Source organism: Cnephaeus nilssonii, assembly GCF_951640355.1.
Source record: "Cnephaeus nilssonii genome assembly, chromosome: 5".
In the NCBI taxonomy this organism is placed as follows: domain Eukaryota; kingdom Metazoa; phylum Chordata; class Mammalia; order Chiroptera; family Vespertilionidae; genus Cnephaeus; species Cnephaeus nilssonii.
Genome location: NC_137076.1, coordinates 9,434,571 through 9,495,518, shown reverse-complemented (window position 1 = coordinate 9,495,518; position 60,948 = coordinate 9,434,571). Strand labels below are relative to the sequence as shown.

General features: G+C 43.0%; 1 protein-coding gene across 1 annotated transcript; it reads right to left on the bottom strand.

Annotated features, from left to right (window-relative positions):
- Nucleotides 1-1,274: 1,274 nt before the first annotated feature.
- Nucleotides 1,275-39,950, bottom strand: NLRP3 (NLR family pyrin domain containing 3; the record flags this gene model as incomplete). Its single annotated transcript, XM_079772631.1, has 9 exons — nt 1,275-1,377; nt 4,548-4,718; nt 5,226-5,396; nt 26,993-27,163; nt 28,693-28,863; nt 31,963-32,133; nt 34,267-36,040; nt 36,459-36,563; nt 39,674-39,950. The coding sequence occupies 9 exons, from the start codon at nt 39,948-39,950 to the stop codon at nt 1,275-1,277; spliced, it is 3,114 nt and encodes a 1,037-aa protein (XP_079628757.1).
- Between the last annotated feature and the right edge of the window lie 20,998 nt (nt 39,951-60,948).

The window sequence follows — 60,948 nt, the reverse complement described above, 5'->3', positions numbered from 1 at the left end:
TTTAACTACATTTCATCTTCCATGTCAAGGTGTTTGTACCAGGGAGGCAGTCTGCAATAGCTCACTTCAAGGAGATGCAAAAACCAATATCTTGTTCAGAGTTACTTAAAGTGCTGGCCCTGGACAAGATTAAGTCTTTGCACCTAATTATAAATCACATATAGCTTCCTTTATTGAGAGTCTTACCGTGAAAAAAAAATCAGCTTATCTAAAAAGCATACTTGATAATGTTATTGATTAACCATTTTGCACAAGTTCCTTATATCAACAGTCCATAGGCCACACTTTGAGGAGCAGAGGTCTGGATGGCTCATTTGACAGAAGAAGTAGTATTTCCATCCTGAATAATTCTATGTGGTTCAGAGTTGCCCCTTGTATAGAGAAGCAACTATCAATATTTATTAATAATTTAATGCTATGTAAAGTGTGGTAGATTAAGTGCTCCTGGCATGAAATAAATCCCAGATGATTTCTTATAATTAAAGGCAAAACACATTTTTTACATTCTATTTATGAGTATAGGATTCATCTACTCTAAAACCTTTCACATGACTTTCAACCTCCTCTCCAACCAGAGCTGGAATTTCAATCTTCAGAGATTGCGTGAAGCGATTTTCTTTTACATTCATTACAATTGAATCATTTGGCAAAGAGATTTTTTAAATACATAAAGCAATTTAATTTATCTTTAGTTGTTTAGATAAATAAGTAAAAAAGATCTCTAGGCACCCCTTTTTAAAATTAAAGAAAGAAAGCGGTTTAACTCAATAAATACAACAGTTTCTATATTTTATGAATTTTCAACCAAGTACAATAAACACGAGTTTTTTATTAGAAAATATCACTGTTACAAAAATTAAAAATAAATAAGTTGCTGCCACAAAATTGCAACATAATATCTAGTTGGCTCATTCTGTTATGGCCAATTGAGAGGAAGATGACAAAAGTGAACAGAACAAAAAAAGGAAAGAGATTTAGAAAGAGGAAGGAAAGACAGAAAAAGTGCTTTAGTAATGCGTTAGTTATATGAAGTCACCAAGAGAAACACATCCTCTGACTAAAATGCTATGATGAGACCATATTATATGAATGCTTTTATTGTCCCAGGGGTGAAGGAGATGCTCACGTTCTCTCTGTAAAGGCACTACTGGAAAACTTTGCTCTCCCACACGGAACCAGAAGACCCGAGGAGCAGCGGTCTTCACCGTGCTGGAGGAGTGCTTACTCGTACTTGTCCACACTTGGATGGCTGGAATCTGGCAGCGCTGCCTCCGTCATGACTGAGAAGGTTCAAAGACAATGGTCAAATCGGGCTTTTCTTCTTGAAGTGCTTCTAACGCGCAGATCGTATCATAGTTAAAATACATTTTACACAACCTATAAAAGCAAACAGAGAGCTTTGAGTTATGCTCTTCAAATGAACACTCAGAATTTTGGGCCTTAAAATATATCATCTCACTTCCCTTATTCTCACACACTTCTAAGCTCTCCAGTTCTGCACTTCATACCTAACATCATTTATGTTATATTTGTAACCTTCAAGTTTGAAAATGTTTGAACATATATAAACATAAATAGAATAGTGTAATAAATCTGCATATGGCCATTCAGCAGGTTTGACAATTAATAGCTCATGGCCAATCTTGTTTCAATTAAACACCACATGTCACACATCTATAAATATTTCATGGTATAACACTAAATGAAGAAGATTTTTAAAAACATAATACAATGCCATTATTACAGTTTAAAAAGTTAACAATAACTCCTTAATGTTAACATATGTCTAATATGTTTAAATTTCCTCAACTGTCTGATAATTCTTATATTATGTTCATTTAATCAGAAGCCATATAAAGTCCACATGTTGCAATTGCTTGGTAGGCCTCTCATGTCTTCTTTGACGTGAATTCTTTCTCCTTCTCTTTTCCTTGCCACTCAAATGAGAAATCATACCATTTGTCCTGCATCATTTCTAACAATCTTGATTTGATTATGTTGTGAATTGAAAGTATATGTTCCTCCAAAATTTGTATGTTGAAGCCCTAACCCTCAGTGTGATGGTATTTGGATATGATGCCTTTAGGATCTAATTAGCGTTAGATGAGTTCATTCGGATGGGTCCTCACAATAGGATTAGTGTTCTTATAGGAAGAGCTACCATCTCTCTGCCACATGATGACACAGCACAAGGGTGCCATCTGACAGCTCAGAAGAGAGCTTTCACCAGAAACTGAATCAGCAGACTTGGACTTTCCTTCCTCCAGAACTGTGAGAAATAAATGTCTATTCTTTAAGGCACCCAGTCTATGCTATTTTGTTATGGCAGCCAAGTTGACGAGACAGGTTGAGTGCATCTATGGACTCTCAAGTCTGTTTTGAGCCTGTCCTTTGTCCTCAGAATGTCCTTCAGAGCTTGGTCAGTGATCCCACATACAGCAATGTCCCAGCTTCATCCTAACCAACCCCTTCTTTTTGTTCCTCTATTTCTCTTAGCTCTGAGAATTTTGGCTTTTTCTGTAGCAAATATGTTCCACTGTGTCGGCACAAGGATGCAATGCTGATTCAAACTTTTATTTATTCAAACCTGCATTCCAGTTCAGTTCTCAGCCTTGAGGTAATAGAAAAGGGCAGAAGTCCCTGGGCTAATAGAATTTATATTCTTGGGGGAGGGTATAGATAATAAATAAACAAGAAAATAACATATATGATGGTGGTCAACACTATGGAGGGAAATATGAAGAGAAGAGAAAATAGCATGCTGGCCTGCTGCTTTCAATAGGATGACAAGAAACACACAGAGGAAGATCTTTAAGCAGATAATTTAAGGATGCACAGGAACAAGGCATGTGTATATCAAAAAATGAGAGAGTTCCAGGCAAAGGAAACACCAAGTGCAAAATTCCAGAGAATACAGTGTTTAAGTGAAACAGTGTGCAAGGAGCAGGAGGAACAGGGTCAGGAGAAGGTGAATTTGCAGAAGCAGCAGGCTTAGATCACAGAGGGTCTTGGGCTCTGCCATGAGTTTGTAGCTCTCACTTTGAATATGATAGGAAGTCACTGGAGCATGTTGATAGGAGTGAGCCCTGTTTAGTTGGACCCTCCATCTTCCATGGTAATCAAAATAAATGCAGGGTAGCCTGGCAGAAGGCCACCATAGCAATCCATACAAGAGATGATGGTGGCTGGAACCAAGGTAGGAACCATAAAGCAGGCAAGAGGTGAACAATGGGCGGGCATGCTGTGGAAGCCGAGCTTACAGGACATGCCGATGGAGTGGGTATGCGTAAGGAAGAAGAAGCATCAATGGTGACATCTGGACGGCAGTTACCATTGGCTGAGAAAGGGAAGAAGCAAGTTTCAGACAGAGTGGAAGAGCACAGATTTGGATTTAAACATGTGAAATTTGGGAGGCTTATTCGACACCCAAGTGTAAATGTCAGATAAGCATTTGGACATGGTATTCATGGAGATATAGATTGGGGGTATAACACATATAGAGTAAAGCCAGAAGACTAAGTGATATAAATGAGGGAGAAAATGTAGAGAAGGAAAATTAGGCAATGGGTGAGTCACAGGGATTCAGCATGTAAAGGTCAGGGCAATGAGAAGCAAAAAAGAAGACTGAGCAGAAATAGCCAATAAAGTAGGAGAAAACCAAGAGGAGAGTATGGTGCCTCTAAAGCCAAGTGAGGGAAACGTCCTCTTTGGGGAGATGATCCTCAGGGATGAATGAAGTCCTGACACTAACAGGAAGCTCTTACGACAAAAGTAATGAGTATCTAAGTAGTACCCTGGTGATGGAAGGGAGCCAATAGTTTCAATAAACTTCATTGGCTGAATTTTATGGAATTTCTCATCTTCATGTTTCTGGATCATGCTCTTCCCATTTATAAATACTCAAAAACAAGATCAACAGCATCCCTCTGTGCCAAGACCTTTGCAATAAGGATGAACCATAGTTCTATTAAGTCCAAGCCCCTGCATAGAAATATAGTAATTCCATTTGGCTGCTTTCATTAGACCTTACATTTCTTTTAGGAATATGGATGGAAAGCGTTTTATACCCAACTGAACCTTGAATATTCTAGATGTCTGGATGAAGTTGAATGTGTAGGTCATGACTCATCTACCCTATTTTTAAAATATCTTTGCCCTAACCGGTTTGGCTTAGTGGACAGAGTGTTGGCCTGTGGACCAAAGGGTCCTGGGCTTGATTCTGGCTCCTCCCCGGCATGGGCCCTGGTAGGGGCTCATGCAGGAGGCAACCAATCAATTTGTTCCTTTCACATTGATATTTCTCTCTGTCTTTCCCTCTCTCTTCCATTCTCTCTAAATGATCACTGGAAAAAAATATCCTTGGGTAAGGATTAACAAAACAAAACAAAACAAAACAAAACACCAACAACAACAAACATATCTTCAATACCTGGGCCAGGCCCAACTTCACCCTGAGTGCAAAAGAACCATCTTGGATTTTGGTAACTGGCCAACTTTTCCTTAGAACTTGGAGCCCTGCCCCTCATGTCTCCGAGGAGAGCACTTACTGAAGTCTTTTTAGGAGGCAGCCCTGTTGTTTCAGCACTTCACAGAACAGCATGACCCCCAGATCACCCAAGTCATTGTTGCCCAGGTTCAGCTGCCGCAAGCTCTGGTTGGAGGTCAGAAGTGTGGAAAGATCCCAGCAGCAGTGTGAGGAGAGGCTGCAATTGTCGAGTCTGCAAGAAAGAGAGTGATTCAGATAAAATGTTCCCTTCCCTTCCTCCAGGTCTCCCAGATCTTAGCCGGTAATATTTCAAACAAAGAAAACGTGCAGGATGAACAAGCTTGGAATAATTATATGTGTCATGATTATTCTGCTCTTCTTTGCAGATGAGAGTATTTTTCCAGTCTACTGGAATATCCAGATCCAATTAGCAATAGCACTTTCTGAATTGATGTTTCCTAAATTCTGTCTCCTCCCAAACTTCCTTAAAATATAAGAGCCATACCACCCCCATTCTTTTGTGGTGAAAGGAACTCATCATTACCTTTATATCATCTAGAAGTAGAATTCTTCCCAGTCCCGTGATTCTGTAATAAGCCAAGCCCTCAGAGGACACCAGCACTTCTTAGATACAGATGAACTCATCATCACTTCTCTATACACCCTTCCTCTTACCCACTATACATTCTGACATCTCGGGTTGTTCCACAACATCACTTTAATAAGCTAAGGCACTTACTCCAACATCTGAAGCTTGCAGTTGGGGTGCAAGAGTCCCTCACACAGAAGCTTCACCCCCTTGTCTCCAAGAGCATTCCCCCGTAGGTAAAGGTGTGTGAGATTCTGGTTGCCACTGAGCACTGAGGACAGAGCTGGACAACAAACGGACGTAAGGCCTGACTTCACCAACCTGTAGAAGAAATGGGAAGAAAACTCCTCAATGTCCAGCCTTCCTTGGGCATTGCACAACTATCTCACCACAGGAACCTCATCTTATCTGAAGAGCTGCATCCTCCAACATAGAGGCCAGGAGCTAGAATCACAGATATAACCTGAGGAAAGCACAAATCCCTGTCTCTGGCCCCATAAAAGAGACAAATGATGGTCTCAGCAGATATCTTGCTGGGATCAGTGGAAGAGTCGGAGTGAAAACAAACTGAGCCAGATTGACTTCACAGTCCTTCTCCTTCTTACACATATTCCCTCTGGCCATCCACGCTCCTCATGACCACTTCATCCAGAAATGCATCTCAGGCCACCCCACAACATTGCAGAGACCTGCCTTATTTGATTCTTACATCAACCAGGAAAGGTCGCAGTGCAACTGTATTACGTATTTCTTTACAGATTAGAAATTTGAGGCTGATCAAATTATGTGTTTCTCTTAAGGTTAAGGAACAAGTGTATGGTGGAGAGGAAACCCAGACTTAAGCCTTCTGGCATCATCCCCTATCGGTTGCCCCATCTGTCCATGTCACGCTGCCTTCTGTACTATAAGGCACTCCTTGGAACATAAGCCCTAGCCATGCATTGCATTCAGTTCGTTATGTACTACTTTTGTGTCAAGTGAGCTTACTTTCTTACCCAACAAGAGCATGGGGGCTCTGAAATAGAGAGCTCTGTCACTTCTGCATAGAATTTCAGAGGCTGATATACAGTATATAGAAAGGCCCAGATACTAGGCCTTCAACAAGGCCTTCATTAAAGAGCATGTCATGCAATCATATTTATTTCTGCTAGAATTCTTAACCATCACATATTTTTTTAAGCTCTAAAGTCTTAGAATCAGGAAAAATAGAAACACAGAAAGAAGTCATTCAGACAGTGTAGCATGAACAGGTGACCTAAAGGAAACAGAAGTACTTACCTACCCACTGTCTTTATCTTCCCATGAATCAGAATGAAAAAGACAGAGTAAGCAAGATGAAGAGGGAAATGAAGCCCAAGAGGGACAAGTAGAAACAAGGCAAGTTTCAAGTAGCTTCTAGTACATTTTGTCTCCAGCTATGAAGAATTTCATCTCAGGGTCCTCAGTGAACATGCAGAAGGGATTTGCAGGCTTGCTGCCTGTTATAGACCTAATGTTTGTAACCTCCAAAATTCCTATGTTAAATTTGTAACTCCCAATATGATCGTGTTATGAGGTGAAGTCTTTGAGAGATTTGATTACGTCTTGAGAGTGGAGCCCTGGTGATGGGATTAGTGCCCTTATAATAAAAATCTGAGAGCACTCTCACTCCTATGCTACGTGATGACACAGTGAGAAAGTGACTGAAAGCCAGTAAGAGTCCTCACCAGGAACCATATCTATAGGAGCCTTGATCTTGTGCTTCTGGCCTCTGGGACTGCGAACAATAAATATTTGTTGTTAAGTCACCCAGTCTGTGGTATTTTTTTTTTAGAGAGGGAGACAGGGAGAGGGAAAGAGAAACATTGATGAGAGAGAGATATATCGATCAGTTGCCTCCCACACACTTCCCAATCTGGAATTAACCTGCAACCTTGGTATGTGCTGGACCAGGAATCAAACCCATGACCTTTTGGTGCATGGAATGACACTCCAACCAACTGAGCCACAATGGGCAGGGCTATGGTATCTATACTAATAAAAGGGTAATATGCTAATTAGACCAGATAGACCGGACATCTTCTGATCATCCTTCTGGACAAAGCCAAGGTGATGGGGGCCAGGGCAGAGGTGGTTAGGGGCAATCAGGTCAGTAGGGGAACAGTTAGGGTCAATCAGGCCTGCAGGAGAGAGCAGTTAAGGGCAATCAGGCAGGCAGGCAGAGGAGGTTAGGGGTGATTAAGTCAGCAGGTGAGCAGTCAGGGGTGATCAGGCCTGCAGGTGAGCAGTTAGGGGAAATCAGGCAGGCAAGCACAGTGGTTAGGGGTGATCAGGCAGGCAGGCAGGTGAGCAATTAGGAGCCAGTGCACAAAATTTGTGCATGGGAAAGGGGGTCCCTCAGCCCGGCCTGCACCCTCTCCAATCTAGGACCCCTCAGACATCCCTCTCACAATCTTGGACCGCTGGCTCCCAACCGCTCACCTGCCTGCCTGATTGCCCCTAACCACTTCTGCCTGCCAGCCTGATCACCCCCTAACCACTCCCCTGCCAGCCTGATCAACACCTAACTGCTCTCCCCTGCCGGCCTGGTCACCCCTAACTGCCCTCCCCTGCTGGCCTGGTCGCCCCTAACTAGTTCTCCCCTACAGGCCTGGTTGCCCCCAACTGCCCTCCCCTGCTGGCCTGGTCACCCCTAACTGTCCTCCTCTGCAGACCTGGTCGCCCCCAACTGCCCTCCCCTGCTGGCCCGGTCACTCTTAACTGCCTTCCCTTGCCAGTGTGGTCGCCCCTAACTGTCCTCCCCTGCCAGCCTGGTTGCCCCCAACTGTCCTCCCCTGCAGGCCTGGTCACCCCTAACTGCCCTCCCTGCTGGCCTGGTCACCCCTAACTGCCTTCCCTTGCCAGTCTGGTCACCCCTAACTGTTCTCCCCTGCCAGCCTGGTCGCCCCCAACTGTCCTCCCCTGCAGGCCTGGTCGCCCCCAACTGCCCTCCCTGCTGGCCCAGTCACCCCTAACTGCCCTCCCCTGCAGGCCTGATCATCCCTAACCCCAAAGCCTAACTGCACCCCTTGCCAGTCTGGTCACCCCTAACTGCCCTCCCCTGCAGGCCTGATCACCCCCAACTGCCCTCCCTTATAGGCCTGGTCCCTCCCAACTGCTGTCCATCTTGTGGCAGCCATCTTGTGCCCACATGGGGGTGGCCATCTTTGACCACATAGGGGCAGCCATCTTGTGTGTTGGAGTAATGGTCAATTTGCTTATTACCTCTTTATTATATAGGATACCCTTTGAAATGTCTGGATAACTTGTAACTTCCCTTTTTCTGGACCTCTTGGGGCACAACCTAAGGTCCTGGGCAACAGGACAGATACCACAAATTCCTTCATTGTTATCATGTTAATTGTTCCTGCACCCACTTAAGTATGTGTCTATCATTTTACTTTTTATCCAGTCCCAGGGGTTTCCCTGCTTTGCTTTCTCCCACCTCTCTAGTCTATCACCAATGGATTTCATGTAACCCACCTACGTCCCTTTCCTTTGATTGCAATGTATAAATGTAGATGTAACCTGCCATTCTCCGGAGCGTTATCTCAATTCATTGAGGTTCTACTTCTGGCATATGTCAACAGTTTGGCTCAAAAAAAAACCCAAAAATTCTTTACAGGTTTCAATGGTTTTTTACGTTTAACATTTTGGTCATCTTATAAATTGCAATATTGTACAATCTTTAATGTGTATGTGCATAACAACAACAGAGTCAAAATATATGAGTCAAAAACTGACATAACTGGAAGGAAAAATGGATGAATCTACTATTGTTGAAGATTTCAACACCCCCTGTCAGAAATGGACAGATCTATCAGGCAGAAAATCAATAAGGGCCTACTTAAATTCAATAACAGTATCAACCAATTAGATGTATTTGACATCTATGGACTATTTCATCCAACAACAGAAGAATATACATTCTTATCAAGCTGTGCATGAAAAGGGGGCCACAAGCTAATCTGACTAGCTCAGGGAAGGCCTGTGTGGTGCCCTTGCAAACTCAGAGACCTAAAGTAACCACAAAGGATGGTATAAAATTAAAACTTGTTTAACTAAAATGAAGTTTATGGTGGGTAGTCATGTCCTAGGCTTGTATCTTCCCTGAAAAAAGTCAATCTTCATCTTAACTGAACCTGCTATTTTATTTTTATTTTTTTACATCTACAATAACATATTGTTGGAATGTCAAAGTAATTGTCCTTTTTCCAGACTTTGCAGATATAAAAAAGAAAAACACTAAAATTAACATGGGAAATTGTGCCTCCAAAGCTGGAAACTCCCAGACCTCCAGCCCTCATTAATACTCTTGATAAGAAGCCTTTATTTGCAAGTGCTTTACAGAAATGGGAAGATTTAACTAGAAAATAATAACCTAAGAATGGCCAAAATGCAGTTGTTGTCTTTGGGTACCTAAATTAATATTTTGCATGCAAAAATTAGAAAAATGCTGGCTGTAAAATTAAACTGGATGAATGAATGGGAAACATGTCTTGATTTAAAAATTAGAAGCTTCTTAAGAGAATCACAGAAAAATTATTTTACAAAACAAATTAGTAAGAAATTTTAGAAACTGTCTCTGAACTATTCTGAGACTAACAAGTGCTTACACCCTATCCTCCCCTTCTATAGCTCCTCCACTGTATCTTTTGCTCTCTGAGCTTCCTTGTCCGGACTTGCCCTTTCCCCTCCCTTCTTTCTTCCCCTTTTGTCTCCTCCACTACCACTGACTTAGGGGAAAATGTGAATAGGAATTCTAACAGCTCCCTTTAGAAAAAAGCTGCTGTCCGCTAGAGAGGAATCAGCAATTGCTCCCAATTTTATCCGGGATCCTGATGGGTTCACAAAGAAATTTAACTGTCAGAACGTGTAATCCTGGCCATTCTGACCTATTCCAATTAATACACCAACTGGTTTCTGAGAGCAAGGTAACAGAATTACTAAGTAAGGTATGCTGTGAAACTGTAAAGGAGTCTGTTTTTACTGTAAAAGGCCAGGTCACCATAAGAAAAATTGTAGAAAACTGAAATGAGATTTACAAAGAGAAAACAACCAAAGCAAACATAGGGTTGCTCTGAGGACTGTAGGAGGGTATTTCCCCTTCTCCTTACTAATACTTTAGGAGAAATTGAAATTACCCTAAAAGGGGAATTGACTAAGTTTCTTGTAGACACTGGGGCTACTTTACCCATTCTTAACCCTACCCAACTCAGTGTCCCTCTCCCTCAGAATAAAGCTTCTGGTAGGAGTATCTAACAAACCAATGATTGTTTTAAAACCAGAACCTGTTTCCTTCCCAACTAGGGGATGTTATGGGGCAACATATATTTTACTGGTCAAATCTTAACCAGTTCACCTGACTGAGTGAGGTTTTGTGGGAGGTTTTTTGAAATCAGTGATGCCCACATATGCTTTTTTCAAAAGGGTAAAATGTATTTAGAACTAAGTGAACCAGATACTGAACCAAAATGGGAAAATTATTATTTTGAAAAGGGGACCTTCCAGGAAGAAACTAATCTTGAAACAGACTGAACATTTGCTGACCATCTTTTCTTCATTAGTCACTTCCATGAGAGCCTGAGAGACAGCTTAACAGGGTGGGTACCTGCACTACTCAGAACGGCTCCGACAGCCCAGAGACTTGCAGAGATGCCTCTAACTCTCAGCTTGCTCCATGTGTCTCTGTAGATGGTGAACCCGTCCACAGTGCCTTGAAAGTCCCCTTTTGGGGGTACATACTCACCAACTGGGAGAAATTTGACTCCAGGTCCCTCAAGAAAAAGGCTAATCTTCTTTTGTAACATGGCCTGGTCCAAATATAAAGTGGGCAAAATATAATCGGGCCAGTTAATGACACAATTAATTTTAATACTATCTTGCAGCTAGGACCTGTTTTACCATTCCCAAACTAAAAGCCTTTATGGCTCCCAGAGGTGACCCTAAGCTAAGTAATTTTTGTAAACTAGAAAAAACGTACATACCCAAATGGTACCCCAAAAATGGGTGAATGGACTTGTCAGTCCATTGTTGAGTACAAACAAACAAACAAAAACAAACAGTACTATCTTTGCTTTACAATGCAGTCTTTACAGGGCCAGAGGTGTGGCTCCAGAAACAACGCAAAGCCCACCAAATGTTTTTACCTTCCCCAAATCTCCCCTATTCATCTCCTGAGACTGACAGATAATTGGCTTTCTGAAACCTAAGTCCCATGACCTTTGAAATGCAAATACCAAGAACTCTTGTCTCAGGCCATTTTTTAAAATACAAATCTCTGGAAGGTAAATCTTCTCAAAATAGAAAAAAAAAAATCTTAGCCACCTAGGCAAATCACTTTCATTTATTTTAACTATTCCTTTCTAAATTAGTGAATTTTAATTAAAGTTGTTGACTATCTGGATATTTTGAAATAACGTGAAATACTGAAACATAGATTGCCAGACAAGTCTTAAGTTTCTCTGCTTTTGTCTTTTTATTGCGGAAAGTCTGTAAAGCAGATTTGGAGCTGTTGGTGTAATATCTTGCGCTTTGATGAAGGTGTGTTTCTTGAAAGTGAGAGTGTGCTTAAATTGTGTTCATAAACGTCAATCCAAGGAATGCTGGCTGTTTACTTTTTTGGTTATCATTAGGAAGTGAGGCTTCTATGAGTTAAAAGTTCAAGTTAAGTTGGAAGAAATGATATGATTGTGATTATAGAAGGCATGAGGTATGGAGACTCATTTTTGAGGGAAAAGAAAGGAAGTTGTTCAAAGGACAATTATTTCTGAATGGATAAAAGGGCGTTTGAACGTTGTAGAAAAGTTTGCAAGATGTTGTGAAGATTATAAAAGTTTATGAATGTTTTAAGTTTATAAAAAATATCAATTATGTGTATGGTCTTTATGTGGTATGTGTTCATCTGTGTATTATGTATGGTGAATTTTCAGCCTCCATAACTAGGATATAATCTTTTATTGGCCTAAGATTACTTACATAAATTAAGCAAAACTCTACAGTCTGAACAAAATATTTAATATCAACACTGTTTTTAAGTTTAATTAATACCATAAAGTATGTGTTTCTTTTACCAAGATTTACAAAGAATTTATAATATAATTTTTTGGTTAAGTATATTTGACAACTTTCCCAAAGTTTAAATTTTAAGAAACTTTTTAACAGGGAGATTACTTAGAGTCATTCCAATGGGCCTTGAAATATCTCAAGGATTTATTCTCTCTTCTTATAAAAGAGATGTTTTTCTGTGGTACATCTATACAATGGAATACTACACTGCAGTAAAAAAGGAGTTCTTACCATTTGCAACAGCATGGATGGAACTGGAGAGCATGATGCTAAGTGAAATAAGCCAGTCAGAGAAAGATAAATATCACATGATCTCACTCATTTATGGAATATAATAAAAAACTTAAACTGATGAACAAAAATAGATCCAGAGACAGAGAAACATCAATCAGACCATTAACCCTCAGAGGGAAGGTAGGGGAGGGTAGGAGTAAGGGGGAGAGAACAACCAAAGGACTTGTATGCATGCATATAAGCCTAACCAATGGACACAGACAACAGGGGGGTGAGGGCATGAATAGGGGGGACAGAGGGGGTAATGGGGAAATAGGGACACATATGTAACACCTTAATCAATAAAGAAATTAAATTTTAAAAAGAAATAAATAAATAATAAAAGAAATAAATAATAAAAGAAATGTTTTTAAACTAAATTAGGCCTATTTAATATACTTAAAATTACATGGGAAGATTTCTCAAATGAAAATTAATAATAATAACTATGTTCTATGTGTATACATATATTTTATTAAAATGGATGTTCTAGAAATTTCAGTCTGCTCTAGAAAGGAACTTGCAAAGATTCAGAGCCAAATTCCAACAGGAAACTCTCAGGGGTAGTATGTGTCCAGTCAGTGACAGTGGGCAAGCCAAGAATAATGGTTCCCTGAGGGGACATCCAGCGGTGGTACTCTGAATATTTATTGTCCACACATTGGGAGTCTAAGAATTATTTCCAGTGCTTAATGCACACTTCCAATAAGCCATGTGCAACATTTTAAAATCTTACATATTATTTGTTCTATTCTTTAATTTAAATTATTTATTATTTGAAGTATTATATAAGTCTCCTTTTTCCCCCATTGACCTCTCCCTAGCAACCCCCACTGCCCAGCACATGCCCTTATCCCCCCGACTGTCTGTGTCCATTGGTTATGCTCATATTGATGCATACAAGTCCTTTGGTTGATCTCTTACCCCCTCATGCTCCCCACCACCCACCCCCGCCTTCCCTCAAGGTTGGACAGTCTGTTCAATGCTTCTATGACTCTGGTTCTGTTTTAATTCATCAGTTTATGTTGTTCATTATATTCCTTAAATGAGTGAGATAATATAATATTTATCTTCCCCTGACTGGCTTATTTCGCTTAGCATAATGCTCTCCAGTTCCATCCATGCTGTTGCAAATGGTAAAAGTTCTTTCTTTTTTACAGCAGCATAGTATTCCATTGTGTAGATGTATCACAGTTTTCTAACCACTCATCTGCTGATGGGCACTTAGGCTGTTTCCAAATCTTAGCTATTGTAAATTGTGTTGCTATGAACATATGGGTGCATATATCCTTTCTGATTGGTGTTTCTGTTTTCTTGGGATATATTCCTAGAAGTGGGATTACTGGGTCAAATGGAAGTTCTATTTTTAATTTTTTAAGGAAACGCCATACTGTTTTCCACAGTGGCTGCACCAGTCTGCATTCCCACCAGCAGTGCAAGAGGGTTCCTTTTTCTCCACATTCTCGCCAGCACTTGTCCTTTCTTGATTTGTTGATGACAGCCATTCTGACAGGTGTGAGATGGTACCTCATTGTCATTTTGATCTTCATCTCTCAGATGATTAGTGACTTTGAGCATCTTTTCATATGTCTCTTGGCCTTCTGTATGTCTTCTTTCAAAAAGTGTCTATTTAGGTCCTTTGCCCATTTTTTGGTCCTTTGCCACTGCAGCTGTGAGGGCTGAGGCAAACCAAAGCGGCTGCGAGGGCCAAGCCCCTTGCACGAATTTTGTGCATTGGGCCTTTAGTTGGTGTATAAAAAAGCCATATATTTCTAGGTGTTAATTTTGTATCCTGCAACATTTCAGAATTCATTTATAAAATCTAGTAGTTTTTTTATGGAGTCTTTAGGGTTTTCTGTGTACAATATCATGTCATCTGCGAATAATGACAATTTTACTTCTTCTTTTCCAATGCGGATGCCTTTCATTTCTTCTTCTTGTCTGATCGCTATGGCTAGCACTTCCAGTACTATGTCAATACTATATCTTGTTCCTGTTCTTAGGGGAAATGGTTTTAGTTTTTGCCCATTGAGTATGATGTTTGCTATAGGTTAGTCATATAAGGCTTTTATTATGTTGAGGCATGATTCCTCTATTCCCTCTTTGCTGAGAGTTTTTAATCAAGAAAGGGTGTTGGATTTTGTCAAATGCCTTTTCTGCATCAGTTGATATGATTATGTGATGTTTGTCTCTCAATTTGTTTATGTGATGTATCACATTTATTGATTTGTGGATATTGTACCAGCCTTGCATCCCTGGAACAAATCCCACTTGGTCATGGTGTATGATCTTTCTAATGTAATGCTGGATCTGATTTGCTAGAATTTTGTTGAGGATTTTAGCATCTATGTTCATCAGGGATATTGGCCTGTAATTGTCTTTCTTTGTAGTGTCTTTATCTGATTTTTTTAATTAGGGCAATACTGGCTTCATAGAAAGAGTTTGGAAGTGTGCCTTTCTCTTGCGTTTTTTGGAATAGTCTCAGAAGCACAGGTTTTAGTTTTCCTTTGAATGTTTGGTAAAACTCCCCTGTGAAGACTTCTGGCCCTGGGCTTTTGTTTGCTGGAAATTTTTTGATGACTGCTTCAGTTTCCTCCTTAGTTATCAGCCTATTCAGATTTTTTCATTCTTCTTGATTGAGTTTTGGAAGGTCGTATTTTTCTAGGAATATGTCCATTTCCTCTAGTGTGATGGAATAGAGTTGTTCATAGAATTTTTTTTTATAATCCTTTGTATTTCTGAGGGGTCTGTTGTTATTTCACCTCTTGCTTTTCTGATTCTGTTTATTTGGGTCTTCTCTCTTTGCTTCTTGGTGAGCCTGGCTAGAGGTTCATCAATCTTGTTTTTCCTTTCAAATAACCAGCTCTCGGTTTCATTGATCTTTTGTTGTTGTTTTTTTGTGTTTTTTTTGCCTCTCTGTCATTTATTTCTTCGCTGATCTTTATTATCTCCTTCCTTCTGCTCACTCTGGGCTTTTCTTGTTGCTCTCTTTCTAATTCTTTAAGTTGTAGAGTTAGATAATTTGTTACCAGTTTTTCTTGGTTTTGAGGTAGGCTTGTAATGCTATGAACTTCCCTCTAAGGACTGCTTTCACTGTGTCCCATAGGTTTTGGATTGTTGTTTTCATTGTCATTCATTTCCAGGATGTTTTTAATTTCTTCTGTGATCTCTTTGGTAACCCAATCATTGTGTAATAGCATGCTATTCAGCCTCCAAGTGTTTGAATATTTTTTATTGTTTTTATTAATTTGATTTCTAATATTATGCCATTGTGGTCTGAGAAGATGCTTGATATGATTTCAATCTTCTTGAATTTGGAGAGACTTCGCCTGTGACCCAATATGTGGTTCAGCTTTGAAAATGTCCCATGTGCACTTGAGAAGAAGGTATATTCTGTAGCTTTGGGGTGAAATGTTCTGAAGATGTCAATTAGGTCCATCTGATCTAGTGAGTCATTTAGGATTGCTGTTTCTTTGCTGATTTTTTGTCTAGAGGATTTATCCATTGATGTTATTCTATTTGTTTTAATTTACATTCCCTTGTTTACATATAATGTGGAGCATCTTTACAAGATGCTTATTTGCCATCTATGTATATTTTCTTCAGTAAGGTGTCTGTTAAGGTATTTGGCCCATTTTCAATCAGGTCGTTTGGTTTGGTTTGTTTTAAAAGGTTATTTTTAATATATTTTGGTTAACAATCTCTTATCAAATATGTCCTTGCAAATATTTTCTCCCCGTGTGACTTGTCTGTTCATTCTCTTGACAAGTCACATGGGGAGAAAATATTTGATAAGAGATTGTTACTCAAAATATACAAAAAAAAAACAGTAAAAAGATCAATGATTGCCCAGGATTAGGGGGAGGGAGGGAAGAAATAGGCCAAGCACAGGATTTGGGGGCACTGAAACCATTGTGTATGATACTGCAATAGTAGGTACATGCATTACTCATTTATCCAAATAGTAGAATGCACAACACCAACAGTGAACTGTAATGTACCCTATGGACTTTGGGTGATAATGATGTGTCAGTGTAGGTTCATCAACTGTAACAATGAACCACCTGGTGAAAGATGTTGATAGTGGGGTAGCCTATGCATGTCTGGGGGCAGAGAGTAAGTGGGAAATCTCTATGCATTCCTGTATAGAGCAAGAGCAGAACAGACTTTTTGGAATCATTTGACAATCAAATATGAAATCACTAACAGCTATGACTGTTATGTCAAGTGCTATGTCAAGACTGAGGTAAGGGGGTGTAATGGCAATGCCCTTAGGAGGACCCCAGAAAGCCCAAAACCACAAGTCTAAACCTTTGGATAAGAACTCAGTCTAGACACTGATATGAGTGGGATCTCCAACCCCTGTGGGCTGTAAGAACTCAAAGCTCCAACCACCCAATTCTTGAGCTTGGCTGTACCATGGGTCATGCTCAGAGCCCTGCTGGACGTCTACTCCAAAGGATGCATGCCACCACTCTAGCCTCCTGTGACTAGAACTTTACACTGGATTCTCATTCTATAGAGTAAACTTCCCCTCTCTGTATGTAATCTGCATGAGACTCTATTGGCTTATTGGGGACGTCTCCCCTAATAAATCTGGCATTGTGAAAGACACAAATATGTGTGAGAGATTCCTTTGGGGGATGTTCCCTTGCTGAATTGTCCACTTGTGCTTTAAGCCAAGTGTACTGCTAATAAAGTTGCTTGCTTTGCTTCCTTACTAAATTTTCTTGCTTTCCTTTTAACACTGCTTTCTGTCACTGGTCTAAATTCTTTCTCACAAGCATGACAAGAGCTAAGGAGGGGCGAGCCCCTCCAACTTGAGTGGCTCCCGGGTAACATCTTTCTGGTGCAGTGACTAGAATCGCTGAATCACCTGCTTTCACTTTGTCGGGGATGCAGGAATGCAGTAAGTTTTGTTCCTAGCCAGTTAGCCCTTTGTGCATGCATGTTAGTTTTCTTTGGGGAAAAGGGATGAGCAACAGCATAAGGAATTAGGCAACTGGAATAAAGTTATGTCCATTGACAGACATGAGGAGAAAGATGAGTACATAGGTTTGCCTGGGATCTGAAGAAAAGAGGCCATATCTCCCTCCTGTTTGAGTTCACAATGTGCTTATGTGAGAAGAACCTTGCAGAGGTGTCTGGGGTTGAACTCTAAGACATGCAGGGGCCTCATAGTGACTTCCATTTCACGTGTAATTAACTGGCTGGCTAATCCAAGGATGCACAAATAAGGGTTGATCATCCAGTGTTCTGAGCCCTCCCAGCTGTTTTAGATGCCCTGGAGAGAAACTGAGACATATAGGAGAGTGTGGGATGACCAGAAGGGTAACAGCTTCTGGGAGCCCTGCTCATAAACAGCACACAGAGACCCACTACCTCTAATCACTAGCTCATCTGTTCATAGACATGACTGCTAAAGGGATTAGTTTAAGCCACTGCTGAAATTCTCTGTTCCATCAAGATTTTGGCCTCTATATCTGCATTTATACTCTCTCTATAGGGCTTTCAGGGAGGAACTTGCTGCATGTGCAGGGCTGCATAGTATATACTAGTAGGACTAATTGGGGGCCCCACAAGTTTGCGAGATATTACACTAGGTTGGGGAAGGATATCCCTTTCTTTGTTTGTTTATATGAGCACTAGAGGCCCAGTGCATGATTTAATCATGCACCTGGTGCACCAGCGGGCTGTCCGCCGGTGCCCCAGGCCTTCCGAAAGCCTCCGGCGCTGCGGAGGCTTTCGAAAGGCCTTGCGCCGGAGCAGACAGGCGGCCAGGTCCCCCGCTTTGGCCTTTGATCGCGGGGGACCTGTCCGGCTGGCTGTCCGCCGGCACTGCGGAGGCTTTCGAAAGGCCTTGCGCCGGAGCAGACAGGCGGCCAGGTCCCCCGCTTTGGCCTTTGATCGCGGGGGACCTGTCCGGCTGGCTGTCCGCAGGCGCCCCAGGCCTTCCGAAAGCCTCCGGCGCTGCGGAGGCTTTCGAAAGGCCTTGCGCCGGAGCAGACAGGCGGCCAGGTCCCCCGCTTTGGCCTTTGATCGCGGGGGACCTGTCCGGCTGGCTGTCCGCCAGCGCCCCAGGCCTTCCGAAAGCCTCCGGCAGCCATGGTACAGACGCTGAGCTCGCGGCGCCAGAGGCGCCGCGAGCTCAGCGTCCTTCTGGCCCAATCAGCTACCCCAGCCACCCTGAGTCCCGCCCCCTGCGCCTCCTGCTGGCCCAATCGTGGGCGTAGCGGAGTGATGGTAATTTACATATTACCATTTTATTATGTAGGAGGATTGTAAGGAAAGACACTGGCCAGATGCTATTAACTGACTACTATTATTGTGGTGTGAGCAGAGGCATAAGTGAGACACCCTGGTTGAACAAATTGAAGCTTAGATCTTATGGTTATTTGCCTGGCTGATCAGGACCCTTTAGTCCACCCCATTAATTGAGGAACTGGTTCCATGCTAATCTATAATAATAAAAGCATAATATGCTAATTAGACCAGACAGCCAAACGACCTTCTGGACATCATTCCAGATGACCTTCCAGATGAAGCCACCATGGTGGGGGCCATGGCAAAGGCAGTTAGGGGTGATCAGGCAGGCAAGCAGGCAAGTGGTTAGGAGCCAGTGGTCCCAATTGCGAGAGGGTACAGGCCTGGCTGAGGGATTCCCCCACCCCTGTGCACAAATTTCATGCACCGGGCCTCTAGTTATGAAATAAATGGGATTAGAGGACTTCCTTCATGTACATACTCCAAGCTCGAATACCTAACTTTGAGGCCAAAAAACAGTTTATTAGGTATCTTGATAAGGTTGACAGATGTAGTAGAGAATGTTGGCTTTGTCCTACTGAACCTTACCAAAATATAGGGGATACCAATTAATTACCTGCTTAGATATGGACAAAGGAAGGGTTACCCACTCTATTCAGGCATCTGTTATGCATTGCTCTGCAGGACCCAGGAGATGGAGGAATCTTTTGAGGTGGACACTCTTGGTACACCTAAATTGCAGATATTCAGACATTCCAGCAGAAAAATAGGTTGGATAGCAAATTTTTTTCAGGGAATGTGAATATTGCAAGAACCTAGAAGAGTCCCATCTTTATAACTACTGGTAGGACTAGAAATAGTGCAATTCTTGCTCTAGCAGTGTCTTTGGCAGGAAAAACAGGTCAGTAGCTGATGGCATTGTCGCCTAAATAGAATAGTGTACCCAGAAAGTACAAGACCTCCCTCCATGGTACAGGGAAGAAGGGTTCAGAGGCAAAGGAGATTTTAAATTAAATGGGAATAGAGATGTCAGTAGGGGCTCAGGAGACTGGCATGGAGTTGAGCCCCCTGTCTGAGTCAGGTATAATCCATTCCCAGGAAACCTGACTAGTGCCCTGCTCATTAGTAAGGTCACCCTCAGGGCATGGGATAAACACATCCATGGGTAACTGCAGCCAGGAATTTCAGTTACTCGGTAAAACTAGTTAATTTTGGAAACCCATGCCTGAGAAGGGACACCTTCTCCAGGCGGAGTTTAGATGAGAAACCAAAATCCAATACCATAAGTTTCACCTCTGAGATACAGCCTAAAGAATTGGGAAAATTTGATGCTCAAACCTTAAAAGAAAAAACTTTATTTTTCTTTTGTAATATAGCTTGTCCTCAGTATAAATTAGGAGATGGGGAAGTTTGGCCAGGAAATAAATGCCTAAATTATAATGCAATCTTGCAGCTAGACTTATTCTGTCAAAGGCAGGGCAAGTGGGCCTGGAAATACCATATGTGCAGGTCTTCATGGCCCTGAGAAATAACTAAAAAATGCACAAAAACTATAAGGTAGATCCTGTGCTCTTAGCAGAGAAAGAACTGAATCTTGAGAGTGAATGCCCGATTCCACCCATGGTGCCTCAACAACCAATTTCCCCAGAATGAGCATCACCCTATACTGAATCCACCAGTCAGAGCAAAGTTAAACAACAAATTCCAAAGAAAAACAAAGAATACCACTTCCACATTTCCCTTTGATGAAAGCCTCAGGACAGGAGGGAATATTAAGAATTCAGGTTCCATTTAGCGTACAAGACTTAATAGGCATAAAGAATAGGTTGGAAAGTTTTACAGAATGCCTCAGCAAATTTATCCAAGAATGGAAAAAGCTCACTTTAATGTATGATTTATCTTGGAGGATGTTAATTGAATCCTCCAAGAAGCCCTGCTTATGCAAATGAGGTCCATACAGAAAATGATAACTCCACCAGGAACAGAGGCCATCCCCTCTTCTAATCCTAATTGGGAATATGATTCGGAGGATGTGAGAGGCCACAGATCACATGCTTTTTTGCCTCCTGCAGGGAATGAAAGCCTCCCGAAAGAAATCTATTAATTATAATGAACTGGCAGCCATTGACCAAGGTGCCCAAAAAAATTCCACCACCTTCATAGAAAGGATAAGGAAAGCTTTAATTAAGATCCCAATGATCCAGCTTGAGCTATTGTCCTGAAAGACAAATTCATGACCCAATCAGCCCCAGATATTAGGAGGAAAGACAGATATTAGAAATAGGACCAGCTACTCCCACGGAAGGGATGGTAAAAGTAGCATCTTCGGTATTTTACAACAGTGATCAAGAGGATGAAGAGAGGGCTTTCGAAAATGAAAAACAGAAGTATCCTGATTGAAGAGATGAATCAGAGGGGAGGTCGGAAAGATGGTGGAATAGACGGACGTGTCCTGAGCCTTGTCCCGGAGCGGATGGAGGGAGCAGCTGAAATGAGTGGAATTCAGCCCGAATTTGGCGAGGAGATGCAGCTGGTGAGATAGTTTGCACCCGGGAAGGGCAGAAGTCCCTGAAAAAGAAAACAACTCCGAGACCATGTGGATTCCAGCAACAGAGAGGAATCGACAGGACTACTCCAGCTATGAAGACAGAAAAGAAGCAGTCCAGAGATGGAAGACGCTGACGTCGCCTTGCCATACTAGCAGTCAGCAGCTGTGCGTCACTGCAGGTTGCCCAGGACCAAACCAGAGAGAGTCGGACTTTCATTACCACCATTTGTCCACCATCCAGAACTGAAATATCATTGCTGACATGTGCACATAAGGAACTGTTTGACATTGAAATTGGGTCTCAAAAGAACTGTTGGCCCAGAAAGAAACTCACTACAGACTGATTCATTTGCCTTTCAGCATAACCATTATTGCTTGTCTCATTTTCGGTTCTTATAAGTGTATTTCTAGTAGCACATGATCTCACTCATCTAGGGAAAATGATGAACAACATAGACTGATGAACAAGAACAGACCCAGAAATAAGGAGGCATGGATCAGACTGTCGGGCCTCAGAGGGAGGGGAGGGGAGGGTGGGATATAGGGGAGAGATCAACCAAAGGACTTGTGTTCATGCATATGAGCCTAACCAGTGGTTAAGGACAACAGGGGGGTGGGGGCATGCATGGGAAGGGGTGTGGGATGGGAATGGGGGGATGAGGACAAATATGTGATACCTTAATCAATAAAAAATTTTAAAAAAAGAAAGAAAATAAAAGAAAATGAAAAACACAAAGAGAAAAGTCAGGCCGAGCTTCTTTCTACCCTAGAAGAACAGAGGCTGATGATGCCACAGAAGGGAAAACCCAAAAGTCCTCCTCCCGGCAATTGCCATAAATTCGGGCAGCCCGGATGGAAAAGGGAGTACCCTAGGAAGTTGCCTACTCAAAAAATGTGCCCCCTCTGCCTCAAATTCAGCCACTGGAAGAGGAACTATCCCGGGACCCAGAGGGTCCCTAGACCAGAACCTACCCACACAATGGCCTTGAAATCAAGGGGCCCTGTGCTCCAGTTGGTTCCTGCTAGGAACATCATCATTGAAGGGACAGAGCCAACGGTAACCCTCAAAGTGGCAGGAAGGTACATTAATTTCCTTTTGGACATGGAGCCACCTTCTCTGTGCTGACCTCCTGTAGGGCTCTCTTCCTTCAGCAGCATTATACAAGGGGTAGATGGAAAAACCCAAGCAAAATACTTTACACCACCTTTAAATTGCCTATGGGGAGCAACTACCTCTTATTTTTTTAAATAAATCTTTATTGTTCAGATTATTACAGATGTTCCTCTTTTTTTCCCCCCATAGCTCCCCTCCTCCCAGTTCCCACCCCACCCCATGCCCTTTACCCCCCGCCACTGTCCTCGTCCACAGGTGTACGATTTTTGTCCAAATCTCTTTCTGCACCCCCCACACCCCTTTCCCCCCAAGAATTGTCACTCCACTCCCTTTCTATGCCCCTGATTCTATTATATTCACCAGTTTATTCTGTTAATCAGATTTTTAATTCACTTGATTTTTAGATTCACTTGTTGATAGATATGTATTTGTTGTCACTTTGTTGTTCATAATTTTTATCTTTACCTTTTTCTTCTCTCCCTCTTCTTAAAGAATACCCTTCAGCATTTCATATAATACTGATTTGATGGTGATGAACTCCTTTAGCTTTTTGTTGTCTGTGAAGCTCTTTATCTGACTTTCAATTCTAAATGATAGCTTTGCTGGGTAGAGTAATCTTGGTTGTAGGCTCTTGCTATTCATCACTTTGAATATTTCTTGCCACTCCCTTCTGGCCTGCATAGTTTCTGTTGAGAAATCAGCTGACAGACAAATGCATACTCCCTTGTAGGTAACTGTTTCTCTCTTGCTGCTTTTAAGATTCTCTCTTTGTCTTTTGCCCTTTGGCATTTTAATTATGATGTGTCCTGGTGTGGTCCTCTTTGGATTCCCCTTGTTTGGGGTTCTGTGTGCTTCCTGAACTTGTAAGTCTATTTCTTTCACCAGGTAGGGAAAGTTTTCTGTCATTATTTCTTCAAATAGGTTTTCAATATTTTGCTCTCTCTCTTCTTCTGGCACCCCAAAAATTCGGATGTTGGTATGTTTGAAGTTATCCCAGAGGCTCCTTAAACTATCTTCATATTTTTGGATTCTTTTTGCTTTTTGCTTTTCTGGTTGGGTGTTTTTTGTTTCTTTGTATTTCAAATCTTTGACTTGATTCTTGGGATCCTCTAGTCTACCGTTGAATTTCTGTATATTATTCTTTATTTTAGTCAGTGTATGCTTAATTTCTGACTGGTCCTTTTCCATTTTTTTGGCATTCTCACTAAGATCCTTGAAGGTCTCACTAAGTTCCTCAGAGGTTTCTAGAAGATTCTTGAGTAACCTTATTACTGTGGTTTTGAACTCTATATCCAGTCATTTGCTTTCCTCCATTTCTTTCATTTGTGGCATGTTTCTTTGTCTCCGCATTTTGGCTGCTTCTCTGTGTTGGTAGAGTGGCCTTGTGTGCTAGGTGTCCTATAGGCCCCAGTGGCTCAGCCTCCCCAATCACCTGAGGTGGACACTCTAGGTACACCCCTTTGTGGGCTGGGTGTACAGTCTTGTTGTAGTTAAGCCTTGATTGCTGTTGGTATCACTGGGAGGAATTGACCTCCAGGCCAATTGACTGTGAGGACCAGCTGTGTCTACAATGGAAGAACTGCTGTGCTGGAGAGACCCTTATGGGGCAGGACTTGCTTCAGTGGGGCTTTGGTTCTCACTGAGTCTGCCCCTTGAGTGTGTCGCTTATGGATGTGAAGAGTTGTAATCTGGTGTGGTCTCACACTGGCCACTGGGTACACTGGCTCTTGGATCTCCAAGGAGGTGCAAAGTCAGCCACTGCCTGAGGCCACCCAGCAGGAGCTACAGTGAGATCTGCAGATTCCTCCTCTTTGTTTGGAGTTTGGAAATGCCCAGGTGAGGCCCAGCTGTGAAGCAAGGCAGGTTGCTGCTGCTGAGCCTTGGGCCTTCTTTTGGAAGCTTTGGAGCTCTCTGACCCAGGTGCAGTTTGTTAGGTTAGGCTGCGAAAGGACAGGCCATTCATATGCAAAAGCCATGGTGCACAGCTTGGGTGGAGTTGTAAATTGGGTGGGGCGGGGTCTCAGGGAATCACCAGGGCAGAGCAAACAGCAATGACTGTCAGTCAGCCCTGTACTGGGGAGGTCCCCACATCTCCGCTTCTCCACATCCCACGCCCCCACACAGGAACAATAATCACTGCAAGCACCTCTGAGAGAAAGCCGCCCTCGCATTCCGGCCCAATGCCAGACAGTCCAATTTCTCCCCATATGAGTCTGGGTCCCCAGAGTCTCACTCAGAACTGGAGTTTAGAGCAATCGGGAACTTGTATCTCCCTCCTGATTGAAAAAAACAACAGTGCACCCAGTTGCCAGCCCGTTTCACATGCGCCTCCATACCTCCGCACCTCCACACCTCCGCACCTCCGCACCTCCGCACCTCTGCACCTCCACACCTCCTACCAGTCTCAATGCGCTTTTTTCTTTCCTTCTAGTTGTAGAACTTCCACTCAGCCAGCTTTCCCATGGTTCTGGATAATATTTGTTTTGTCTTTTAGTTGTAGTTTTGATGTGGTTGTGAGAGGCAGCAAGTACAGGTGTTTACCTATGCTGCCATCTTGGTTCTCCTACCTTTTATTTTTAAGCCCTAGCTTTTAAAGAAATATTTGCATTGATTTTTTATGTATTTATTTATTTATTTATTTGAGAGAGAGAGGAAGGGAAAGGGAGAGAAACATCCATCAGCTGCCTCCAGCACGCCCCCTACTAGGGATTGAGTTCACAACCCGGGCATGTGCCCTGACCAGAAATTGAATCAGCGATCTTTTGGTGCACCAGACAATGCCTAAACAACTGAGCCACACCAGCCAGGGCAGGGATCAACTACTTTTGTGCACCAATTCCTAATTTTGACAGAATGTTCCACTCCATTATTAGGGAAAGATATTTTAAATAAAGTGAAAACCTTAGTGATTTTTTTTCAACAGATACTTCAAATCCTATTCCACTTATGACCTTACTTGTAAAAAGAGGAGAGCTGAAATTGATACAGACATAAAACAGGAGCTTAACCTCCAGGTCTGGGCCATGAGAACTCCAGGCTGAGCCCAGAGGGCCAAGCTGGCCATGATCAGACTGATGGATCCTAGCATATTTCCAAATAAATGGCAATATCCTATAAATCCAGAAGAAGGGAAGGGCCCACAAAAGGTTATTACAATATTCCTTGGTCACGGACTGCTGATTCCTTGTAATTCCCCCTTGCAACACCCCTATCTACCTATTAGGGAAAAAGAAGGAATATATAGGTTGGTCCAAGATTTATGAACTATTTAGGCTGTAATTCCTATACATCCCATAATACCAAATCCATATACAATTTTAGGAAAATTTTCCCTCTCAAACTCAATGATTCCTAGCATTAGACTTGAGATATACTTTCTTTTGTGTCCCATTAGACCTAAATTGCCAATCCTTGTTTGCCTTTGAATGGACAGATGCCCAGTGACATAAACAACAGCTTACATGGACAGTTCTCTTCCAATGGTTCAGAAATAGCCCACATTATTTGGACAAACCTTTGCAGAGGATTTAAGAGATCTATCATTTGAGAGGTGTAGACAGGTGATTTCATATGTGGATGACCTACTAATCTGTTCTCCTGCTGAAAAATTGGGGTGCAAACATATAATACAAATCCTAAATTTCCTGGCCAAGAGAGGCTTTAAGGTCTCTAAAAATAAGGTTCAAATCCTTCAACAAAGAGTAGAGTATCTAGGCCTTATGCTAACTCCTGGAAAAGGAATGCTGTCTTCAGAAAGAATTCAGGCTATCCTAGGTATTCCAGAGCCGACTACCCAAAGACAGCTACGGGCTTTTCTGGGGCTAACAGAATACAGTAGATCCTGGATCCCAACATATGGAGGAAAAAGCCTGACACCTATATGAGACCCTAAAAAAAAGCAATCAGCAGGAAACACCTAGTTTACAATGTGGAAAAGATGAACAAAGGGCCATCAAAGGCCTAAAGAAGGTTTTGACTAGAACTCCTGCTTTGAATTTGCCAGACTTCGAAAACCCCTTCTAATTAAAATGATGGCAGGGGGTTCCATTAGGGGTTTTAACACAGGCCTTGGGACCTACCAAGAGACCAATTGGCTACTTCTCAAAAGAACTGGGTACAGTAGCCCAGGCCTGGGCCAATGTCTCAGGGTAGTCGCAGCAGCTGCCCTGCTCTTAGAGTTAGCTTTTAAATTATCCTTAGGACAAGAAATTACTCTGTATGCCTCTCCTCAAATAGGACCTTTATTAAACACTAAGGGGTGCCATTGGCTTACTAACAATTTCATGTTACAATATCAGGTCACCTTGATTGAAAACCTCAAGTGAAAATAGCAAATTGCACAGTCCTGAATCCAGCTACCCTAGTGCCTGCATCCAATAAAAAATTGAATGTCTTAGAAGCAAATGATGAATTGAGAGGCACAATCTCTCTGGGTTTGTTTGTTTTTACTCTGAGAGTCACCAACTCTATAGTCATAAATACCTTACTAGCAATAGGTAGTATCTTCAAACCCCTCCAGAAGTTGTCTCCTTTGTTCTTCACCGTCACTCCATCTGCATAACCTTCACATATTTCCAATAATGCATTCTTGAAAAGAAGTTGCTTTTCTGCTGAGACACCATGAATACTTACCCTAGCTTCTGCAGCTTACATTGTGGATTCTTTGCTTTTTCACATAAAGTTCTAACTCCCAAGTCTCCCAGGGCATTTTCTCCCAAGTAGAGTCTGGTCAGGGACTGGTTGGTGCTCAGGACGGATGCAAGATCCACACAGCATTCCAATGTGAGGCCGCAGTTGACCAACCTTCCACAGAAATGTCAGAAAGTCAACACACCTCTCACCCACTCTGCTATGAATCAAGGAAGCACTTGTCCTGTCACTGCCTCTAGCCCAGTCCACACATGGAAGAGTGAATCCAAGCGCTATATTTTGTTTCCTTTTTTGTTTGTGTAATAGCAAGTAAACACCTTCTAGATCTATGCCGATACTACATTTTCCTAGCTCCCTATATTGATTATTGTATTGAATATACACAATATACAATTTACTATTGTAACCATTTTTTAGAGAGAGTGGAGGGGAGGGTGGAGGAAAGAGTCAGAGAAAGAGACAGTGATGTGAGACACACAGAATGGTTGTCTCCCACATGCACCCCGACCAGGCCTGGGGATTGAGCCTGCAACCAAGGTATGTGCCCTTGACCGGGAATGGAACCTGAGACCCGTTGGTCCACAGGCTGATGCTCTAATCAAACTGGCCAGGGCTGTAACCATTTGTAAGTGTACAAATCAGTGGCATTAAGTATATTCACATTGTTGCGCAAACATCACCACCCTCCATCTCCAGAACTTTCTCATCGTCTCAAACTAAAACTCTGTCTCCATTATACAATAATTCCCAATTCTCCTCCCCCAATCCCTGGCAACCACCCTTCTACTTTCTGTCTCTAAGACTGACCATTCTAGGAACCTCATTTACATAAGAGGATCCTATAGAATTTGGCCTTTGTGTCTGGCTTATTTTACTTAGTATAATGTCCAAGGTTAACCGTGTTGCAGCATGTGTCAGAATTCCTTTTATGGCTGTATTTGTAAATATGCCACATTTTTTAAATCTATCCATCGGTGGACACTTGGGTTGTTTCCCCCTTGGGGCTATTGTGAATGACACTGCTGTGGACATGCTTGAGTGCCTCATTTCAACTCTTTGGTAATTCAACTCATATGGTAATTCTGTTTAATGTTTTTAGGAACTGACACACTGTTTTCCACAGCAGCTGCACCATTTAACATTCCCACCAGCAAAATATGAGATTTCCACTTTCTCCACATTCTCACCAACACTTGATGTTTTCTGTTTTGTGTTGTTTTATAATAACCATCCTGATAGATGTACATCAACTCTACCATTTTCAAGTGCTTTCTTCTCTTCTTCAAAATTCAAGTGGCTTGGAAGCATTTGGTAAAGGGCTGCACAGAATATTAAGTGTGTGCAATGCTTTAGCACCATTTTTCCTATTCAGAGTTGAGACCAAGGGCCTGTCATGAAGTCCCAAGACTCTTCTAGAGCACTGCATTGCACTGGTTGTATTTCTTCAGCTAGGCAGTGAACACCTTAAAGGCAACATAATACTTTGACTGAGTCCCCCCTCCAGTGCTTAGCATGTGGCTTTTTCCACAGCAAACACTAACTGATGGAATTACTGCCCAACACCTGGAGGGAACACAGGGAACATCTGAGCAGCCAAGGCCATCCTCACACTAACACTCCAGCCTGTGGGAGCTCATTGAGCCACTGCTCATGCTTCACAGAGGAAAGGAGTTTACACTCACCACAGCTTCTTCAGATTGCAGAATGCATGCCTCAGTCCCACACACACACGTTTGACTCCACAGTCTTCCAGAGCGTTGTGGCTCAGATCCAGTTCCACCAGCATACAGGTGCTGCTCAGGACCGAGGAGATGTGGAAACAGCACTGATGAGAAAGGCAACACTGCCTCAACCTTGATGCCAAGCACAGAAGCAGAAAGTGTCAGAACACAGCTGCCTCTCATCTTGCCTTCTGGTCTGCACATGTTTTTAGCCTAAACAGGGACACTTGTGTTCTCACGTTACAAAGGAAAAATCATAATGAAGTTTTTGGGTTTTTTTATTGTTTAAAGTATTACAGATAGTAGTACATATGTCTCCTTTTTTTCCCATTGACCTTCCCCCGGCCTCCCCTACCCCCCAGCACATGCCCTCACCCGCATAATGAGGTTTTTGAAAAGCTATCAGAACTCCTGAATACAGCCCAAGACATATAGGGAAGTTAGCTCTCTCAGCCTGAGACCACAACTGCTGAGCAGCAGACAGTGAACTCCCTTTGTAAATAATGGTCAACTCTCCAATATATAAATGGCATGTTCCTGTTCTGTAAATAAAAAGGGTAGTGAAGCTGTGGGTTCCACTGCTTTACCACATGCTCCTAACAGTTGAAACTCCCTCGGACAGATGCCGGGCTCTCTAGGGTTGTACCCATCTACTTCACTTTGCCAGCCCCATTCCTGCTATTATGCTCAGTGATTTAATCCCAGATCCCCATCCATACTGGAGGAGCAAGCAGCTCTGATTCTTGATTTGTTTTACACACGCACAAACACACATACACACTCGCTCACCATTACTAAAAACAACGATTTGTCTCTGTCATAGGAAAAAAAGCAATAACCTAGTTCCTTTCCAGGTCAATAGTTCAGATATCCTAGAGGTTTTTGGACCACCCTTCCTTTCTGTCTCCATCTTCACACCAATTAGAAGCAAATGGACAACTAAATCTGTATTTATCTGCAAAGCATCTCATAATCACCCACACCTCCCTATTTATGTTTCACTCCCTAGAATCACACAGGGGCACCCAGAGGGGCAATGGGGATAGCAGTGTGGGATGAGGGCAGAGAGGCAGGTGAAGTGCCAAACCCTGCCAGAGCCTTCAAGGCAAGAAGGAGTCTTCAAGGCAAAAATTAGAAAGGATTTGTAATTTATCAATAGAGCCAAGAGATGTACCCGTATGTTCACTGTAGCATTATTTACAGTAGCCAAGATTTGGAAACAGCCCAAATGCCCATGAGTAGATGGGAATGGTTAAAAAAATAAGTTGTGGTACATTTGCACAATGGAATACTATGTGGCTGTCAAAAAAGAAGGGAACCTTACCTTTTGCAACAGCATGGATGGACCTGGAGATTTTTATGCTAAGTGAAATAGCCAGTCAGAGAAAGACAAGTACCATGTGATTTCATTCATATGTGGAATCTAATGAACAAAATAAACTAACAAACAAAATGGAAACACTCTCATAGATAGAGAGCAGATTGACAGCTATCAGAGGGGTGGGGGGTTGGAGGCCTAGGTGAAAGAGATGAGGCATTAAGCAAAAACCCCTACAAAATATGGACACAGGCAACATTATAGTTATTACCAGAGGGAAAGAGGGTTGGAGGAAGTAAAAGAGGGTGTAGGGGGGATAAATGGTTATGAAAGGAGACTTAACTTGGGATGGTGAACACACAATGCAATATACAGATGATATATTATAGAACTGTACACCAGAAGCCTAGATAATTTTATTAACCGTCTTTACCCCAATAAAATCAATTTAAAGAGACTGTGTTCCATTTTTAAAAAGTGAAGAGATAGCACTTAAGCAAGTGAAATGTCATGATTAAGGTAGCATTTTTAAAATAACCCTCTGACTTCTGTATGGACAAGGGGTTGGAGTGTGGCAAAAGTGGATAAAGGGAGAATAAACAGCCATGCTATTCCTTCAGGTACGTATTTTGTTGTGGTGGTTGTTAATCCTCACCTGAGGATAATTTTTGCATTGCTTTTCAGAGAGTGGAAAGGAGGGAGGGAGGGGGAGAGAGACAAGAGAGAGAGAGAGAAACATCGATGTGAGAGAGACACATGGATTGATTGCCCCCCCCCATGTGTCCCAATCAGGGCCAGAGGATGGAACCTGCAACCCATGTATGTGCCCTTGATCAGAAATTGAACCTGGGGAGAACCCAAGATGATGATCTTGGAAGCCATTGGAATATCCAAAAAAAGTGATTGTGGTTGTTGGATCTGGGCTGGTGGAGTGAAGCTGAGGAAAGTGGACAATGGCTTGTAGTAAAGTAGGCAAAATTGATAAGATCATGGATGGGGTGGGTATGATGAGCAAAGACAAAGGTAAGACATCTTAGAGTGGTGGGCTGTCAACAATGCAGCTGTGCTATGGAACAGGGCTGCAGGGATGACCGAGACACCCTGTGCTCAACTCAGGGCACACCAGTCTGATTCACGTGTGGGCTCAAAGCAAGCACTTAGAATAAAGCTACCAGAAATTCCCTGTGACAATTCAATCTATGCAAAATGTCCTGATGCGTTCCAGCCCAGTCGCCATCATTGTATGTGATGAAACTCTCAGATTCACATCTATGAGCATGGCCAATAAGGAAATGGAAGCTTTTGAAGGTCACATCTTTTCTGACCCACCACCAGCAAAATGACTTGTTTTCAGTTCCCCTTCATCCTTCTCTATCCAATACTTCCCAAATAGCAGGACTCTGATCTATTCTGCCTTCTCACTTGTCATGGGTTGAATTGTGCTCCTCACAAAAAAATTCATACATTGAAGGTTTAACCACCAGGACTTCAGAGTATGACTGTATTTGGAGATGGGCTTTTTAAATAGGTATTAAGCTAAAATGAGGTCATTAGAGCAGGCCCTAATCATCCTTGTAAGAAGCAGAGATCCGACATGCAGAGAAAGACCATGGGGAGAAGATGCCATCTACACCCAAGGAAACAATCCACAATAGAAACAAGCCCTGCCCAGACCTTCATTTTAAACTTCTAGCCTCCGGGACTGTGAAAAATATATATTTCTGTTTTTTAAGCCCCTCAGTCTGTGGTACATTGCTATGGCAGCCCTGAGAAACTGATCTGGCCCCTGAGATATTCCTCCAGCTCTCTCTCTCTCTCTCTCTCTCTCTCTCTCTCTCTCTCTCTCTCTCTCTCTCACACACACACACACACACACACACACACACACACACACCCCACAGAGAGATTCTTACCACAATCTCTGAATGTTACATCCAGGATTCTGGAGCATTTCACATAACACCTTCATCCCTGCATCCCCCAGAGGATTGCCACTGAGGTTCAATTCAGTGAGGTTCTGGTTAGCACCCAGGACAGAGAAGAGGCTCCGACAAATGCTGGAAGTGAGATAGCAGTTCACCCATCTAGACGGGAAGGAAAAAGCGGAAGAAAATCAGTCTCTAAGAACAGCAAACAAGCTAAGGGTCCAGGAGTGCCTGGTACCCATTGAGACAATGGCTTCCCAGAGATGAAGAAATAAATCACCAAATCAAAGGTTGCCCACCAAGGAGTGAAGAAGGCAGGGAGCCTTGGTAATTCTCTTTCATCATTGACGTGTCTATCCCTCTCTCCCTCCCCCATTGGTCAGCTGTCACTCTGCTAAGTGATGCAGAGACCAGCTCTCACCCTGGCTGCACAGTGGCATCAGCAGTGCTCTCAAGAGTCCCTAGGCCAAGCCACACCCTGGGAATAACATCAGACTCTCAGTGGTAGGACCAGATACATCAATATTGCTAAGATTTTCAGGTGATTCCAATGTGCAACTCTTGTTCAAATGCAGATTCTCACTCCACAGGTCTAGGGTTGGGTCTGCACTTCTTTTTAAAAAATATCTTACATGTTTTTATTGATTTCAGAGAGGGGAAGGGGAAGGAGAGAGGGATAGAAACATCAATGATGAGAGAGAATAATTGACCAGCTGCCTCTTGCCGGGGATCGAGCCCCCAACCCGGGCATGTGCCCTGACTGCGAATCGAACTGTGATCTCCTGGTCCATGGGTTAATGCTCAACCACTGAGCCACACCGACCAGGCATGGGCCTGCACCTCTAACTGGCACTGAGTGGATGCCCCTGCCACTAGTCCCAAGAAGGTTCTAGAACACATGAAGCAAGCACCTGCCCTCAGAAGAAGGGATCTGGGATCTGGAGAGACTGGGTCAGGCTTTTCATTGGGTGTTTCAGAGTCTCTGCGAGCCTTCCTCACAGCTGTGGGTTCTCGGTCAGTTCTTACTTTTAGGGCTTTAATGAGCAGGTCTGCTTCCTTCTCTCTCCATCCTCCCCATCTTCTTTCTAGCTATTTGAAACTATTTGCCATCGTGGAAGCATATCCCACTTTCCCACCTTCTACCCCCTGAGCCTCTGCTCTTCTGTCTGGGCTGCCTCTGCCCCACTTGACTCTCTCGTACCCAATTCTTTAGCATCTGGCAGTTTGGGGGTTCCCCTTCCAGGTGTCTCAGGTACATTCTGCATGTGTTCTTTCCATCGCCCATCTTCCTCAGGCTTCCTGCATTTCCCAACTGTCCCCACAACTGAACCTTAAGTCCCTGGGATTCGGACCAGAGAATGGTCCTTGATGACTGCACAATAAAGGTGCTGGAGAGAAAGAGAAAAGGAATTGAAAATTCATTGTTGCTGATGGAAGAGTCCAGCCTACTTTCTCCTTAATTTTGTCCGATGTCTAGTGTCTTCTACAGAGGTCACACCCATGCACTCACAGGGTGGCTACTGTGGTTGTGGCAGTTCCATGCAAGGATTTCAAAAGTTGGGTAACAACTGCTTCACTGTACCAATCAGCCATGGCTTCCAACCGCCCAGCACGTGGGTGGACAGACTGTGATGCAGTGCTGTTGGTGATAGGCTGATTGCAAGCACAGTGGGGCCTTGGAACGCTCTCTCTTTCTAGCCCTATTTTCCTCAATTTCCCCGTATCGTGTTTGTTCCAATGAAGCTGTGTCCCTCCCCATTGTCTCCTACACACACTCTTCCTCAGACCACATTCACATCATGTTCTTAATGGACTCCACTGCCCAAATTCCTTTACCTTTTACTCCTCTCACCCACATCTCCACCACTCCGTCAAGGCAGGCTCAGGCTTCACTCTGAGAAAACTTCATTTTGTGTTCAGTGCTAAGGGCCCTCTGTCCTCTGTGGTCCTGGAACAAAGTCACTGGGCTTATTTTGCCCCTTTGGTATTGACTGGCTAATGTGAACTAGAATCCCCAAATGGATTATGAGCGATTTGAATTTACAAACACTTTTTACTCAGTTCTCTATTGTTTCATTGGCTTTTTCTCATCCCATTTGTCGAGCTACCCTTCTTCTATAGGTCAGTCTCTGCCAGTGAAGGTATCTACTAGAAATGGTGGTTGCATTGCATAGTTGTGGCAACTGCATTTGAAAGACAGTTGATAAGATGGGAGAGGGAGCAAAGGAAAGAAAAAGGTGGCTAAAAAACAGAGGGCATGTTCTACCACCTGCCTGAAGGTGGTTTCCTTACCGATGAGAAGAGGCCATGTGAGGACCTGGGACATCACACCGGTCCACATCAGAGTGTTGAGCTTCCTCTTCGTCTTCCTCCTCATCCTCCTCCTCCTCCTCCTTGGGCGAGTTATGGAGCAACCTCAGGGAAAGGGATTGCACATTGTGACAGTTCTCGATACAGAAAGAGGAAACCACATGGTCCATTCTGGTGGAGAGATTGATCTCAATTTTGGGGAAGTAGCCCATGGCCTTTTGCACAAAGTCCTCCTCCTGCATCTCATACAAGCAGTAGAACAACTCCAGCTGGCTGGGCTGCATCTTCAGGGTCTTGGCCTTGGCTTTTGCTTCAATCCACTTCAGCAGCTCCAGCCTAATTTGCTGAGAGATCTTACAACTCAGTTTTCTCTCCAAGTAGGAAGTTCTCTCCTGGTTTATAAGACCAAAGAGGAAACGGACGACAAAAATCAGATAACCTTTTTCAAATTTGCCATAGTTTTCAAGAAGAACTGTCATGTCTCTGTTGGGGAGCGCCGAATGACTCTGTGGCATGTTCTTTGCATCCTGCTGTTCCTCCTCTTCCAGCAAGTAGTACATGGCAGCAAAGAACTCCTGGAAAGTCATGTGGATGAAGCTGTAGAATTTCTCACATTCCACTTCCTTTTGGAATAGATTCACCCTCAGGAAAGCAGACACATCTGCCTTCTGCAGGCCATGGTTCCTTAGGTCACCCTCCTCAAACAAGATTTTCTGGTTCCAGATTCCATCTGCAGCCAATGAGCAGAGGCCCCGAAGGTTGGCAGAAACGTGGTGCTTCTGGCTTCCTGCTTGTGATTGCAACAAACTGGAGAGAAAGAAGATGTACACGGCAGTGGTGGTCTTGGATGTCTGAGCAAGATTCTTGCCCCTGTCCATCTGCTGTTTCAGCCCAGTGCACACGATCCAGCAGACCAGGGGAATAAAGCACATGGTGAAGAGGACCTCATTCTCCTGAATCAATCTAAAGGCTTCCTGGGCTTGCTGCTCATCTGAGAAATACTTAAAGAAATACTCCTTCTTCTTGGCCTCTGAGAAACCCAGGATCTCCACATGCCGTGGACGGTCCAGCAAGTGGTGTAGTTTCTCCAGGGCTACGGGCCTCGTGGTGATGATCAGCGAGGCCTCAGGAAGCAGCCTCTTTTTGATGAGGCTGCTCAGGAGAATGTCTCCCCGCTCCACCTTCTGCCAGTCTGTGCAGAGCGCCTCTGTGTGCTCATCAAACGCTCCTTGCAGCTCATCAAAGCCGTCCATGAGGAAGAGGATCCTGGAAGGCTTCCTCACAATCTTGCATATGGGTGGGTTTGGGTCAGGGCAGCAGCTGATCATCAGGTCCCCCAGGCTCCTCCGTGTCCCCAGGCTCACCTCCCGACAGTGGATGTAAAACAAATAGTCAAACTTGCCCTGGTAAAGTTTCTCTGATGCCCAGTCCAACATGATCTTCCTGGCCAGTATTGTTTTCCCAATGCCTGCCGATCCCTGGAACACCACCGTGTGCACAGGCTCAGTGTGTTGGTCCTCAGGATCAAACAGCGATTCCAAGTTCATGGAACTCATAGGGCCATCTTTCATCTTGGCCAAGGTCCTACCAATTGCCAGGAGTTCGTGCTCCCTCTCCTGCTGGCTCTGGTGTTCCTTGACAAGACGCAGCCTGGTGTAGCGTTTGTTGAGGTTCACGCTCTCACCCAGACGGGCATTCCTGTCTTTGATACACTGGAATCTGCTTCTTACATGATTTCTGTATTTCTTACAGTAATCTATGGCAGAGACAGAAAGTTAGACTCTGGGAGAAGCCTGAGCACATCCACCTGAGTTGAGCTCTCAACAGAAGCCTGTGGTGACTGGAACTAAGAGATGGGGTTCAGTTCCTCTCCACTATTTGATTATAAATCTTCCTATACAGAGTTTATCAGAAGAACAGCAAAGTGCCTTTGTTCTGCCCCCAGCCAAAAATCCTTTTTATTCAGTCTTACTCCCTGCAGGCCATGCCTTTTAAAATCTGAAACACTCAATGGCTCTCCTTGGTTTGGGGCGGCAAGAAGCCAGGTGAACATGTATCCATATCTTCAGCTACAAGGAGCAGGAGCACTTAGGAGGATGACCAGCTTCCCAGCTTTCCAGTGCCTCCCAGACTACATCTCCAAACCCAATTGAAAGCACCATCCCCATGATTACCTTCCTTTTTTTTACAAGTAGAGATTCTGGAAAGAAACCCCAATAATCCCATCCACTCTTCTTCGAGGCTTTCTTCCCGGCATTCCACAGAAATATGTGCATTATCTGAAATTAAAAAGAAAAAAATACAAAGTGTCAAAAACTAGAACTCCTGCCTAAGGTGATGTAATTGAGACCCAACACCAGGCACAGGTCAAAGGCACCTGCCTGGACATCTGCCAACCCAAAACACAGCTCAGAGTTGCAAATGACAGGTGTGCAGCCGAAGGTCCAGTCAGGGGTGTTCTTGTGGTCCTAATTTCAAAGTAATGGCATTGATCCACCCTCTGAGCATTGTGTACCCACAGAATCCAGTCTCAGAATCTCTCTCCCCGGCCTAGAAAACACCTGGCAAACATGTGGGGCAGGCAGGTTTCTCTGTTCTTCATATGTATTTAGCAGCCAAACCCTCCCCCGCCACCACCACAATGTTCTGGTGTTGAGGCCATCTCCATGCTCCCCAGTATCCCCAACATGGCCATGGGCCAGCAGGATCATCCCTCCCTGACCCCAAGTGCCTGGAATTCATCTTAATCCCCATTCTGGGTCTTCTAGAGGGAGAATCCCGATCTGGTTTATGTCTAACTCAGTGGTGCAGAATCCTGGCTGACTTTAGATTCACCTACAAAGTTTTAAAAAATACTGATTTTCAACCCGTGTGAGGTGGGGTCTGGCACCATTACATTTATAAAGCTTCAACCTTCATCCACAGTTGAGAGCTACAGATCTAAACAGTCACTAAATGACACATTTCAAAGAGACATTTCCTAGGAGAAATTCAGGGGAAATAGACAGTGTGGATAACTTTAAGTGGGCAGGAACCCAAGAGGGACAAGAAGGATTCCTAATAGGCCTCTGCTTCCCCTAATGCAAATGCTATTGGTAACCTGATCACAAAACAAAATCCAAACATTAACTCAAACCAAAACCACAATTTAACTCTTACTTAAAGCCTAACTCTAGCCCAAGCATGTCAAATTCACAGCCGGCAGTCCCCACCAGCCAAGAGTTTGACATGCTGCTCTAGCCACTCCTCCCACCCCCACCCCCAAAAGAAGTTCTAACTCTAGTACCGTATTTTCCTGCGTATAAGACAACTGGGCGTATAGAAGATTTTCCTGGATTAAAAAGTCATCTTATACGCCGGGAAATATGGTAATAATTTTTCTACCTCAAAACCCAGATATGGAAGCCAAGATGTCATAGAGGTTAAGAGCCAGGCTTGAACCAAAGACACACCTGACATTGAATCCTGGCCTTGGGCCTGATGAGGACATAGCCATGGACAATCAGAACTTTTTACAGGCTCACTTCACATTGTTGGGCAGTCAATTCCAAAATTCTTGCAAAAACTGAAAATCTATACCCATTAAATAATTTTCCATTCCCCTCTCTCTGTAGCCCCTGGCAACCACCATTTTCTGTGCCTACTCTTACAGTATTTCTCTTTTAGTGACTGGCTTATTGCCCTTAGTATAATGAAATTGGAAGTTCATTTGAAAGTACTGGCCTCATGGGGTTCTTGTGAAAAATGAACAAAATCTATAAAAACTACTTAATGAACTACTTCTGCAACTATGATTTAACTTTAATTTGGTTACTTAGTAGATAAGTACTGACACAATTATAATTGTGTTATTACGTGAACACCCACTGCTATGCACCCCTCCTCATGCCCCCATGTCATTTTCTCTTCCTTCTCACACCCACATTGCTGCCCCGCCTTGCCATGCTTCCTCTGATAGGCTGGTTCATTTATATCTTTCCTTTTCACTAGCTCAGAATCATCATCCTATGATTTTCGAGATTCCTCTGAGCCCTACTTGTGCTCTTCCCTTGCTCAGCACACCAATCCAAAGGGAAGAACCTCACCCCTACCCTGTCCACCAGAAGGAAGAGAATATTTTACCCTTCACATGCCCAAAGTAATGGTTATAAGAGAGGCTTTTCTGCACACAACACATAGCTCTGTAAGGTTAGAGGTTGCCCCTGAGCCAGAGCTTATTGGCCATGCAAACAGACACTTAAAGAATTTGATGGAGACCTGGAGGAAGTTTCAGACACGGAAAAGATTTGGATAAAGTGGAACTAATCAGGGAAGTTTCCTAGGGGTACATGAGCCCTGACTTGGATTTCTAAAGGAGTTAGAAAAAAGAAAACTGCTTTCTGCCACCTACTCATAGCATTATCACAAGAGGAAGAAAGAGGATGAAGCCAATAAAAATAAATGAAATCATTTAAAAAACAAACATATCAACTTTGATGCATCAAAGGATACCATAAACAGAGTAAAAAGGCAACCCATGGATGGAATGGGAGAAAATATATGCAAATCATATATCTAATAGGGGCTTACTATCCAGGGTATATAAAAAGCTCCTGCAAGTCAACAACAAAAAACCAAGCAACTCAATTAAAACATGGCAAAAGGAATAGACATTCCTTCAAAGATTAAATGCCAACAAGCACATGAAAATGCACCCCATATCACTAATTAATAGGGAAACGCAAATCAAAACCAAAATGAGATAGCATCTCACACCCAAACTTAGCTACTATTAAATAAAATATAAAATAAGTGTGGTGATGATATGGAGAAATTCTAACCTTTGTGCACTGCTGGTGGAAGTATAAAGTGGTGCAGGCACTATGGAAAACAGTATGACAGTTCTTCAACAAAATGAAACATAGAATTACCATATAATTGAGTAACTCCACTTCTGGGCATATACCCAAAGAATTGAAATTTGTACACCCACATTCATAGCAGCATTATTCACAATAATCCAAAGTTAGAAGCAATCTGAATGCCCATTGATAAGTAATCCCACTTCTAGGACTATATCCCAAGGTATAGACATACCATGGTCTATTACTCTGCCTTCAAAAGGAATGAAATATTGTCTTATGTGATAACCTGGGTGACAAATTCTGCCACTAATAAAAGGTACCTCGAGGAGTCAAATTCATAGAGACATAGGTGGTGGATGCCAGGATCTGAGGGAAGGGGTATGGCATTTTGCAAGATAAAAAAGAATTCTGTCGATTGATTGTATAGCAACATGAATGTGTTGAATACTAAAGAAACATACACTTAAAGAAGGTTAAGATGGTAAATTTTATATTGCGTGTATATCTTATCACAATTAAAACAGTTACTGTCTTCCTCTACTCACCCCACTCGGGCTCATCCCTCTTGGCTTTCTCATAAAGGTCTCTCCTGTTGATTGCAGCAAAAATCCAGACTGCCATGGCCCATGCCTTCTCCTCCCCATTGAAGTCAATCATAAGGGTGGCTAGATCCACAGGATCTGCTTTCTCCGTCTGACCCCGAGGGAGTGCAATGCAGCCCTTCTGAGGAGGATAGTCTTCTAAGTGCATCTTGAACTTCTTCAAGTCCATGTCCTCCAGGTCCTCCAGGTAGTGGGCCAGCTTGCAACGGACGCTGGCCATGCTTGTCTGAAGCCCTGGTCAGGGCCTTTGGGCATAGGTCCACACTGGGAAAGAGGGGTGAAAACAGCATATGGGTAAGACAAGTCTCTTTCAAAATTCACCCTCAGAGAGAACTAAATGATCAAAAAGTAGGGAGACAGAAAGGAAAAATATGTCACTGAACTGTAATGAATTCCATCTGAAGTTTTGAAAAATAAGCCTAATACCTACCAGACAATTTTGCTCTTGGCTCAACTCAAGAGTGTCCTGAGCCATAGAAGAAAGGCATCCCTGTAGAGAGAAACAATAATTAGACCCACAAATACAGTTGCACCAGCACAGTAGTGGATGCCCAGGACTGCATCATGGCGCCACCTCTGTGGGTCTCCAGGAGAGTGTGGGTCACACTGAAGACTGGGCTACAATCTTGGGCAAACTTCAGTCTCCTCATCTATAAAATGACAGAGTGAAAAAAAAAATGGTTCTTAAGTTCCTTCTAACAGAAGGACTCTGGTTCCTTGTTTCTCTGTTGACCTGATGAAAGATGGATGGGGAGCAAAAAGAGAAGACCCAAAAATGAGTAATTAAGGAAATTCTGGAGAGATGAGAGAGTGCACAGTGGGAGGAGGAAGGCATGGTCTGAGACTGTCCTTCTGACAACCCACTGATGGAGAAAAACTTCAGTGAGACGGAATTTGAGTGCACAGGGGAACAATGAACATACATCTCTTAATGTCTCCTGTAAAATGTGATCATAATAATTAGTGTAACTCACACTGATTGAGTGTCTCATGGGCTAGACATGGCTCTGATGCTTCCTCCTATCCCACCTGCACAAAGCCCTATGAGGTGCATGTATACCTCGCCCCATTTGATAGGAGTGGAGACCAAGTCAGAAAGATGAAGCCAGGTAGGGACAAAGCCAGAATTGAGACTGGACTCATAGATTTTTGAGCTCATGCCTCTAATCTGCACTTTTTACAGCCTGAAAAGGTGTGAGACCATTGGCTCCATTACTTAACTAGTTATTTCTGCCAGATAAGAACAGAAATTATCAAAGACAGTAAAAGAGATGGTTAAAAGACAAGGACAGTTTTCCAGCCTTTATCACACATAAACTTTTTTTTCTTTTTTACATTTTTAAAATTTTATTGTTGACACATACTGATATTCCCCTTTCCTCCCCCTTTACCCACTTCCTATCACACAGAATTTCATTATTGAGCTCACCAATTCAATTTTCGTGACTCACAAAATCAGTGCTCTCAATTTTCCTGACTAGAAATTACACAATACAGTATTGTTAGATTCAGGCACTGTGCTGTGAAGTAGACCTCTACAACTTAGTCATCTTGTATAACAGAAACTGTCCCTATGAGTCAACTATTTTAGATTCCACATATAAGTGAAGTGATATGTTATTTCTCTTACTGACTGATTTCATTTTCCATAAATGTTGTCACAAATGGCAGGATTTTATTCTTTAATGGCTGCTCCATTGTGAATAAGTTGTATTGGCTATTGTGAATAAGATGCAGGGAGAGCATGACCCACAGAATCAGTGCTCTCAATTTTCCTGACTCGGTTCTCTCACTCTCCTATGTTTTGAATGGATGGACATGTTGCTTTATTTTGGATTGACCCCTTCATATAACTGAGTTGGGAAAAGCAAATCAGCCAAAGCCATAAATGATACTAACAGAGTGAGTGGCCAAATCATGATTCATAATGACTATAGTTCAATGTTCCACCTCAAACATGCTCATCACTCTTCTAGTTCCATTCTTGCCTCTCCACTTCTGGCCTCACAATCCACCCAAGTCCATCTCCTATGCATTTGGGGGGGGGAGGGGGAGAAGGTATCTTCAGATCCACCAGCTATGCAGACCTCCCTGTCTACCCACCCAGCAATTTCCAATAGGTGAACCACAAGAATTTTTAAAACATGCAATACCTGATCTCTTTTCCCTTAGATCAGGGGTGGGGAAACTTTTTCCTGCCAAGGGCCATTTGGATATTTATAACATCATTCCTGGGCCATACGAAATCATCAACTTAAAAATTAGCCTACTATATTTGGTCAAACATTTAATTAACTCACCTCTAATAGGGCCAGACCAAATGATTTCTCAGGCCTTATATGGCCTGAGGGCTGATCATCCCCCAATCCCTGCCTTAGACTGTCAAATTAAAAAATGACAATAGCACTGGCCTGTGCTGCTAAGTGGTTAAAGTGTCAGCCTGTGCACCCAAGAGCCACGGGTTTGATTCCTGGTCAAGGGCACATACCTTGATTGTCTACTCTTCTCTGAAGAGCAATGGAGAAAACATTCTCAGGTGAGGATTAACAACAACAAAAAATAATGACAACGGCCAACACAACAATAGCCATCTGATGTGCATGAATCAAAATTATATCTATTTTTTGTCAGGTTGGCAAAAAATATATTTTTTGGTGTGCTGCAGAATTTTAGTCACTAGTTTACTAGTATGTGTGCCATGAGATGAGAAAGATTGAAAATTACTGACACCACCAACCTTTCCATCCACATCAGGACTCCAACTCTCCTCCATGCTCCCCTAATCCTAACCCTAGTGCACTTGCCATGACCTTAGCAAATCAGTGGGAGTCCTGGGATAAGCTGTGATGCTGCTCCTGTCCCTACACACACATACACACACACACACACACACACACACACACACACACACACACGTACACGCACACGCACACATGCACACATACACATAGAGCCCACATAATAATAAATATAAAAGAACATTTCAGAAACTTTGTTGAAAGATACACAGGAGGCTGGCAGAAGAAAATCCTAGTCAAGTTCTGGTCCTAAAAACTCTCCCCATTCCTCCCCAGGCCCATTCGGCCACCCTGTTCCACGAAGCTGGACTCACCCAGAAGCTGGACTCACAAAGATGTCGACCTCAGGAACAGCCCCAGAGAAACCTGATGAATTTATAGTTGTCCCAGCCCAGCAGGAGCAGGAAGGATGTGGTCTCAGTGTGGAGTGAACAAGATTGCATCACAGGCAAAGGCAGAGACTAACGGTTAGTCACATCACAGGTTCTGGCCTCTCTACGTAGCCACCAGGGTGGTGTGGGGGTAAAGGGGGAAGCAGTGATGTGAGTGCTGTGAGGACAAAGAGGAGTGGGATGGGGATCCCACCGGGCTGGTGAGTAGGGGATTGAGAGGGAGAGCGTGACCCACAGAATCAGTGCTCTCTAAGACATCATGTGGAAGCAGCAGCAGACAGTGCTGGTTTTCTCCATTGCCTGTTATTTTTAAGCACTTTATTAAGGTAAATATAAACCGTGACACCATCACCATCAATGCCAAAAACACATTTATTACCTCCCAAAGTATGTGTGTAGGGCACTGAACATAAGGTCTACCCTTTCAACAAATAGTGAGTACTCAATACAGTATTGTTAGATTCAGGCACTGTGCTATGCAGTAGACCTCTACAACTTAGTCATCTTGTATAACAGAAACTGTACCTATGAGTTCAACTATTTTAGATTCCACGTATAAGTGAAGGTATATGTTATTTCTCTTACTGACTTATTTCATTTTCCATAAATGTTGTCACAAATGGCAGGATTTTATTTTTTAACTAGAGGCCCGGTGCACGAAATTCATGCACGGAGGGGGGTTGTCCCTCAGCCCAGCTTGTACCCTCTCCAATATGGGACCCCTCGAGGGATGTCCAACTGCCCATTTAGGCCCGATCCCGGAAACGGGCAGTCGGACATCCCTCTCACAATCCAGGACTGCTGGCTCCCAACAGTGCCTGCTTTCCTGATTGCCCCTAACCGCTTCTGCCTGCCAGCCTGATCACCCCCTAACCACTTTGCTGCCAGCCTGTATGCCCCCAACTTCCCTCCTCTGCCGGCCTGGTCACCCCTAACTGCCCTCTCCTGCAGGGTTGATCACCTCCAACTGCCCTCCCTTGCAGGCTTGGTCCCTCTCAACTGCCCTCCCTTGCAGGCTGGGTGCCTCCCAACTGCCCTCTCCTGCTGGCCATCTTGTGGTGGCCATCCTGTGTCCACATGGGGGCAGGATCTTTGACCACATGGGGGCAGCTATATTGTGTGTTGCAGTGATGATCAATCTGCATATTACTCTTTTATTAGATAGGATAGAGGCCTGGTGCACGGGCGGGGGCCAGCTGGTTTGCCCTGAAGGGTGTCCTGGATCAGGTGGGGTTTCCCTTGGGGCGTGGGGCGGCCTGAGTGAGGGGCCTGTGGTGGTTTGCAGGCCGGCCACGCCCCCTGGCAACCCAAGCAGAGGCCCTAGTATCTGGAATTTATTTTCCTTCTACAACTGAAACTTTGTAGCCTGGAGCGGAGCCAAGCCTGGGGCTCCCTCCGCGGCCAGCAGCCATTTCTGTGGCAGTTAATTCACCTTCCATAATTGAAACTTTGTTGCCTTAAGCGGGTGGGCCCGGCCAGGGTGTGTGGAAAGCTTTGCTTCCCCTGTTGCCGGCGGCAACCCTGGCCTACTCTCTCAAGCTCCGTTCTACCACCATTTGTTTGAATTTGTTTACCTTCTATAATTGAAACTTTGTAGCTTGAGTGGAGGCTTAGGCCTGGCCAGGGCAGGGGGAAAGCTTGGCTTCCTCTGTTACCTAGGAAACCTTGCTCTCTGTGGCTGTAGCCATCTTGGTTTGGGTTAATTTGCATGCTCGCTCTGATTGGGTGGTGGGCGTGGCTTGTGGGTGTGTCAGAGGTATGGTCAATTTGCATATTTGTCTATTATTAGGTAGGATTATTAGGTAATATGGTTGCTCCCATGTCTTGGCTATTGTGAATAAGATGTAGTGAACATGGGAGTGCAGATATCTCTCCAAAATTCTAATTTCATTTTCTTTGGATAGGCACAAATTCTACTTTCAGACTCATTGACTCACTTGTTTGACTAACATTTATGGAACACCCGATGTGTACCAGGCACAAAACAAAGCTGGAAAGTACCTTGCCTTATCCTGAAGGAGCTGGAGGAGAATGAAGCATGCAGACCTGCTTTCCTGGCTCTTGCAGTGGCCCCAGGACCATAGTCTGACAATGGCATGAGTTCAATAGAGTGTGATGAGTGAGGGGCCATCAGCATCCCAGGTGGGTGCAGGAACTCTGGAACAAGAACAAGTGTCCAAGTTTAGCAAAGCAGCATTGACAATGACTTTGCCTCTTTGTGCTTCAGTTTCCTTATCTGTAAAATGGGACAACAGTAGCTGTCATAGGACTGAGAAAATAGACAAATGTGAGGCCTTTTGAACAGAGCCTGATTCAGAGAAGTCAGTATCAGTGATTAGCTCCTGGTACTACCACAGTTATAGAACTACACACAGCTCTAAGATGAAAGAGAAGCCCCGCCTCCTACTGGGGCCAGGACAAGAGAGCAAACCCAAGTCCCAATTGTCCATGTCTCTAGGGCCAGGGTCCTACAGGAGCAGTGAGGACCTTGGAGGCTGAGGCTCCACTGACAGCAGATAAGGTCAAGTTTCAAAGTGAAAGGAGCTCTTTGGCCAAACCAGGAACCAGGGATTTTCTTTGTAAGAATGAGGAAACTGGACTTCTGGCCAAGATGGCGATGTAGGTAGATGTGGTACTCGCCTTCAAAAACTACCACATCAAAATTGCAACTAAACTAGAGAACAACCATCATTCAGAACCTGATATTGAGCTGAACAGAAGTCCTAAAACTAAGAATATAAAGAAGCAGCCATATCTAGACTGGCAGGAGGGGCATAGATGGGGAAGGGCTGGTCCCAGACCCACATGTGGCATAAAAAATCAGAAGTGATAACTCAACTGTGGAGGTCCCCCAGAAGAGTGAGGATTCTTTGATCTACACCAGGTCCCTATCCAAGAGTTCCAATGTCAGGAAGAGAATCCCCATAACTTCTGGCTGTAAAAACCAGTGGGGACTGTGGCTGAGGGAGGCTGAGGCTGCTGGAATCCCAGGCAGTTCCTCTTAAAGCGCCTACACATGGACTTACTCTGGACTCACTCCCTCTGAGCTTTAGTGCAGGAGCATCAGCTTGAAAGGCACTGGAGACAAATGAGGAGGAACTGAATTGTTTTGCATCAGGGAGAGAGCTGGAGGGGCAACTTTCTTCCAGATAGAAGTGCTGGCAGAAGCCATTGTTCTTTTGATGAGCCCTTCCTCACAGAGCCAGCAGACAGGCACCAAATCTGAGACTCCATCACCTGGCTCCAACTGTTTGCTCCACCCTGGTGATTCCCTGAGGCCCTGTCCCACCCAACTTCAGTGTCCACCTGAGCTGTTTCCAGAGCCTTTACCTGAAACAGCCTGTCTTGGCTCATGCTTCAGATTTTTCTAAAATCTCTCAAAAAAAAAAGCAATGTCTGGCCTCAGCAAACCCCATATCTCTTACTAAGTGGCCCCAGGCCCACCACTAGCACAAGATGGTGTTTGTTCACAGCTTGGTCTCACCTGGGCAACTCTAAGCCCAGGACAAGAAGCAGCCACCTAAAGATTACTTTGCAGCTTATGTCTGATGGCCCCGGGCAGAATACAGACAGTGATGACCTTGGCCTGCACCTCCCTGGAGGTCACAGCATCTGTGCACCCAGTGGACAGTTTCAGACCACATCAAAGCACAAAGCACCACCACTCAACCACTTCCACAAGCGATACACAGAAGTGGTGGACTTAGAGGTTACCAAAGCCCCAATGAAGGTGAAGTAAGTTCTGCTCTGTGTGGTGGGCCCCTGCACAACTGATCCTCCAAGGTGGTCAGAGGTAGGTAGCCAGTTGTCACAGCCAGGCCTGGTAACTGATAAGCCTGGGTAAATCCCTCCCATTGACATGCCTTCAGAAATCAAGACTCATTTACAACAGAAAGATGTATAACCCACACAGGGGGTGCACCTCGAGTGCCCACCTGGGGTGATCAGGGAGGCTGCCAGTAGGCCCCACAGGACACCTACCAATCTACCAAGCCTAGGAGACATAACACCTCTACCTAATACATAGCAACAAACACAGAGGGAAGGAGTCAAATTGAGGAGACAAAGAAACATGGCCAAAATGAAAGAACAAAAGAAAACTCCAGAAAAAGAACCAAACAAAATGGAGACCAGCAATCTACTAGATGCAGAGTTCAAAACACTGGTTATAAGGATGCTCAAGGAACTTAGTGAGGACCTCATAGCATAAAAAAAGAACCAGTCAGAGATGAAGGATATACTAACAGAAATAAAGAATAATTTACAAGAAATCATCAGCAAAGCAGGTGAAGCCAAGACTCAACTCATCAATTTGGAATATAAGGAAGAAAAAAACACCCAAACAGAACAGCAAAAAGAAAATAGAATCCAGAAAAATGAGGATAGTGTAAGGAGCCTCTGAGACAATATCAACTGTACCAATATTTACATCATGGTGATGCCAGAAGGAGAGGAGGGAGAACAAGAAATTGAAAACCTATTTGATGATAGCCATTCTGACAGGTGTGAGATGGTACCTCATTGTTGTTTTGAGTTGCATCTCTTAGATTAGTGACTTTCAGCATGTTTTCATGTCTCTTGGCCTTCTGTACTTCTTCTTTCGAAAAGTGTCTATTTAGATCCTTTGCCCATTTTTTATTGGATTATCTTCCTTTTGTTGAGTTTTATGAGATCCCTATAAATTTTGGAGATTAAACCCTAATCTGAAATAGCATTGGCAAATATATTCTCACATACAGTGGGCTTTCATGTTGTTTTGTTAATGGTTTCTTTTGCTGTGCAGGAGTTTTTTATTTTGATGAATTCCCATTTATTTATTTTCTCCTTAGTTTCCATTGCCCTAGGAGCTGTATCGGTAAAAATATTGCTATGACATGTCTGATATTTTGCTGCCTGTGGAGTCTTCTAAGATTTTTATGGTTTCCCATCTTATATTTCAGTCCTTTATCCATTTGAGTTTGTTTTTTTATATGATGCAAGTTGGTGATCTAGTTCAGTTTCTTTTTTTTTTCCATGTATCTGACCAAATTTTCCAGCACCGTTTATTGAACAGACTGTTTTGACTCCATTGCATGCTCTTGCCTCCTTTGTTAAACATTAATTGAGCCTAATGGCTTAGGTCAATTTCTGGGTTCTCTGTTCTGTTCCATTGGTCTATATGTCTGTTCTTGTGCCAGTACCAAGCAGTTTTGAGAACCGTGGCTTTGTAATATAGCTTGATATCTGATATTGTTATCCCTCAAATTTGGTCTTCTTTCTCAGGATTGCTGTGGCTATTCCGAGTGTCTTTTTATTCCAGATGAATTTTTGGCAAGTTTGTTCTAGGTCTGTGAAATATGCCATTGGTATTTTAATGAGGATTGCATTGAATCTATAAATTACTTTGGGTAGTATGGACATTTTAATGATGTTGATTCTACCAATCCATGAACACGGTATGTTCTTCCATTTGTTTATGTCTTCCTCTAACTTTTTTTTCAATGTCCTGTAGTTTTCTGAGTACAGGTCTTTTACCTCTTAATTAAGTTAATTCCTAGGCATCTTAATTTTTTTGGTGCAATGGTAAACGAAATTTTTTTTTTATTTATTTTTTTTAATTTCTTTATTGATTAAGGTGTCACATATTAGTCCTCATCCCCCCATTCCCATCCCACACCCCTCCCCATGGATGCCCCAACCCTCTGTTGAACTTAAGCATTGGTTAGGCTCATATGCATGCACACAAGACCTTTGGTTGATCTCTCCCCCCTCCCCCCACCCTCCCCTATCCTCCCTCTGAGGCCCGATAGTCCGATCGATGCCTCCTTGTTTCTGGTTCTGTTCTTGTTCATCAGTCTATGTTGTTCATCATTTCCCCTAGATGAGCGAAATCATGTGTCACTAGAGATATACTTATAAGAATTGAATGTGCGACGAGCAATAATAGCTATGCTGACAGGCAAATGAATCAGTCTGTAGTGAGTTTCTTTCTGGTCCAACAGTTCTTTTGAGACCCAATATCAATGTCCACCAGTTCCTTATGAGTACATGTCGGCACTGACCCCTCAGCTCTGGATGGTGGACAAATGGTGGTAATGCAGGTCCGACTCCCTCTGGTTTGGTCTCGGCTGGATCCAGGGGCACGGCTTCACCCGGATCCAGGGGCCCACGGCCTCACCCGGACCCGGGATCCAGCCTCACCCGGATCCAGGGGCACACGGCCTCGCCCAGACCCAGGATTCAGCTTCATCCGGACCCAGGGGCACATGGCCTCACCCGGACCCAGGGGCGCGTGGCCTCTCCCAGACCCAGGGTCGCGTGGCCTCACCCGGATCCAGGGGCCCACGGCCTCACCCGGACCCGGGGCCAGGCTCACCCGGATCCAGGGGCCCACGGCCTCACCCGGACCCGGGACCCAGGCTCACCCGGATCCAGGGGCCCACGGCCTCACCCGGACCCGGGGCCAGGCTCACCCGGATCCAGGGGCCCACGGCCTCACCCGGACCCGGGACCCAGCCTCACCCGGATCCAGGGGCACACGGCCTCGCCCAGACCCAGGATTCAGCCTCACCCGGACCCAGGGGCGCATGGCCTTGCCCGGACCCAGGGGCACGTGGCCTCACCTGGACCCGGGGCCCAGCCTCACCCTGACCCAGTTCCCAGCCTCACCCAGACCCAGAGGCACGCAGCTTGACCCGGATCCGGGACCCAGCGGGGTTTCATCTTCTTGATCCCAATTCCTGTTGGTCAATTCCCTCTCAGCAATTCCTTCGGCCATTTTCTCAGAGTTCCAGGGCAGCCACCGCAGAACTCGTTGGGCGGCGGGCTCGGCGAAGCTCCGGTGTGCCCGGTGCGCAGCGGCGGGCTGGTCCGGGGTGGCTGCGTCGGCCCGTGGGTCTGCAGCGGTGGCCGGTCGCCGAGCGTGCGCACCTGGCCGCTTCCGGGGCGTTGAGATTCTTGAAGGACTCGGAGGTCAGCAAGCGCGGAGTCTCCCGCCCCATGTCTCCCAGGGGCTCGTCTGTCCGTGCTCGGCAGCGAGTGAAGCCTTCCCCTCAGCCGGAGAACGCTGGGGGAACTGCGCCGAGCACGATCCAGGCCGCCATTGTGTCGCCTGAGCCGTAGTTTTTAAAGTGTGGTCTTTGGGTCACCGGCATCAGCTTCATCCCGCGTACCCCTCTCTTTTATTCTAGTTGTAGAGCATCTGCTCAGTCAGCCCTCCGGTGGTTCTGGATGGTGTCTGCTCTGCTCTCCCGTAGTAGTCTCAAAATTGTTGTGGTAGGCAGCAATCAGGCTTCTGCCCTATGCCTCCATCTTGGTCCTTGTTTGTCCGAAATTTTTTTTTTTAGTTTCTCTTTCTGTGAGTTCATTTTTGGTGTATAAAAAAGTCATAGAGCCCTAGACGGTCTGGCTCAGTGGATATAGCGCAGTCCTGTGGAGAGGAGGGTCCCAGGTTCAATTCTGGTCAAGAGCACATGCCTGGTTGCAGTCTCAATCCCCAGTAGGGGGCATGCAGGAGGCAGCCAATCAATGATTCTCTCTCATCACTGATATGTCTATATCTCTCTCTCCCTCTCCCTTCCTATCTGAAATCAATAAAAATACGTTTTTTAAAAAGCCATAGATTTCTGGATGTTAATTTTGTATCCTGTTACATTGCTGAATTCATTTATTAAGACTAGTAGTTTTTAATGGAGTCTTTGGGGTTTGTATGTACAGTATCATATCATCTGTGAATATTGACAGTTTTATTTCTTCTTTTCTAATTTGGATGCCTTTTATTTCTTCTCCTCTGATCGCTTTGGCTAGCACTCAGTGGTCGGCAAACTCATTAGTCAACAGAGCCAAATATCAACAGTACAACGATTGAAACTAATTTTGAGAGCCAAATTTTTTAAACTTAAACTTCTTCTAACGCCACTTCTTCAAAATAGACTCACCCAGGCCGTGGTATTTTGTGGAAGAGCCACACTCAAGGGGCCAAAGAGCCGCATGTGGCTCACGAGCCGCGGTTTGCCAACCACTGCTAGCACTTCCAGTACTATATTGAACAGGAGTGGTGAAAGTGGGCATCCCTGTCTTGTTCCTGTTCCTAGGGGAAATGAATTTAGTTTTTACCCATCCTATCTAATAATAGAGTAACATGTAAATTACCATCACTCCGCTACGCCCACGATTGGGCAGCGGGAGGCTGGGGGGCGGGACTCGGGGTGGCCTATCCGGCCATTGAGAGGCATGGATCTGCTGCCACTGAGGGGGGCTACCCTGCTGTTGAGAGGCACAGGGGGCGGGAGTCCCGACCCCTGTGCCTCTCAACGGCCAGATCCACGGCCGCTGAGGGGGCCTGCCGCGGACACCCAGCTGCGCCTCTCAACGGCAGGGTAGCCAGGTGCCCGCGGCAGCCCCCCTCAGCGACCGTTGAGAGGCACAGGGGGTGGGAGTCCCGCCCCCTGCACCTCTCAACAGCAGGGTAGCCCCCCTCAGCAGCCACGGACCATCAAAAGTGGGGGAGCTGGGTGCCTGACTGCTCCGGCACCAGCGGACAGGCACCCAGCTCCACTGCGGAAAAGCGAAAGCGTGTAGGGGACCCTACACGTGCATGATTCAATCATGCACTGGGCCTCTAGTTGAAGATAATGTTGGCTGTAGGTTTGTCATATATGTCTTTTATTATGTTGAGGTATGAGCCTTCTATTCCCACTATTTGGTCATGGTGTATGATCTTTCTAATGTAATACTGCATCCAATTTGCTAGAATTTTGTTGAGGATTCTAGCATCTATGTTCATCAAGGATATTGGCCTGTAGTTCTCTTTCTTTGTGGTGTCTTTATCTGGTTTTGGTAATAGGGTATTGCTGGCTTCATAGAAAGAGCTTGGAAGTGTGCCTTTCTCTTGAATTTTTTGGAATAGTCTGAGGAGGATAGGTTTTAGTTCTCCTTTGAATGCTTGGTAGAACTCCTTTGTCAAGCCATCCAGACCAGGGCTTTTGTTTGCTAGATTTTTTATCACTGCTTCAATTTCTTTGGTAGTTAACAGCCTATTCAGGTATTTTTATTCTTCCTGATTGAGATTTGGGAGCTTATATTTTACTAAGAATATGTCCATTTCATCTAAGTAGTCCATTTTGTTGGAATAGAGTTGTTCATAGTATTTTTTCATAATCGTTTGTATTTCTGTGGGATCGGTTGTTACTTCACCTCTTTCATTTCTGGTTTTGTTTATTTGGGTCCTCTATCTTTGCTTCTTAGTGAACCTGGCTAGAGGTGCATCAATCTTGTTTATCCTTTCAAAGAATCAGCTCTTGGTTTTGTGGATCTTTTGTATTGTGTTTTTTGTTTGTTTTTTGTTTGTTTGTTTGTTGTTGCTGTTGTTGTTTTTGTCTCTATGTCATTTATTTCTGCTCTGATCTTTATTATTTCATTCCTTCTGCTTACACTGGGTTTTCTTGTTGCTCTCTTTCTAAATCTTTGAGTTGTAGGGTTAGATAATTTATTACCATTTTTTCTTGTTTTTTGAGGTAGAACTACAAACTTCCCTCTCAAGACTGCTTTCACTGTGTCCCATAGATTTTGGATTGTTGTGTTTTCATTGTCATTTGTTGCCATGATGCTTTTTATTTCTTCTTTGATCTCCTTGGTAACCCAATCATTGTTTGATAGCATGCTATTTAGCCTCCAGATGTTTTCTTTTTTTCATTGTTATTATTGTAGTTGATTTCTAATTTTATGCCATTGTGGTCTGAGAAGATGCTTGATATGATTTCTATCTTCTTGAATTTGAAGAGACTTTGCCTGTGTCCAATATGTGGTCTATCTTTGAAAATGGCCCATGTACACTTGAGAAGAATGTATATTCTATAGCTTTGGAGTGAAATGTTCTGAAGATGTCAATTAATTCCATCTGATCTAGTGAGTCATTTAGGATTGATATTTCTTTGCTGATTTTTTATTTGTTTAGAGGATTTATCCAGTGGTATAAGTGGTGTATTAAAGTCCCCTGCTATGACTGTATTGCTATCAATCTCTCCCTTTATATCCTCCAGAAGTTTTTTTATGTATTTTGGTGCTCCTGTATTGGATGCATATATGTTTACCTGAGTTATATCTTCTTGTTTAATTGCTCCCTTTAGTATTATGAAGTGGCCTTCCTTATCTCTTGTTATGGCCTCCACTTTGAGGTCTAATTTGCCAGATATAAGTATTGCTATCCCAGCTTTTTTTTCATTTCCATTCACCTGAAAAAACTTTTTCCATCCCTTCACCCTCAGTCTGTGTGAGTCCTTTGTTCTGAGGTGGGTCTCCTGTAAACCACAGATATATGGGTCATGTTTTCTTATCCACTCAGCTACCCTATGTTTTTTTATTGGGGCATTTAATCCATTTACACTTGAAGTTATTATTGATAGGTACTTGTTTTTATTCTTTATGCCTGTGTTCCTTCTCCCCTTCCTATTTTTTCTTTTTACAGCAGAACCTTTAGCCTTTCTTGCATTGCTGGTTTGGTGGTAATAAACTACCTTAGTCTTTTTTTGTCTGTGAAGCTCCTGATTTCACCCTCTACTTTAATTGATAGCCTTGCTGGGTACAGTATTCTTGGATGCAGACCCTTGCTTTGCATGACCTTGTATATTTCATTCCATTCCCTTCTGACCTGATGTGTTTCTGTTGAGAAATCAGTCAATAGACTGATGGGAGATCCCTTGTACATAACTTTCTGTCTCTCTCTGACAGCCTTTGAGATTCTTACTTTGTCATTGGTGTTTGCCAATTTAATTATAATGTGCCTTGGAATTGGTCTTTTTGGGTTTATCTTGTTTGGGACTCTGTGAGCTTCTTGGACTTGTGTGAGTTTTTTCTTCTTCCCAATATCAGGCAAGTTTTCTGTTATTATTTCTTCAAACGGGTTTTCTATTAATTGCTCAGTTTCCTCTCCTTCTGGAACCCCTTTTATGTGGATGTTGTATCGTTTTGTGTTGTCCCAAAGTTCCCTTAGGCTCTCCTCCTGTTTTTTAAGCTTTTTTTCCAGTTGCTGCTCTGCTTGGGGATTTTTTTTCTATCTTGTCTTCTAGCTCACTGATGCAGTCCTCCACTTTTTCTAGTATACTGTTGATGCTTTCTATTGTGTTCTTTATTGCAGCAATGTCATTTTTTATTTCTTCTTGATTCTTCTTCTTTTCCTCTTGGTTCTTACACATATTGTTGAAATTGTCTTCCATCCTTTTCAGTGTCCTTATGACCGTTGCTCTGAATTCTTTCTCTGACATATTGCTTGTCTCCATTTCATTTACTTCCTTTTCCAGTGATTACTCCTTTTCTTTCATATGGGGGCTGTTTCTTTGTCTCCCCATGTTTGCTTCTCTCAGGGTGTCTGGTTATATAGCTCTCTCTCTCTCCTGCATTGACTTAAAGGCACAAAATACAACACAACAAGACACAACACACAGGGCACCAAACACAAATGTATCCATAATACCAATAACCCCAAATAAAGGTGACCACCAGAGAAAAGAGAATTAGGAGAGAGAAAAGGGTGCAAAAATGATATTGAAAAAAAGGAAAAAATGTAAGAGAAAAAAGAAAGAGAAGAAAAAAGAATGAGGGAAATACATTAATAAGGGAAGAAAACTCGAATAAAAAACAACTAATCAACAAAATGCAAACAACAAACACCCAAACAACAAACACCCAGATGAATCCTAGGAGGCAGAACTTATTTCCAGAAGGTAAGGTCAAGGAATTAAATGAATGGGGGGAAAAATAAAATAAATGAATGGGGAAATGGCCACAATTCAGTATAAAGGATGTAGAAAGAGAATGAATGTGTAAGAAGAAAAGTGAAAAACAAAATACAAAAAAAGATAAAATATATTAAATATATTTTAAATATATATATAAAAGAAAATTCATATATATAAATTTTTCCCTTTCTTTAATCTATCTACCTATGTATTCATCTATTATTGGAAAAGGAGAGTAGAGAGTAGATAGGCCTGAGTCGGTGGTTGGAATTAATAAAGCTATTAGTATAAGAGAACAAGCGACGAGAGGAAAAACAGATGCAAAAAAAGAAAGAAAGAAAAAAACAAACTAACAAGCAATCAAACAAACACCAACAAGAAGACAGAAACAAAGAAAAAGAAAGAAAAATTGGCTAGTGAAGAAAGAGAAGAGAGAAGAGTGCATGGACTTGGAGCAGGGGAAAGGAAATTAGGTATATGAGTAAGTTCAGTTTTTAACATGAGTAAAAAGAAAGGATAGAGAAAAACTAAAGCAGGAACAGAGTGAGAGAAACAGGATGAAAAGGGGAAAAGTGAGGCAGAGAGTGTTGGCATAAAGAAAAAATTGAGATAGAGTAAATAATGCTAAAAGAAAAAGAAAAAAATAGAATGTAGAACACTCATTCCAAAATAAAATAAAATAAAACTTTAAAAAAGGTAAAATAATAGTAGCAATAATAATAATTAAAAATAAAAATGTAATAATAAAAAAGGAAAATCAAGTGAGAAAAAAATTTAGTTTCATAAGTAAAAGATAAAAAATAAAAAAGTGAAGTAGTTAAGGTCATTCACTTCCTCTCCTGTTCTGCCTGGCACATCTGTTTCCTGTTAGGTAGTCAGCACAGTGTTGAAGTTCCCTGCAATCCACCGCTCCTCTGTGTCATAAGCCACAACCTTATTTTCAAGCATGTGGGATCTCTCTGCTCACTTTGTTTCTCTGCCTGCCTTCAGTTGTATTTACACAAGAGTTCATTTCTGACACAACACCTGGGTGGTGGTGTTTCTGTATTAATTTCCAGGACCAAATGGCCCCTCTACCCAGTATTTAGATTCTTCTTTCCCTGCTGCACTTAATACAGGGTTGGAGGGATGGACTGACCCAGAGCTGGCTTCCTGTTCATCTCTCCTTATCCTGATCCCCAGTTTCCACAAAAACAACTTTCCCCTGCAGTCTCAGTGAGTTTTTTAATTGTAAGAGACTATGTACTGGACTTAGCAAGCAAAAGTGTGAAGGTTAAAAAAAAAAAAAAAGCAAAGGAACCACACTGACTCGCATCTTTTTCCCCTGGCACTGCATGGCCAGTATAGAACTTCAGGCTGCCTTTCTGGGCACAGTTTCCCATGGCTGTGGGCTTATATCTAGAGTCCCCCTCTGCCAGCAGCCCTGTGGACCCCCTTCCACATTCGAGGGCTACACTTACCCCAATGGCTGCAGGTTCGTTGGAGTGCAGTCTCCCCCTGAGACTGTAGTCCCTGCTGTGGGCATTTCTCCCTCCAGCCTGGATACCAGATCTCACCTCTCTCTATGTGATCTCTGACCTTTCCATCCACTGATTGCCTCACCAGCTGTTTTTAATTCACCAATTCCTGGTGGATGTTATTTGATTTCGCTGTCCCTTTTATCTGCTCTATGAGAAGGCCCAGGACCTGTCCATGTATTCGGTGCCACTTTATCTCTCCCTGGACAAACTTTTCGGGCACCCGTGGCCAGGGAGGCTGGAGTCTTGGTGTTCGTGGGTTCACAGTTGAGGCAGCTGATCACTGGGCATTGTGATTGTAGGGTCCCAGGAGGTATTCAAGGTCTCCTCAGTTGAAGGTAAGTCTGGGCTTCTGATCGCAGCCACTCTCCCCTTCAAGATGGCATGGTCTCTGCAGCAGAGCTAGCCACTCTGGGAGAGATTTCAGCAGTAGTAGAGGCTGCCCAGTCAGGGGAGCCTGGTCCGCCTGTCCCCAACAATCTTGCGGAATATAACTGTCCCTCACTCACAAATACAGACACTCCCCACAAGTCAATGCACTCTCCTTTTGCTCTCTCACTCACACTATCTTACAGCCTGACGTTCCATTGGCCACCATATTGGAAAAACCCTGATGGTTTTTTAATACAACAATAATTAATTCTCAGAAATAGAAACTAAACAATCAATCCCATTTACCATTGCACACAAAAATTAAAATACTTAGGAAAAAACTTAACCAAGGAAGCAAAAGAACTGTATTCGGAAAACTACAGGATGTTGAAGAAAGAGATAGAAGATATAAACAAGTAGAAGAATATATCATGTTCATGAATTGGTACAATCAACATCATTAAAGTGTTTATACTACCCAAGGCAACCTACAGATTTGATGCAATCCCTATTAAAATACCAACAGCATATTTCACAGATCTAGAACAAACACTCCAAAAATTTATATGAAACCAAAGAAGTCTCCAAATATTCTCAGCAATCTTGAGAAAGAACAAAGTTGGAGGAATCACAATACCATATTTCAAGTTATTCTACAAAGCCACTGTAATAAAAACAGCCTGGTAATGACACAAGAACAGACATATAGATCAATGGAACAGAACAAAGACTCCAGAAATTGACCCAAGCCATTAAGCTCAATTAATATTTGACAAAAGAGGAAAGAGCAAACAATAGAGTCAAGACTATTGGGAAAATTGGACAGATATATGCATAAAAATGAAACTAGATCACCAACTTACACGATACACAACAATAAACTCAAAATGGATAAAACACTGAAATGTAAATTGTGAAACCACAAAATTCCTAGAAGAAAACATAGGCAGCAAAAGATCAGATGCGGGAAGCCATCCGTTGTCAATGCTATCATGAGAGTGCACCAAGGAACTCGGAAGACTGATGAACCTTGAGCTTTAGCAGGGCTAAAAGCTATGCACCAATTGTTCTGTGTTGAGATAGCGATGGCTCGAAGCAATTTCCTGACCTAATAGCCTCAAAGTAAATCTTTACTGACCTTTGAGATGGTCTGTCTGCTGCCTGTTTGCTGTGCTTATCTGAGGGCAAGATGTGTATCTAAAATTGAATAAAAACTGACAAGGCCAGGGTTTCAGAGAGCTTCACCTAGAGAGAGGTTTCCACCTGGCCCCTTAATAATTCATATTTCTTGTCTAGTGTTTTCATTTGTACATTGGCCCCTTCCTCAGATCCTGAACCTTAGCCGTGCTGGTTGCAGTAGTCAGACATCTCTCATAGCAATATGTTTATGGATACATCTCCTAAGGCAAAGAAAACTAAAGAGAAAATAAACAAAGGATTATACCTCAACATAATAAAAGCCATATATGACAAACCCACAGCCAACATCATACTCAATGGGCAAAAACTAAAACCATTTCCCCTAAGAACAGGAACAAGACAGGGATGCCCACTCTCACCACACCTGTTCGGCATAGTACTGGAAGTACTAGCCACTGCAATTAGACAAGAAGAAGAAATAAAAGGCATCCAAATTGGAAAAGAAGAAGTAAAACTGTCCTTATTCGCAGATGACATGATACTGTACATAGAAAACACTAAAGACTCCATCAAAAAATTATCAGACTTAATAAATGAATTTGGCAATGTAGCAGGATACAAAAAAATTAACACCAAGAAATCTATGGCATTTCTATACACCAATAGTGAACTTACAGAAAGAGAGACTAAAAATAGCAATCCCATTTACCATCGCACCAAAAAAATTAAGACACCTAGAACTAAACTTAACTAAGGAGGTAAAAGACCTATACTCAGAAAATGACAGGACACTGAAAAAAGAGATAGAGGAAGACATAAACAGATGGAAGAACATACCATGTTCATGGATTGGTAGAATTAACATCGTTAAAATATCCATACTACTCAAAGCAATTTATAGATTCAATGCAATCCCCATTAAGATACCAACAGAACATTTCACAGACCTAGAACAAACTCTCTAAAAATTCATCTAGAATAATAAAAAAAGACCCCGAATAGCTGCAGCAATCCTGAGAAAAAAGAACAAAGTTGGAGGGATCACAATACCAGATATAAAGCTATATTACAAAGCCACTGTTCCCAAAACTGCCTGGTATTGGCACAAGAACAGACGTGTAGACCAACGGAACAGAACAGAGAGTCCAGAAATTGACCCAAGCCATTATACTCAATTAATATTTTACAAAGGAGGCAAGAGCATACAATGGAGTCAAGATAGTCTTTTCAATGAATGGTGTTTGGAAAATTGGACAGATACATGAAAAAAATGAAACTAGACCACCAACTTACACCATACACAAATATAAACTCAAAATGGATCAAGGACTTAAACGTAAGACAGGAAACCATAAAAATCTTAGAATAATCCATAGGCAGCAAAATATCAGACATGTCATAGCAATATTTTTACTGATACAGCTCCTAGGGCAATGGAAACTAAAAAGAAAATAAGCAAATGGGACTACATCAAAATTAAAAGCTTCTGCACAGCAAAATAAACTATCAACAAAACAAGAAAGCTCACTGCATGGGAGAACATATTTGCCAATGTTATTTCCGATAAGGATTGAATCTCCAAAATTCACAGGAAACTCATACTACTTAACAAAAGGAAGATAAACAATCCAATCAAAAAAATGGGCAAAGAATCTAAATAGACACTTTTCGAAAGAGCACATAAGGAAGGCCAAGAGACATATGAAAACATGCTCAAAGTCACTAATCATCTGAGAGATGCAAATCAAAACAACAATGAGGTACCATCTCTCACCTGTCAGAATGGCTGTCATCAACAAATCAACAAATGACAAGTGCTGGTGAGGATGCAGAGAAAAAGGAGCCCTGTGCACTGCTGGTGGGAATGCAGACTGGTGCAGCCACTGTGGAAAACAGTATGGAGTTTCCTCAAAAAATTAAAAATGGAACTCCCATTTGACACAGTGATCCCACTTCTAGGAATGTATCCCAAGAAATCAGAAACACCCATCAGAAAGGATATATGCACCCCTATGTTCATAGCAGCACAATTTACAATAGGTAAGATTTGGAAACAGCCTAAGTGCCCATCAGCAGATGAGTGGATTAAAAAACTGTGGTATATCTACACTGCAGTAGAAAAGAAGGAACTCTTACCATTTGCAACAGCATGGATGGACCTGGAGAACATCATGCTAAGCGAAATAAGCAAGTTAGAGAAAGATAAATATCATATTATCTTACTCATTTGTGGAATATAATGAACAACATAAACTGATGAACAAAAATAGAGCCAGAGGGGAAAAAGTATTCTAGAATATAATAGAAGCAATCCTGTTATTTGCAGGTTTTTAGTATTCCCTACAACTTTTGTGATATCATACTATGTTAGTACAGTTTTGGTAATATTACTACACATAAAATCCCTTTATTCTTGAAATATTAATGTTTATTGCATGTAATATTATTATACTTAAGATCATTTTTCTTGAACAATTGGAGTTTATTGCACATAACATCATATTTAAAATCGTGTTTTTTGAGATATTAATGTTCATTGAATGTAACATTATTATATTTAAGATCGTTTTTCTTGAAATATTAAGGTTTACTGCATGTAACATTATTATATTTAAAATTGTTTTTCTTGAAATAAAAAAAAACTGATTAAAAAAAAAAAAAAAGACCAAACCAATAATTAGAAAGATCCACACTTAGATGTTTCACTCAAATCCAAGTGTTGGTTTTTTGAAATTAATATGGAGTCTAGCGGAACTGGTTGAGTACCACATAAAACCAGTTTTCAAGCACAGCTGAAGTACCATGACTCTCTGTGGAAAAAATGACTCCAGTCATGGTAATTTCAGTATGAGAATTCCCCAAGATAGAAGGCCCTACACATGACTTTCTCAGCATTTTAATTACCTTAAAAAGGGGGTGGGGAGGCCTTTGAATATTTATTCCAAAATTTTACTATGAATAATTGCTGTGTTTAAGTACTGGTTTATTGGTCTTTAAAAACAGGGATGGAGAGAAAACCAAGATGGCGGCATAGATAAACACCTGAACTTGCTGCCTCACACAACAACTTCAAAACTACAACTAAAAGACAAAACGGACATCATCCAGAACCACAGGAAGGCTGGCTAAGTGGAAATTCTACAACTAGAAGGGAAGAGAAAAGCACACTGAGACTCAGAGGAGCTGTGGAAGTAAAGTGCAGAGGTATGGAGGCACGTGCGTGGAGAGGGCTGGCAATTGAGTACACGTCTGGCTTTTTCAATCGGGAGGGAGACACAAGCTCCC